This window comes from Ursus americanus, chromosome 7 (assembly GCF_024610735.1).
Source record: "Ursus americanus isolate L20-20 chromosome 7, mUrsAme1.1.p, whole genome shotgun sequence".
Taxonomy (NCBI): Eukaryota; Metazoa; Chordata; class Mammalia; order Carnivora; family Ursidae; genus Ursus; species Ursus americanus.
The window spans coordinates 56,788,354-56,860,136 of NC_142133.1; the positions used below are offsets into that span (position 1 = coordinate 56,788,354).

Here is a 71,783-nt window from a genome sequence, read left to right on the forward strand (position 1 = left end):
CAACTATCATGGCACTCTAGAGTGGCTTAACCATGATTCAAGACAAATAGAGATTTCTAGTGGTCATCGCTGAGACCCGATGCCCGGCGACAAAAGACCTTTGGCATTGAAGCTCACACATTATCAGGGCAAGGTGGAGGCTATAGGAATGTACATTGAGTTGGCAGAGGAAAAAACTTTTTCCAGTAGAATTAAAGTTGACGTATCAGGTGGCTGAGTCAGTTGAGGTTCTGTGTGCCCGGCTGGGCACTCGGTCCCAGAGCAGGTGAACCCCTCACCGCCTTGTAGCCACGGGCCTCTTCTTTGCTCCTGTCAGTTACCCTGGAAATGCTGAGTGCCAGAGCACCATGCGGGGAGGGGGATGGGGAGGAGGCAGACTGGCACCAAGCAGATGCTTGGCAAGAGTCGGATGACTGGCTGGACAGAGGATTGAACACCGAATACGAGATAAAGTCCACACATGACACGTGGGGACTCAGAGGCAGTAGCTTTTTGTGCAAAGAAGAGCCTGTACTTTTTCTCTCATGCAGAGGAATTTTAAGGACGGTGTCTCATCCGTCCACACACTCATAAGTAAGCCTGCAGACATCCTGTCCTCTGCTCCTGGAACTTTGGAAGAGAGAGGGCAGCCCTCTGCCTGCATTTTAAGAGCTGTGTAGAGGAAGACAGACATGCTTCCAAGAATTCAATAAAAGACGAGAAGCCAACTGTCAACAAATTCAGAGTTCCTATTTGAAGCCAGTCAGAAGTAATAAACAAAAAAAATTGTTAGGCAGAAAGAGTTAATCACTTAGTTAATAGCTGAATACCCATTTGAAGGTGACTGATTCATCCGTCCTGACATATGTCCTCTGCTACATTGGAGGAGTGTCATAGAGGATGGAATCCGAGGTGTCACGAGCTCAGCTTACTGGCGATTACGTGAGGAATGTGGATGTCTGGGTGAGGTCGGCCCTTAAGCCCTGCAGGATCAAAACCTGTGTGCGAGCCTCGAGGAGCCCCGTGTCGGGGAGAGGCGTGTGGACCTGTGCTTCCCCAGCACTCATCCCCAGCAAAGGGACCTTGGCATTTCCTAATTAGGTTATTTTCCGTGTTCCTGGGCTGGTGATGGATGAGATACTGAAGTGTAATCACAACTGATATTATTCATGTCCCAGGAATGTGCAGCCGGGCTGCTCTGCTAACTCCAGCAGAAAACAATGCTATCGGGGACAAGTAGCCTTTTCACGTTTCAGATCCTGGCTTGGATTATCCCTCTGTTTGGTCACGATTGCGGAACAGGTATCTAGAGAAGACACTTCAACAGGCTGTAAGGTGCATTTCCAGGTTGTTGGAGGCTCATTAAGTTGTACAAAGCCTGGCAGGGCCTGCCTTTCAGAATGGCCAGAAACGGGGCCAGCTAGCGCCGCCTCGGCTTCAGCCTGGACAAGCTTGGTCGCCCAGAGGCCCTAGGAACTGGCAGGGAAATCTTCTGGATCCATAGGTGGTGTGCCAGGCGCTGTGCTAGAATAAAGGATGAACATACGCTGCCTATTCCGAAATGGTTGTAGCAAGCAGGTGGAGAAGCCAGACCGGAACACCCATGCGGGTAGCTACCGCGGTCCCCCCATCCGTGGTTTCACGTTCTGGTTTTAGATACCCTCGGTTAACCGCACTTTGGAGCCGATGACCCTCCTCTGACTTATGGTCAGAAGGTCAGTAGTAGCCTAGGGCTAGGTCACAAATGCCTACGCCATTCCCCTCGCTTCATCCCATCACTGGGCATTCCGTCTCTCACATCCTCACAAGAAGAAGGATGAGCACAGTATACTAAGATGTTCGAAAGACATCATATTTGCACAACTTTTATTATAGTATATGGTTGTAACTGTTCTATGTTATTATTAGTTATCGTTGTTAATCTCTTACTTTGCCTAATTTGTAAATGAAACTTTATCATAGGTATGTATGTATAGGAAAAAACAGTAAATCTAGGGTTTAGTACTATGCATGGTTTCGGGCATCCACTGGAGGTCTTGGAACGTGTACCCCACTGATAAGGGGCATCTGCTCTAATGCACGTCAGATGCATCTCAGTACTGTAATAGAGGAGTAAAACCTGAGTAAGTCACTGGAGCAGAGGAAGATTAATTCTGACTAAAGGGAGGAGGGCTACCTCCAGACGAGGAGTTTTAAAGAATGAGTACGAGCGTATGGGCAGGAGAGGGAGATTTCAGGAGATAAGAAATGAGACAGAGCCACGGTCAAAGAGCTATAGTAACACAGAGGAGGAACAATAGTCCAGACAACAGGACTCGAGAGCGTTTGACAGAGGAAGTGAGCCTTGAAGGCTATGGAGATGGCGGTCTGATGGAGGGCAGAGGGAAGGGCATTCCAGAAAGAAGCAACGGCACTGCCCAGAGAGGGGAAGGAACATAGCAGTTCTGAATACAAGTCAGTCAGTATGTTTGGAACCTGGGGATAGTTTAGAAGATGGGGCTGGAGAAGAAGGCAAGCACCAGGGCATGACAGAAGGTTTTTTTAGCCATCAAAGTGTTTTGTATTTTACCCTTATGGTTACGGGAAGCTTCATGAGGTGGTCCAATCTATTTGACCTGGTGCCTAACTGGATCTGGAGAGTGGGTACAGACGGAAGCTCCAGGGGAGACATGATGAGGGCTTAACCCAGAAGAATAACTGAGAAAGAAACAGTCTTACGCAATCCCACAGGTTTTACTAGGCAGGAGAAAAAAAATGAAATAACTTTATTCAGTAATAATATTTTCCAATGCTCACTGTCTACCTTGTTTCATTATTTATGCAAATGTTATCTCCTCTATTGGATTATCTGTTCCTTGAGGGAAGACCAGAGAGATTCACATCTAATTCAACTTTGTGCTATTCACACTTTCTGGCACTGACCTCACACATACTGTTCTCTAACTATTTGTTGAATGAACAGAAAACGCAGTATTTGTGTCTGGGACTGGTGGGGGAGAGAGATGGTGTCAGGGTTAGTATTTAAACAGGAGAAAATCCTTCAACTACTTGCTGTGCAGGGAGGTTAATTTCCCTGCCATTCTGCACTTCTTTCAGACTGTTATGGCCATCAGAGAACTTCAAAGACCTCAGAGAGTCCCTGCTGCCTGTCTTCTTAGACATGATGGGCACTAGAGCCTATATAATTTCTAGAAGATTCCAAAGACTGGCAGACATACACTTGCCAGTACAAGGCAATAGTGAGCAGGAGTTTCTTGTCAAAATTTCAAGATATCCACTCACTTTTTTTATTGATACCTAAGGATTCGTGGTCACCAAGATAACCATTTCTAAGCCGTGTTCCAAAGCCAGCAGTATTTTGTGTACTGAGACTATATAGTGATATACAGTATAGCTGAATGTAAAGTTCACTTTTACATTTTCATTTCAGTAATGCAGATCAATAGTGCAATGGTCAACTTCTCAACAGTACAGAAAAAATAACAGTTTTATACTTTTTTACACGCATAAACTCCTGGTTTTGCTTGTTTATTTCTTTACTTCCAATTTTCTGAAAGAAAGATTTTCAGCTCCTTATAATGGGTTAACATTTATCCATGCTATTAGTTCAAAAGTTAAATTTCTAAGCTCTAAATTAAAGAACAAGGAGTTAAAGTCAGAAACCAACTTGAAGCAAAACGATTATGCCCAGATCCTCTTCCTAGACCTTTTAAAAATATAAACCTTTTAATTTTTTTAATGTTTTTTTATTATATTATGTTAGTCACCGTACAGTACATCCCCGGCTAAACCTTTTAATTTTAAAATAGTTCTAGACTTACAGAGAAATTGCAAAGATCACCCAGAGTTCCCATATTCCATTTCCCTGTTAAGGTCTTACGTGAAAATGGGACATTTGTGACAGTGAATGAACGATATCGACACATTATTTTTAATTCAAGTGTGAATAAAATACCTTATTCAGATTTCTTTACATTTTACCTACTACCTTTATTCTGTTCTAGGATGCCATCCAGCACAACACATCTTAGTTAGTCGTCACGTCTCCTTAGGCTCTTTTTACAGTTTCTACGTCTTTCCTTGGTCTTGACCTTGACGTTTTTGAGAAATACTGGTTGGGTATTTTGTAGATTATCCCTCAATTAGCAAGTGTCTAACGTTTTTCTCATTATTTGACTCTGGCTATGAGTTTTAGGGAGGAAGACCACGTCAAGGCTTCATACTATCAACAAGATTCTATGACTGTTGATGTTGACCTTGACCTTCTGGCTGAGGTAGTGTTTGTCAGGTTTCTCCCTTGTAAAGTTACTTTCCCCCAACCTTGTATACTGTATTCTCTGAAAGGAAGTCATTATGTGCAGTCCACAATTAAGGAGCAGGGAGATACGCTCTACCTCACTGACAGGAAAATATCTATATAGATTATTTGGAATTCTGCAGGGGTGATCTGTCTATGGTACCCCATTTATTTCTTTATTCAATCATATATTTATACCAGTATGGATTCATGGATTTTTTTTTTTTTTTACCATTTCGGTTAAAACCCAATATTACTTTATTTTATTGCTCAAAGTGTTCCAGCTTTGGCCATTGAGAGCTCTTTGGTTGGTTCCTGTGTCCCTGTGATCTTTTGCCTACTTCCTTACTTTCTGGAACTACTAGACGCTCCAGGCTTATCTTGTATATTTCCTGCTCCTGTCCTAGAATCAGGCGGGTCTCCAAGGATCCTTGGTTCTTTTCTTGGAGAATGGTGTTGGAGATCATGATCTGGTGTGTTGGATGCTACTGGGGTGTCACTGCTTCTAGGACCTCCTGGTTGACAGAAAGAATATGTGTGTGTGTGTGTGTGTGTGTGTGTGTGTGTGTGTGTGTGTAGAACACATGCGTATACACGTATACCTATCAATATTTCTCTGTATCTCTATTAAGCTAAATACGGGTCATACTGATGTCTCCAACTGTAACCCAGTACCACATGGATCATTCTAACCTTGTTCCCTTGCTCATCGGCATCCCCTCCTCACAATGAGAAACCTGGCTCCCACCGTCAGCTATCCATGACCTAATTGCTCAGTCCCCATGTATAGTATTTACATCACTGTCAGCCCATAACCTCAGTAGAACATCATTTTATAAACTGGAGTGCTTATGTACAATTCCTTTTGCTTTTTTGTACAAAATCCACTTATTTCCAAAGTGACTTAGGTCAGCACTTTCCCCACCCCCTCTTCAGTGATGGTTCAGGCATTTCTAACACAGTTAGGTTCTTTTCTCATATTTTGCATTCCATCCTGGGATCCTATAACCTCCTAAATGGTTTTTAAATTTGCATAATTAAGGTTCACCCTGTGTGCTGAAAAGTGTTGACAAGAATAAAAAGGCATGCTTAATACACCCCATCTTGCAGAGTCTTTATTGTCGGGTCTATTTTCACTGGCATTGCCTGAGACTCCCTCCCCCTTGACCTCCCTGGTTCCTGAGGGCTGAGCAGTATAAGCCTCTCCGGATGCTTGGGGCAACATTTCCCTCTTCAGATCCTGGTAAGAGGAGGTTGCTTCTGGCACTGACGACCCGTGCACACCTGTTTTGTACTTCATGCTTTGCAAGGCATGTCAAATGCACCTGTTGTGTGGTTCCATGGGACCCTGGAGCTGGCGGGGATTTCTCTCTCCCTTTCACTGCCGTTTGAGATTTCTCAAATCTTTCCACTTGCCTGAGAATCTAAACATTTACGGATCTCCTTTATCCATCTATGCTCTTCTATGTTCCTTTTGCTTTCCCCTGCTTTTTGTGCTATTGTTTCTCCTCGGCCACTCCTGATGCTTTACTCACTCAACACACAGTTGCACACAGGCTCTGTGACAAGGATTGTGCCAGGTCCCAGGGACACAGAGACAATCTTCCTACCCGGTCGGAAGGACAGGTCTGAATATATTTTTGAGATTGGAGAATGTGCCAGTCACATTCATAAGAACTATTTCACTTAATCTTCTTCACACCTACTCTCAAGATGTGTTCCGGGATAACCTCCCCACCCACCCACCCACCGTTCTTACAAATAAAGAATGAAGGTTTAGAGAGCGTAAGCTGTGGCCCCAAGGTCCCACAACTAGCTAAGAGACAGCCGGGGTCTGAATCCTGGTGTCTGACTCCAGAGCACACGCTTTTCGCCTTGATGCCATGGCCCTCCCAGAGACATAATTCAGAGCACTTTCCCATTCTAATCCATGCAGGGATGAGTATCTTTTTTTTCAAAAAGAAACAAAATTATTTAGAAACAAGCAAGCAAGCAAGCAAACAAACAAACAAAGAAACAAAGTCCTTTCTAGACTAGGAGTCCCTGCCACTAACTGGATGACCTTGAGAAAATCAAACTTTTTCTCTGCTTCCGTTTCCTCAGCTGTAAAATGGGAGGGCAGGACTGGTGACTTTCTAAGGTCCCATTAAGCTCTGATGTTCTTTTAACCGACCAGACACATCTGCAGCACCTTTTTGGAGAACTGCCTGCTTTGAGGTTGAGACAAATGGGAGAAGGAAAGCCTTTCCTGCTCACCTGGTGACAGGAAACATCTCAAAATCTTCTTAGGTGGGGTTTCTGCCAAAATGTGTCTTTCAGTGTTGCAGACTCAGTGTATCAACATCCTTGTGTGCTCACACCAGGGCTGAACCGGAAGCAAGGCAATGCCTCTGTGCACACCCAGAGAATGTGATACCCCAGGATGAACCCTAATAGAAACTATGAGCTTTGGGCGATAGCGGGGAGTCCACGCAGCCTCGTTGACTGTAACAAATGTAGCACTCCGATGCGGTCGGTGTGTGTTTGGAGGCAGAGGGTAGATGGAATCTCTATGCTTTCTGCTCAATTTTGCTGTGCCACTAAGACTTCTCTAGAAAATAAAGGAAATAACAGATACATGTTTTAATTGAATCGAATGTTCTGTGCAACCCTCACACATTTGTAAATCTGAGTTTGAGTTCCATCTTTGGGTTTTCCATAAACTCTGCTTTCTTTTGCAACAAACTAGGTCATTCCCCTAACAAGGAATAATAAAGCAATGAAGGAAGAAAATGGGGTCCCTGACTTGGTCATTCCTCCATGTTAACCCTAATTTGTAGGTCGCTCAGGACGGCATGAAGGTCAGAGTAGGCAGGTCACCTCCCAAGCAATGTCAGCTATACTCCAAGGTGGTATAAAACTTTGATCAGCCAGAATGCTGAGCTAAAGGATTAGGATTCTAGTCCATTGGTTCTGTGGCCCCTGAGAGGACCCTCCCTCCCAAGCCTGCCCTCCTTGGAAGAAAGCACAGCACTCTCTAACTATGGCAGTGTTCACCCATTGTTACAGTGACCTGGGCGTGTGCTTCTGGGGTCCACTGCTAAAGGAAAACATGTTAGAATCCACTGTCAGTGCTGCTGCTGGTAAAGAAGAAATATCCGGAAGACGGGGACTCTAAGCTGACAGAGGGACACCAGGAAGTCCCTGATAGTGGGTTAGAAAGAAGGATGATAAGGAATGAGAAAGAGAATTTCAGAGGAGGCCAGAGATAGACCTCGGCTCCTTCCTCACCATGAAACTCACAAATCAAGTGTTGGATCCCCACTGACACGGTCTGTGGAGGCCATTTCCGGGGTCGTAAAGATCTCTGCAGTACAGGGACCCTCGGACCACGTGCCCCTGCCCCACACAAGAGAAAGCCAATGACCACCCTCTCCTACGGCCTATTTCAAATGCCGCCTCCTCCATCAGGCCAGCCTCTTCCCCTAGCCAGAAGCAATCTCTGTGCTTACTGATCACCCTGCCACGGTTTCAACTGTGTTTCCTGGAGCCCAGGAGAGTCAGGAAGGAATTCAAGAAACTCCTTGATGAGAGGCTGGAAGGCTGGAAGGGTTCTAGAAGAGCTGCTTTTTCACCTGTCAGAAACATTGGAGTCCTGCTTACAATTCCATTTAAAAAGGGAAAAACTTTGAAACCACAACTGTATAATGAAATATCAATATTACTTGGTCATCAGTCCCTGATAACCCAGATGGCCTCAGTCGAGATAATACGTTGGCTTATTGTCAGATAACATATCAGAGTACGCGTCCTCATTTGACATTTGGAAAATAACATGGAGTTGATGACATTTCTCATATCTTGTCTGTATTAGTTACGTGTGCACTTGTTTTATCATCTCTATAAATTTTAAACTGCTTACGTGTTGGAAGCATGTTCTGCTTTGCACCCTTTAGAGTACCTGTCCCAGTGCCTCACACTCTGGTGTCCAACAAATGCAAGCTGAGTGACAACAAGAATATCAGATCATATTCACTAGCAAGCGGATTTACGGAATGAATGTGCTAAATTCTTATCTTTGTTTTTTAGACAGACACATAGATAGAATTTTACAAACCCAAAAAGAAGTCTTAGGCCACTGTAGGAACAGAGATGTTAATATTGTGCCATGAAGGAGACCCCTGCCTTTGGGGTATTTGTTTGTGTAAATCTCAGTGTTTCCGGGCTAAGGTGCAAAGCACGGCATCACCAAGTATTAACTCTTACGTGGGCGCCCAATTTGCCTAACGTGGCCTTCTGCTGAGACGGGGGACCTGGCCACCGAGATGTCTCTGGAGGATTCGGATGAATGCCTTTGGAATAGTTTCCACAGGAGTCAAGCAGGTTTGGAAAGACGAGAGAAATATAGGTCAGCCCGAGAGGAGCGCCAGCAGGACTGGCCCGAGTCCCTGGCACGGAGCGATACGTAACAACTATGAGTCGAACCTGTGAAATGGCCGCCCTCCCCTCCTGCTCCCACCTGTGCAGTCAGGAGTCGGGCAACTCCAAGTTCTCCCAAGGCCAACGCCTGCCTATCTCTTTTCTTTTTTGAGGAAAATACCAAATACCTCAGCCATTGTTTCTGGAGAGCTGATGACACAGACTAAGGAGAGCATCCCCTGAAGAGGAGGGAGAGGTACCCCCGAGAGTCTGGTGCACCCCTTAGCAGGGTGGGCTGCAGCAAAAGGCGCTGGCCTGGAGCGCACGTGACCTTGGGGACCTCAGACAAGGAGACTCTTGTCAGATTCGGCTTTCCAACAGCCCTGTGGAACATTCTCTGCGAAGTAAATGGAAGGACAGTCCCAGGTGTTCTCTCGCTGCGCATTTCCTGCTTTGCTTTGGGAGAGTCCAAATTCGGGGACCTGTAGTAAACCCCTCAGTAGAAGGTCTGTCCGTTGTGCGCAGGGACCTCTAACACGGTAACGTGAGACAGGCAGAGACAGTGAGGACATTTGGTACCTGTCAGGCAGGAGTATGTTTGGTTCATGGGCTGGGGAGATGTACGTGGGTATACGTGGTGTATGAATCACGTGGGAGAGCAGGAGAAATGGGGGTATCATTGGACCTCTCTCTTCCCCTGTATGTTTTCATCTTGTTTCTCACTAACCCAGAACATTAACTGAAATGATCAATTGCATTTCCTGCTCATCTTACAATCACTGAAATAGCTCTGTGATGTTCATTTGGGCAGGTAGAAATTGGATGAACAAAGAAACAAAAAAATTGAATAATAACAATGGTCGGGACTTGCTAGCAGGTATACAAATGAGGACACTGCAGAGAAAGAATTAGTAGGGATTGAACTCTTTATATATCAAGTTATCACTATCTGCATGACCTTGAATGAATCACAGACCTACCTCTAACTCATTCATGAAAATATTGTTTTATCCAACAAATACGCACTGCGTGCTATGTATCTACACTAAGCACTGAGGAGTCATTCCTTCATTCAACAAATATCGAGTGAGTCTACTATGTGCCAAGCACTCACCAGGTGGCTGGACGCAGCAGTGAATAAAATAGGCGAACTTCCTGCACGCATGGAGCTGACGGTGGAGTGGTGCGGGGTGGAGGAGGCAATCAGCAAATAAATATAAAGTATGTCGGGTGTGGGGTGGAGGAGAAAACCCACAAATAGATACACAATATGTTGAGTGATAAGCGCCTTGAAGAATAAAGGCGGTAAAGAGATAAAAAGGACCATGGGTGACATTTGACACAGAATGTCTGGGAAGGCCTCTGGGGAGCTACCGTTTAAGGGGAGACCTGAAAAAAGCTAAGGAGGGAGGCATACAGGTATCTGGAGAAAGAGAACATCGCCAAGAGTACCATAGGACTGACTCATTAAACATACAGGCCTTTAAAATTGCCTTAAGTCCCTTCTGGGACCAGGCAGAGTGTCCACCAACCACAAGGGCCTCACCTACCCAATGTGGACACACGACCTAAGAGGAGGAAGAAACCAGATGAATGTAAAGGGTTTCGTAAAGCAAGGGAGGCTACATCAATGTAAGTAAGGCTATTTATTAGCCACTGGTTTCCAGGCAACAATCAAATATGCATCTATATTTGAAGGCCTTATCCACAAAGAAAATGTGCTGTTTGAGTTCAAAAACTAATTCAAATGCCAAGAGAGTCCTAGGATTGGGCAGTGTCTGAGAATGCCTGTCTAACCTGCCCAGAGCTGCATGCTAGGCCTGCAGCCTGCATGCTGACGCAGTCTCCTCGTACACCGTTTCCTGCTGCATTTGATTATGCGAAATAGATGTGACCTGGAGTTCTTTATTTACAAGGAAATCCCTGGTTCGCAAACGCCTTAGCTTTCGCCAGGTGTTCAACCAAATTCATCAGCATTGGTTAGCTTTATTTCTGGGACTGGTGACATTCTGATTGGGGAGCAAAGAGGGGAATCCTCCAGCTACAAGGACATTCTCGTTCAAAATGTTCTAAGCTTCCAGCTTCTCTTACGTTTTGCTTTAAGTCTGACTTCGGGGGATAATCGAGAACATGCACAGAAATTCAGTCTGAATGGGGCATTTTGGAGGAAATCCCCAGCTGAGTACACAGGAGTGTGTTTCAGCTTTGCTAGAAGAGAAATAGTTATGCATAATGCACGGACTAGAAAGACATTTTTTGTAAGCCTGGCTTTTCAATGTTTGAATTTTAGAACTTAAAATGTTCCATGTGTTTAGTATTTCTTGTTCAGCTACAGTAAAGAAAAGTGGTCAAAAATTCGGTCTCCGCATATGTGTGGCATATTTCAGGAATGTTTAATATATTATTATTTCTGGAGCTATGGGGTTTGTGAACACGGCTTTTACATTCATTACTGGTTGTAGCCAAGAGGTCGTTTATTCGATGCACATTCATTGAGTACCTACTACGTGCCAGGGCCCGTTTTAGGTATGAAAGATACAAGAACCAAGTCCACACATCAGAGGAAACAGGCCATAAATGAATCTATAAGTAAATATAATGTAATGTCAGGTAATGAAGAAGTTCTTGCTTTAATTAAGCCCAGGATGGGAATGTGGGTGGGGCTGCTATTTTAGAGAAAAAGACACTCCCCTGAAGTCTCATTTAAATAAAGACCTTAACGGTTATCTGGGGAAGAGCAGATGGAGTGCCCCAGGCACCGCTGGCCTTCCTGGAAAAGCCTGAAGGCCACGTGGAGCGAGTGAGAGGGATGGCTAGTAATCGGAAATGAGGTCTTACAGGAAACCATATGTCATTGGGTTCCTGGTGTCCCCGAAGTGAAAGGGCCACCGAGCCCGGTTTCATTTCCTGGAGCTTCAAACGATGATAATCAATGACAGGGAGAGCCCTCTACCAAACTGCAGTCTCCTCATTAAGTTTCCCCTTACTGCATGCAAAAATGGATGTTTGCTGTTTTATCTCTTGGGCCCACTTATCTCTGCATCTCTCCCGCCTGAAATGCCCTTCTTGACTCCTCTCCCTATTTAATTTCTCCCGCATTCCAAAGCATAATTTAAGCTCTGCCTGCTGGAAGGATGCCTCCCTCACTGGGGACGCTGGGGCTGACAGTGAGAGTGGTTCTTCTCCTGCAAAAACTGGAGGCTTTTACTGAGGACTTCCTCACCACCCCCAGTCTGGTGTTCAGGACAACTGGGAAGTTGAGCGTGGAAGCGTTGGTAGGTAGTTCCCTGTGTGTCTTTCTCTGACAAGGGTATTCCTAAGTCCCATGAGATTTTAAAATGACTCTCATTTAAAAAGATTGAGAACCACTACACTTCCCGGTGCTTCTCAAACGTCAAACGTGCACACGAACCACTGACGTTTCCATTAAGATGAAGACTGCATTCAGTAGCCCTAGCCTGAGGCTTGGTGCTGCTGGTCCCAGGGTCCCATGGCCACACTGGGTGGCAAAAAGCTAGAATAGTCTAGCCAGCACTTGCTTGCATACACTGGCATGTGGCTCTGCCCCTTAAGGAGACTGCAGGTTTCTGGACAGCAAGGGAAGCGCTGACACTTCTTGGCTCTTCTCCCGCAGTTGGGACTAATAGAAAAAGACCCACCATCGGGCCTGCCAGATGCCTGCTCTCTACAGATATGAGTGCACTAATTGAGCCTGATTAGAACATCTTCTCCATGCCCGCTTTCTTAGTCTCACTTAGGCCTCTAAGGTTACCCCCAAGTGTTCAAGGCTAAACTTTCCCATAATTCAGAGAAGAATCCCAGAACCCCTAACCTCTTCCTCAGGCAAACCTTTTCTCTCCCCATAAATGCAATAAAAATCCGCCAAGCCTAAAAGCCTTCAGAGTTACTACATGGAATGTACTCATTCGGAAGGATAATTCACTGTCTGTATGAGGGCACTCGCCCTCCCTGAGGTTGTTCAGTATCGAAAAGACCGCCCGGACAAAAAGTGTGGAGGATCGAAGAGACCAGATACATCAAACCAGCACCACCAGCCCTAGAAGGAAGGGGCAGGTTCTGGATCAACTATTTTGAGCCCGGAAGGGCAGAGAGGGAAAGTTTCTAGAAGGTGAGGAATGGTGTAGAAAAGTGAAAATGGGGTTTTGGAATAAAATGGCTACCCCAAACAACCTGCCACTCTATATTTGCACAAGCTATAAAAAAAGCTATTTACTCAGTCATGTGGGGGGAAAAAGTGTTTTCAGCAGCAGCTAACTACAGAGCAAATGAAAAAAAATTTTTACACGTAAGACGTGTAAAGAATGTCTTTGTGTGTGCAAAAGGAATTTTTCATGTGGTATTTAATAAATATATACACATATTATTTGTACTTATAAAAATACCACATGCAATGAAAGCTATGCATAAATATTTATAAAAATCCCTTTATCTAAGTAGGCCAGTAACATTTAATATTTTTCAATAAATCCATACATAAAATATATACATTCGTGCCAAATGGAACATATATTTTGAAATATGAACCCCAAGCAAAACTCTGAGGAATCTGGAGTAAAATCCAGGTATCTGCCAAAGGAAACTTTGGAGCCGTTGTCATTTGAAGAAAAGAAACAACGCTGGGTCTCTTATCTTCCTGGACTGTTTTGCTGGTCAGATTTCTAACATCTCTTCAGCTGAGTTTTGTATTTGACTTCAGCCTGACGTCCATTTGACCTGCCAACTAGTATTTTCTTTGAGGGTTTTACCACTCCACCCAAGTCTTCTGCTCTCCAGAGCAGTTGTGTGCGTTTCCTTTTTCCTTTTCACTTCACCTTAACGTCAGCCGAGGCTTACAACGCCGGCTCATTGTGCCTCCTGAAGGTTTCAGACCCGGGGGGCGTTGCGGTGAGGACCTGAAGCTGATGGCGCTCGGGAAAGTCAAGGTCCTCCGCAGGGTATCTGCTTTGTGCCAGGATTTCCGTCCAACCCGAGAGTCCCAGGGCCCGGGCCAGGCCCGGAGCGCCCGACTCCCCCCCGCCCCCCCGCCCCGGGGTTCCAGCCGCCTCCCCAGGCCGACCGTGAAGGCTGGGACCTCGCAGCCGGAAAACGCCGCCCTTTCCTGTCGCCTACTCATTAACCCAGGCGGAGGACTCGAGAAGGAAGAGACGGAGACGGATTAAGAAAATTAATTAACCGGGTCCAAGCTGGGCCTCCGGGCGGAGGGGCGGGGCGTGCCCCGGCGGTCGCGGGAATGACCGGCGGGCGCGGGAATGACCGGCGGGCGCAGGTGCCTCCAAGGACGGAATTTTAGGCTCCCGGGCCCGCAGCTGCGCCACTTGCGCCTCGTCGCGCGTCGGGGACCGCCGCCACCCGCCTGCCCCAGCTTCAGGCAAGTCTCGTTAGGGACCCCGCGGGAGAGGAAACACCTCCCCCTGGACTGGAAAAACCTGCAGCGTCGGCTGTTCGCGTGCCCACTCGCTCGGCTCGCAGCCCCGGGCGTCTCCAGTGCACCAAATCCACTCTCCGGGTTTTGGTAGCAGCTCCAAAGGGAGCGAGCTGGAAACTGACAAAACACGACCTTTCTCCTGAGCCGGGGCCACGAGTGGCTGGGGGACCCGGGGCCGGGGCAGGGTCGGCGCGGTCAGGTGGCCGCCTTCCTCGAGAGTCACCCGTCCGCGGCGCCCGAGCCTCGCCGGGCTAGATCGGCTTGTTGGGACCAGGAGAGGTGGGCGCAAGAGGTTTAGTGCAGGTGTCCGGGTGCGGGCGGAGTCCCTTTGTCCTCAGGCACCCAGGCGCTAGCACCCCGGCGTCCCTCTTTGAACCGAGTGTCTCCCGCGACCTCTCTTTGTGCCGAGGGAGCTGAACGCTGCGGCTCGGATCAAAGCCGCATCTCTAAAGGTGGCGCCAGGGCGGTAACGATGGGTGCCCATTGTACTCTGGGGGCCCGCAGGCACTGTAGCGGCTGACCCCCGCCCGCTCTGCCCAGCCCGGGCACAGGTACCGCGGCGGGGTGGGTCTTCGGGGCCGCGCGCACCCTCCGGCCCGCCCAGGCCCGCCCCCTGCGCCGTCGGCCCCGCCCCCAGCGGCCCCGCCCTTCACAGGTTCAGGCTCAGCGTCCCGTCGCTGCGCGCTCAGTCTGGCTCGCACCTTCCCTCCCGAGTGTGGCCGGAGCGGTTTAAGGAGCCCAGCGGCGGGGCTGGAGCGCGGGCGGAGCCTGGAGACCCGCGGCCTTGGGGGCCTTCACGCCGACTCGGAGTGGATAGTGCTGTGAGGTGCCGCGCGGCCGAGCCGGCTGAATCTGCGGGTAACGGACCGGGACGGCGTGTGCCCTCGGGAGGCGTCCGTGTGGGGCGTCCCGCCGTGGGGCAGCGGCTGGGTTCGTCGGGGTGACTGGTGAGTTGCTGCCTGCCCAGGGCTCCTTCCTCTTTGCTTGTGAGTCTGTCCGATCCGCGGTAGTGGCCGCTTCCGGCGTGCGCCGGGGTACTAGGCTTGGAAACGCTTAGGGAGCGGGGATACCGAGAACATCGCCTTCCCAGCTGGTGTCCAAAGGACCAAGGGAGACCATAAAGCAAACCGGGAGGGGTTCGGGTGGCATGACCAGGACGCAGAGCTCCACCATTTGTGCCCACCACTTTTCAGGGTGGAGCTGCACGGCTACGCTGCACCCTCCGAGCTATTGACAGCCATTCTGGGCGCGTATTGCATTTTTCCATCCGAGAACAAACCGCACATGGCTACCGCTCCCCTCCCATCATGGGTTGGCACCAGGGCCGCACATGGGTGCACCGTGCGGATCTGCGGTGGCAGTACCCGCCGGGTGCCCTCTCCTCCCTTGACAGAGGGCATTGTGGCTGGAGCTCCAACCTGCAGATCTGGCAGTTTATAATGGTTTTTTGTTTTGTTTTGTTTTGTTTTTTACTGTGGTTTCTGAACAGCTGAAGCGTTTTCAAGATTTTTTTTCTCCTTGAAACTGTCTTGACACAGACGAGTATCAGACATGTGAGGACGAATGGATCTGGCCAGTCATTTTTTTGTTATGAATTATTGTACTCCATCCCCCTCTCGACTTTGGGAGGCATGTGTTTCATCTTATAAATAGAAAGTAGCATATTTTTTGGCAGGACCTCCCTTATACTGTACAGTCTAGGAGAGGTCAGTTTAAAAATAAATATGCACTTGAATGTTGAATTACCGAGAGCCAGGCTGTGGCTGGGACAAGCTGCGTGGACAGCAGCATCAAAGCCCGGAGCGCAGCTGTGTTGAAAAGAGTAAAAGCCCCAGAGTGCAGCCCAGGCTGACAGTCAAGTAATTATATTTTGTTTAAAAAAAAAAAAAAAGTGAGTGAATTAAAATGAGGGCGGGAATAGGAATGTCAGGAGGGTATTGCAACATGAATCCTTCCAGCCGTGGTATATTTGGGGGAGTCGCTGCTTGTGTATACTGAGGGTGTGTGTGGGGGGGGGGTTCTAGGGAGGGAGGTGCTGGGAAGGGTGAGGGAATTGATGACTGTGTTAGGGAGACAAAGATTTCCTCCCAACCCCCAACTTTTAGGCCTCACAATATTCAAGAGTTTCTTGGGGGTGCTGCCTTTTAGAAAGAACAAGAAATTAAGAGTGCAGCAGATGTCCGTATTTGAATAGCAAAGCCAGTCTTGGAGACTTCCCCTTCACATCATAGGGAGACAAAAGGCTCCACGGGAAGCTGTGATGATGCCCCAGGGGTATCTCAAAGGCAATTTAAAAGACTCCTGTAATGTTCTAACTTAGAAAAGATCTTGCATGTAACAACCAAGAAACGCAACTTCTCCTTTTTTCTGGACACTTCTAGAGGTCTTTGACACCACCTGTAATTTGTATGAGCTCTGATTGGCAGTTCAAGAATCAGCTAGACTGTAGGTGTGTGACACGAACCCTTTTCCGAAGAGATTTAAACACTCAGGAGATGAGTTGGGGCAGCTGTGAAATGTTCAGCATTGTCACATGTGGAATCAGGGATTGGGCGTATTTGTATAGTCGAGGAATGGTGGAAAGTTCTTCATTAAGTCTCCCAAAGAATGTCGATTTCCCAATGGGCCTCGCTCACTGAACGCGACACTTGAGTACCAGCCTCTGGGCTCGCAGATAAGAACTTTACAGAAATTTGGAAGTGTTTCTGGGTCCATGGCAGTTTCTGTTTTCCAGTGGTATCATCTGCAAGAGATTTACATTATGAATTCCATGATTGGAACACGGCGCTGTGGCTGTGGCAGCGGCTACAGACATGAAATAAGATGAGCTCCCCCTTCCCTCCCAATCTGAGCAGGGAAATTCTGTTTTCTATCTGAACTTAACATGTAAAGACAGCTAAAGTAATGAGTGTTGCACTTTATTTTTCTTTTCATTGTAAATATAAATGTGCAAGAAGAGTAAATACAAAGCCCTAAAAATTATCGCAGAAGTGCTCACATGCGCTGGTTTGTCTGTCTGCTGTCCAGCTTTTCCTTTAATGTGGTGTTTTGTTTTATGTCCAGCATGCTCACAAAAGCTGCCCTTTTTTGCTTCTAGAATTCGTGGTATTCAACAGCAGTGGGGACAAAGTTGTTTTAACCCATATCACCCCCAAATTTTTACCAGGCCATCAATTTTTCACCAGCTCTGTGCCCAGTAGCCACGGTGTTTATCCAGTGCGTGAAGTACAGTTCATAACCTGAAGAGACCCTCCAGAAAGACCCCTCTGATGTTTTCTTTTTAATTATTAAAATTCTTATTTTTGGTCCAATTTCATTTCAGCCTGGCCTAATTCTTTCTAGCCAGAATCCTGCGAACCTGATTATTCATTGATTGAAGAAGAACTTCAGTCTATTTTTAAATGCAGCATGTTTGCCAGAGAACAAGGATAGTCATTTGAAACTGGTAGATTCAGCCAGATACAAAATCTCCTTTAGCAAGCACTGAAGTCCAAGAATTCTGCTAATATATCACTTGTTCAGGACTTAGGATGATAAAGGTACTTCCTACATGGAGCCTGTCCTGAATGCCAAGCAATCTTCTCGGCCCTTTACCTCGATGTAACTCACTTATTTCTAGCAATCATGCCGTGGAGGAAAACTGGTCACATCCCCATTTTACAGATGTGGAAGCTGAGGGCAGACCTGTTTTATACTTGCCCAAAATTACACTGAAAGGAGCAAACCTAAATATGCCTATGCAATGTAATTGGCATGCAGGAGTGGCTAATCCCGCCTGAGTGTCAGCACCTCTCTGGGGTAGGGCGATGGGGAAAAAGCCCTGAGGTTAAGAAGCCTCTCTGAGGCTGCCCTGGGCTCATAGCCTTGCTCTGGCACTTAATACCTATGAGACTTTGAGCAAATTACTTAGCCTGCATACCACAGCTTAGCAATGATAAAATAGGGATAATAATATTAACTCTGAGAATGAAATGAGTTAAAAAAAAAAAAAAGTGATGCATTCCGAACAGTGCCCAGTCCAGAGTAAGCACAACAAAAGGTTGATGCTTTCATTGTTGCTTGTATTTTTTTCCTAGGTGCCTAATACTGGCTCTGTTGTTTAATATCCATAACTACCCTTTGAGGTAGATAGTATTGTTCTTATTTTCCAGATGAGAGCACAGCCTCAGAAAGGTTTGGTAATTTGGCCAAGGTCACACAGCTGAGTAAGTAGCAGAATCAGGTTTGAATTCAGGTCTAGTTGAGCTTGTACTGAACACCACACCCCCACCACTAGGGAGGAGCGGCGGGGAGGCTGTTCCGTATGACTCTTGTGAGGGTTTTGGAACTCCTTTCGTAGTGCTCCATATTCAAAGGAAGCTGGCAGTAATTGCCAGCCTTGGGGATACCATGTGAACGATTTCAGTTTTGAAGATGGTCTCACTGGTATGGCAACAGTCTTCTCCTGCAGTGGATCCATCATCAAAGTGCTAAGAGTTAACCTGAGCATTTAATTTATACCATAAATGAACAGATGTGCCACGTGAAAATGTAGGATTCAGAAGTGAAAAGGGGAAAGAAAAGCCCGAGACATCCAGGAACGAGCCCAGGATGAAGTGGAGCTTAAGGTGGACCACATCCTCGCGTTGAAGTTCTGAGAAGCCAGGGGTTCCAGTGTCCCATAACCAGTCTGGATGGTCACCTCCTTCAGGCCAGTGACCACACCCACAGTGCCGGGCCCTTCAATCCCGTGGCACCCAGTGGACGTTTAATACATGTTTCGTAAGGACACTGCTTCAGGAGGGGCTAAGCAAGAGGCAGGAGCCACCAGTAAGCTGGGCAGGAAGGTTCTGTCCTTGGCGGAAGTCGGGTGGCATTAACAGTTCCAAGTTCTACACATGCCTGGGGCCCTGCCAGATAAGCTTCTGGTGTGACAGAGAGAGGAAGGGGGCTTGGGAAACCCACTAGAGGTGCCCTGGATAACCTGGGGGGGGGCCAGCCTGGCCTCCGCTGCCTTGGACTTACGGGATTGTGAGTAGCTGGGGGAGGCTGCTCAGACCCAAGTAGGGGTTCTAGAAAGCATAGCTCGAAATAACTCAGGTTGCCTCAAAACCAGGAGCAGTAGCCTTCCAGTTGTCTGCCTCCATTTGGAATCTGCCCTTCTCCTGCCCCACTCTTTTAAAGGTTACAAAAGGAAACAGCACCCCACAAACCAGAATAAATAATATAAGTAGCCAAATAGTTTTACAGCAACAGTTGGGTATGTTTCTTTCCCTACCAAAAAAAAAAAAAAATAGCCTTCCTTGGCCTTGATACATTTCTTCAATGCCAAGTTCACCAGTGTCTCATGATGATGGTCTGAGTTCAACAGTACCTCTGGTGGAAAAGCCATTTTTAAAATGAAACCACAGTTTTATAATATGAATCATGATATTGATATTTTAAAAGTTCTCTGTTTCTGAATAGCCAGGCAAACTTGGAAGCTGGTGCATTCCAAATTAGTATATGTTGAATCCTTGTTGCTTGCCCAAGTCATGGATTAATAGTAGAATCCTCCTCGAGTCTCAGATTTGAAATTAAAAGAACCTGATTTTCAGTGATTTCGGTTTTGTTTGCATATTTGAAAAAGTCATTATTCACCTTCTAGGCTTCGGTTCTTTGTTACACCATGTTGCAGTGATAACAGTCTGCAGTTAGCTAGGACAGCACCACCTACCTCGTACCCCGAGATAGGAATAGCATCAGGAAAGGATTCTTTGGGAAACTAGCTTGATTAAGGTCCCTTTCTGCAGGACTTTTCAGAGCATTTAATATGTCACTGTGTTTAGTGAATCTCCACAGGGAGACGGTGTCCAGAGTCTCTGAAATCATTAGCCCACAGAGCAGCTGGCAGGTTTAGTCGGGCAGGAAACACACTCTGGGAGCCATCGAGCCAGAGGCAGAAGCCACACACCGCAGTCTGCCCTGCAGAGCTGAAGGAACCCAAGGACTTTTTAGAGAACCACAGGGTTAGAGCCAGCCACAAGGACACACCGGAAGGTGTGAGCACACCTGTCATTCTGCTATTTGATCAAATTAGTGCAAGACTGATGAGAACAATCACAGAGGTACTCGACGTGCAGCAGCAGGGTCTGGCCTTAGCTTTGATCCAGATGAATGGACTCCAGGGTCTTTTTCTCATCTCTTCGATGAGGCGTTTGGTGCTAGGTCACCTCTAGCTGCAGAGTCCAGTTAGCCCGGAGCAGTGACACTTATCAGCATAGCTCTCTTACTGCTAATATTGTAAAACCCTGGGTGAAAAAACAGACCAGTGCGGATCTGCAGCGAGGCAGCCTGAGCCAGCGTGCAGGGCGGAGAACTTCAAAGTCAGGCCTCTATTTAGACAGCTTACACACTCGGGAATCTGTCATGTTCTGGTGACAACTCGAAGGTCATATTTGTGGACACATCATGCCAATGATAAATCGCTGTGTGTTTAGTTGAAAAAGACCTGTTCTGTTCAAATTCATTACGATCATTTAGGCTGCACACATTTTTTAAACAAGGCATTTTGGGTTTAATGTGGCTTTGCCATTTCAGGATGTATTTGATTTCTTACCCTTTTTATTTATTTATTTATTTATTTTAATTTTTTGGAGTTTTTCTTTTTTCTTTCTTTCTTTTTTTTTTTTTTTTCTGCCAAGGGTCAGTTCAGACATCTAACGTTGATTTTAACACAGCAGGAGACGAGGCTCGACTGGCCAGCTGTGTCACAAGGCAAACCCCAGCCCTTCTCTGGGTAGGCTCTGCCCCCTCATCTGTGAAGCCATGGAAGGGGAGGGATGGGGGTGCAGAGGAAGCAGATGGATGCTTTTCGGGCTGTAGAGTACTGTCATTCTCTGACTCTTCCTCCCCCTTGTATCCGCGGCAGTTCCGCAGTGTCTTAACCTTGTGTTGTGACACTTACTGCATTTAAGTGATCAGTTACTGACCCTCCTGGCTACCTAGCCAGCCTGCTGGCTCCCTGAAGGTAGGGCGGAAGCTCGTTTATAGCAGCTTTCATCTTTTTTTAACAACAGAACCTAACGGAAAAGCAGACAATCTAGCCCCAGCCTGTGGCATGATTCTGCCTCTGGCACCGTCTTCTCTCAGTGTTGTCGGGCCAGAGGTCAGGTTCACTTAGCAGCTTGTTCAAATCCTGCCCTAGGAACGTTACTGTTTCCCAGGCGACAGAACACGCACGTTCAAAGGGAGGCCACCTCCGGTCCTTTAGGTTCTAGTGGTAAGGAGCCCACAAGCCAGCCCCAGACCTTGCTGCTCGTCTTCTCGTCTTCTCGGCTGGGCAGCTGTCGGTGGATGCGAGTGACTAGCCAGGGGCTGGATGAAGGCAGGTGACCTCTCAGTCCATCCCCTCAAGCCGCGTGCGTGCCTGTCATAGCTCCAAACTGTCTTTCTTGCCCTCAGATGGCTTCAGAGTGAAGGGTCTTCCACAGTAATGTTGATTTTTTGGCTTCATGTAATTTTAGTCTAAGTTTCTGTTCATGGGTGGGTTTTGTTCTGTCTTCTCGTGGCGAAGCCTTCAGCCGTGGGCTCCCCTGTGGGACAGGTGGGGTGGGGCGCTGCCGACATGTCCCCGGGGCAGTGCGGGGAGGGAAAGGGTGACTTCTTTCCAACTCCAGTTTTTTTTCAGAATGAGGAATTACGCTTGGAACCAGAACATGTGGGGTTTTTTTCACACAATTTAAAACAATCAGTTTATGCATGTGGCCAGATCCCAAGGTTTAAAAGAAATAAGGTTGGAGAAAAATCCTACCAGTGAACTTCTGGCCTGTTGTTACTTATGCAGCTCTGGTTTCTTGGAATAATTAGTAATAGTTGCCTCTTCCACTGATTAGTCAGCTCATTGCCTAACAGAACTTTGTCAAGCCCTTGACGTGTGTTGTCTCCTAAGAAGATACTGTTACTGTCCCCACTGTGCAGATGAGCGAACTGAGGCTCCCGGAGAAAATTACTGGCATTGCTTTGTACCTTTAATTTGGTACTAGGAAGGATGGGAAAAGATGAACGTTTTATAAGCTGGTAACCAATATTTTGATTCTAAGGATGCTCTTAACTTCATTAAAAAATATTCCATTTTTTCCTTAGAATTCCCTGGGAACTAGATGCTTCTGCAGAGGTAGAATCACAGACCCTAACATTTCACAGATGGAAGGATCCTTATTTCGGCCCTCCTCCCTCATTCTGACAAGATAAAACTAAGGCCCTAAGAGTTGAGAGACGGAAAACAAGTCCCCCTTCTTGGCCCAGTTCTCTTTCAAACTTTTTTTTTCCTAGCCAAAACAAAGAAAGAAATATAAACCCAGTCTATGAACAGATTTTAGAATTTTTTTAGTGGAAGAGGAGGAAGGAACGGGTAGGGAAGTTGGCCCTACTTTTCTCAGCCTCCCTTCCCTTCACCAGTGACCAGAGGTGACTTCCTTGAGCTCTGAGCGTTCCAGGGGACACGGGGTGAAGAACCACCATCATAAGGTACTTGTAATACTAAGGATAGATAAATCTTACACCCAGGTCTATGATTAGATCATCTCTGCATGTCCGTAGCTTACATGCACTTGCCAGGGACGGCTCCTCTCAGGGGCCTGGCCTAGAGGGTACGTACCCTAACTTCCCCAGGCAGGAATGCTTCCTCTCTCCCTCCCCTCTGGAATCCCCACTTGGGAACTCAGACTCAGCGGGAAAGCCTCTCCCTTTCTTCAAGCTGATTAACTCAAGTTGTCGTAGACTTCTTCCTCAGGCACGGCCCCACCTGGCCTCGCCATGAACTTTTATCACATGGCTCCTTCTGTCCCTGAGACCATAGAGATTCCCTCTCACCTGACAGCGTACCAGATATTTAAGGAAATAACTAGAGGCCCTCACATTTTTCTTTACGTGATCAATAACGGTTGATTGTAATTTGCCCAACTCCCAAGAAGTCCCCTTCGCTCTCAAGGCTGGGAGAATTGTACCTGGAGAGAAAGGATGCGTGTACATTTGTAGGGGAAGTTGGCGTCCTCTGAGCAAGCTGGAGGTGGGAGTTGCAGTTGTGCAGAAGGTTCACACAGCGGACACGACCATTTTCTTGATGACCGCTACAGACAATGAAGGAGAAAGTGAAAGTCGTTATTTTGTCAATAGAATGCTTCCTTCCTGCATGTTGAATCTAGGAGATGCTCTGGTTTTTCGTTTGGTGTAAAGATGATGCTTGGTGTTTGCCTAGCTCTCAGCTCTTATAAGCACCTTTAAGAGAAGCGGGTTTGGGGTAATTATGTCCATTTACGCAGAAGGCAACTGGCACCCACGTGTGTCCGGAGTTCTGCAAGGAGTTCTGCAAGGAGCCTGCGAGCCCAGCTCCAAGTTTTAGCCCAGGTGTCTTCTCCCCTAAGGCCTAGAACCGCAGTGAGAGCTCTGTCTACTGTTGTGTTTGCCAATATGTTCCTTCATTCGATAGGCGTTTTTCTTAAGTACCTGCCCTGTGCTGGTCCCACATTGCTATTCAAAGCAGCCATTTTCTGTAGAATGTCCATTACAGTTTCTAGAGGTTTCTTTGTACCTCTTGGGCCAAATAATCCAAATTTCCCCTTAACCCATTTCCTTTTGAAAGGAAAGGTCTGGAGAGTGAGCTCATTGTTTCTCCAGGGCCTCATTCTTTAAGATTGACTTAAATATAACTAGCGAGTCTGCAGTCAGGGGAATGTATTGTCAATTTATTCTTGAGTCTTGCCTGTCTCTCTGAGACGCTATTTGCACGTCGCAGTCGAGGATAGAAGCCCTTTCCCTTTCAAATAGCACGATGACAAATATTCTCTGCCTTAATCCCAAAGATCTGTAAGAGCCTGTAGAATTACAGGAGCTTGCATGGCTAGCCTGTAAGATCTTACCCTGTGTGGATAGAGAAAGGTTAAAATGTCTTACAGATGGAAAAAGGAAAGAAAGCCTTTGCCACAAGAGGCCACAGCTCTGTCGTTCAATGATTTTATTTATTTATTTTTCCCCATAGGGGTCCTAGAAAAACTCCATCTTGCATTTTCAACAGGACAGGCAGGGAAGGAAGTCAAGGCAATCTCATTTGTACATTCATTCAACAAACATTTGTTCAGTGCCAACTATGAATTAAATCTAGTTGTCTCCGCAGAAGGCAGCCCAGTGGGAGACCCAGTAGTGATTGCAGCCAAGTGTGATAGCTGGTGGGTTTGAGGGATAAACAAGGTACAGTAGAGGCTCGGAGTAAGAGGTCTTGGGGGGGCTGGCAGGAAATATTAGCTGCAAGAGTGGGCAGGACCCTGACCGCTAAAGTGGGCCTCACACGAGTTTTATGTCCAGGCTAAAAGGGTGGGCCAGCCTTTGAAGACCAAGAGTGACACGGTCACTTGAGCATTGTAGCTGGCTTACTCGAGGAGATGAGGTTGGAGGCAGGGAGACAGGTGGGGAAGCAAATGCTCTCGTGCAGGAGAGCGATCTGGAGGCCTAGGAAAGGCTGAGGCCTTGGGGTTGAGCAGGGGCGACAGCAGTGGGCCTTGATGTGGAGAATGAGGCAGGGGAAGAAGTTGGGGGTAAGAGCCGCGTTTTGGATTTGGGTGACTTCCTGCCATTTACCGAGAGGAAAGTACGGGAGGCTTGTGCTAGGGAGGCAGAGAAAGGTGGCACATTCGTGTGGAACAAGTTCAACAGGAAGTGCCTGGGGGGAGCCAGCTGAAGTCTCAAAAGACTGGGGGGTAAAAGTCCGATGCTGTCTGTGCAGGAGCGGTGTTTTCTTCATGTCTGTTTTAGAATTTCCAATCCACCGTAGACTGGTACTAGCAGTGTGCACGAGTACCTTGGGCCCACACCCAGCTCCCAAACGTGTCAATAGCCCATCCAAGGAGAAAAAGCCACTGGTCCTGTCCTCGATGGTTACGGCAATGTCAAAAGTTTCTAGTAGCTCACTCTTGATTTCTTTACTCATCTTTTCATCCACTGGCCGTGGTCTGCAGAGCTACCTTGAGTAGTAACTTGAGACTATGTTATGTGTGGGCTGAAGACACTGATTTGGAAGTTATTGTTGGAGGGGATAGTTGAAGCCACAGGCAGGGTTGTCATTGCAGGGGGATTGTTAAGGTTTGGGGGATGAAAAACAACCATCGAACCCTGTGGAAATGCCATAGCTAAGGCAGGGGCTCAGACTTTTTCTGTAAAGGGTCAGTTCATATCTTAGACCTAGAGGGCCACATAGCCTGTCCACAGCTCCTCGGCTCTGACCTTGTCATGTGAAAGCAGCTCTACCAGGGTTTCCCAACACCAGCACTACTGAGAATTGGAGCCAGATAATTCTTTGTTGTGGGGGCTGTTCTGTGCATTGTAGAATGTTTAGCATTTCCCCGAGCCCCACCCACTAAATGCCAGTAGCGCCACCACCCCCAGTCATGAGAATCAAAAACATCTCTGGACATTGCCAAATGTCGCCTGGGTGGGGGTGTGAAATCACCCTCAGTGGAGAACTACTGAGCTGGAGACAACATATAAAAGAATGGGCATACATGTGTTCTAATAAAACTTTATTTACACAAACAGGCCAATGTCTGGATTTGGCCCACTGAATATAACCTGCAGACGCAGGGACTAAGGGATGGACAGAGGGAAAACTAAAAGGGTTTCTTCAGTAACATTTGAGGGCCTCTGGTGTTCATTGCCCAGAAGGAGGCTGTCGGGAATCCATCATAAAGAGGAGATTTGTATCCGCAGTGGCTCTTACTCATGGCACGGTTGCCTACCTCCTTCTTACTGAGCTTAGCCCCTACCTGGAGATGCGGGACATAAAATCACAAAACAAAATAACAGAAACAAAATAATCAGAAAACAAAAATAACAAATAATAGCCTCGTTAGGAGTCCTCAGAAAGCCTCCGCCAGTGCAATGCTGAGCCTGGATTACGTGAGGTGACTGAGGGAATTTTCTCTGGGAAGGAAGTGACTAAAGCGGATCTTGGGGGATGTTATAAGGAGGGGTTGATGGTAAGAAGGTGGGAGGACATTCCATGTAAGGAACACAGGGTTCTTAGTTTCAGAAAGTTGCGGGGGAAGTGAAGCGTCCCCAGTGAGGGAAGGGAGCCATTGTCCCCAGCGAAAGCCGTGTGGTGGCCGGTGCACGTGCTTCCTCTGGGAAGAGTTAACGGCACTGAAATGAACGCTGTTTTCTAGAACAGGATGTTTGTTTTTCTCCTCCAGCCTCAGGGGGCTTTTATAACTGCAAAATTTTAATCTTTTGGCTTTTCTTTTACATCAAGTCAAATTCCTTTTGAGATTCTTTTTGACAAAATTCTTTCAGCTGGTGTCTAGGACCATTTTATTCATTCTTGTTTCCTAACAAGGTGCAGTTACCCTCTCTGCCTCTCATTGATGTTGAGATAGTGTGTGGTTTCTTCTTTGTCCTGTCAGACCTGGAGGCAGGTAGCCTGCAGTGGCCACTCCATTCTAAACTCACTTGCGTGCCAGTTGTCACGTTAGCCATCCAGCAGCAAGTAAGAGCACAGACTGTGGAGTCCGGCGGTGGCTGAAATCCTGGCTCCTCCACGGCTTTGGCTGATTGACCTGAGATACGGGCTTAATCTAAGATTGTTTCCTAAGAGGTGTGTTGTAGTGCCCGCCTGGCCCAGGGCAAACACTCACCTGTTAGCCATTCATAGTCACAAGTGTAAATTCTCCAGAGAAACAGGCATTTCAAACTTGCCACTTCCTTGCGGAGCCCCTGGAGACTTGGACTGGGGCTTGGCACTCGGGAGCAAACCAACTCATCCCTCATGATGGAAGGGGTCTCAGGGGTTATGGATTTAAAACCTTCTTGGCTTGATGTTCCCTGCGTGCTGTGTGTAGTGGGAGGCAAAAAGAGAAGAGCCCATTTGTGTCCGTAGAAGAGCTCTCAGCCTGGTCTGAGGGGACGTTCATTCATTTATTGAACAAATATTTGTGTACAGATATTTCTGTACAAATAACACAGGGGAGCCTGCCTTGAAAGTGGGTGGAGAATGGAATGGCCACTGCCGCTTCCAAATATACCCAGTGCTGGTATGAGGCGGAGAAGCCATGTGTCAGCCCATCCAATGAGAATGAATGATTATCAAGGGCTGGAGTAGGTTGGGAGAATAACGTGGAAAATCCCATATCTGTCCTTTTACCCTATTAGAGAAATAGAGTAATCAAGGGACCTAACCTTTGGGGGCCAAATTCTCTTTCTGTATTGATAATGTCGTTGCAGCTTTGCAGATCAGGTGGGATCCATTAGTTATGGAAGCACGCGAGTAGTTCACGGTAATGGGGTCATGTGATTCGCATCCCCCAAACTAGAGTGCTGCCTTGGTCCTTCCAGCCCTGAGACTGGGCCCCATGCAAAACTAGCTGTGATGAGTGAGTCAGGAGAACCTGTCCTCCTCCTGCCTTGCTACAGCACCCAGGGATCCATGTCCATGTTGCGTCCTCCCCAGTAACGGATTTTAATAGGGAGACAGGGTGTGTAATGGCCCATCTTCAAAAGTGGGGACTTTCGAGGTGGAGGTGCCGTCTCCCAATTTGGCTTCTAAAAAATCTTTCAACTAGTACAATTAGATGCTATAAATGTGAGGTGTGTACACGAGTTAGCAGTGAGTCTCCCATATGGTATTTTGTGGGTTTCTACAAAGCAGGTCATAAAAGAAAAATAAATACAAGCTGTTGCTGAATCATAAACGAGAAGTCCATTTATAAATAAGCGAAGGTGAAATGCATCAGGCTTTTTGAGTGGGTCAGTAAAATAGAGTCTGCTCAGTCTGGCTGTAAGGCCCTTTCCACGAGAGGAGCTCGTGGAGTGCCCCAGCCTTGCAGCGTAGAGCTGTGTTGTCCTCAGTTTGGATGATACGGGAGAGGATAAGAATCTAAAAATAGAAACGGCATCTTCTTATCTTCTCATGGGTGGAGTAAATAGAATAAAAATATGAAAAGCATCTCTTCAGGATGCCATTCATTGGGTGTTCCTCTGCTTACATTTTTTTTTTCTGTCTTAGATTTTGATTGAAGTTCAATGTGAAGCTTCTAATACTATGACTTTTTTCCCATGAATTTCACATTCTTTGTCTGATTCAGAGAAGCCCTCCTACGGAGGTTTGCGAAAGGACTGGCATGAGTGCCCACACTGTGGTAATATTTTAGTGTTTCTGATCCAGGAGGTTGGGTTGTCATCCCTAGATTAGTAAAAACATGGCCATCTTCAAATGGAAAGTCTTCTAGCTAAAGTCCGGGAGCGTTTTCACAGGCGAATGTGACAGGAGGTCATGAGGAAATTGGCAGTAATAGTATCCCTGGGTAGGAGACTGAGAAGGAGCAGGGACCTGCCATGCACCACCGAGGAGGCCTGGGATCAGGGCTGCTCCCTGGGACGTCCCCAGACCTCGATCACACACCCCCAGCCACCTACTCCATCTTTGAGAAACCTGGCTTTTCCAAAATCTAGGTCCTTGTAGCTTCTGCCCAGTAATCCTAGGGCCTCAGAGAACAAATTAATCCCTTTTCTATTACAGTTAAATGAATCCTTCAGATTCCTAAAGATCTGTTTTCCCTCCGTCTGGAGTTTTTGTTCAGCTGCTCCCCTCCTTCAGCTTCTCACATGTCATGACCAAGTTCTTTGTCTCCCTGTTGGACTCCTCAGAACATACAGGAACATGTTTCAGGTAACGCTTATCCCTTCTAAAGTGTGGAGTCCATGGGGCACCTGGGTGGCTCAGTCGGCTGAGTGTCCAACTCCTGGTTTCAGCTCGGGTCGTGATCTCAGGGTCAGGAGATCCAGCCCCGCGTTGGGCTCCGCACTTCGCTCAGAGTCTGCTTGGGACCCTCTCTCCCTCTCCCTTTGGCCCTCCCCCCTGCTCTCTCTCTCTCTCTCAAATAAATAAATAGATATTTTTTATCAATCAATGAATGGAGTCCAGGGTCAAATACAGTTTTCTGGGACTTATCACAGTAGTGTTATCTTCTTGTTGGCGGCAGAGAGAAGTGCCCTGAAGATGGCTGGGGTTGGAGAGGTTCTTAACTGGTCATCATCCGTCCCTGGGACTGATGGTTCTGGCTTGAAGGAGGACCTGTTTCATATTTCTGCTTGGGGCCCGGGTGGTGCAGCAGTGCTGGGTCTGGATGCTAGGAAGAAGGGAGGCAGGGTGAAAAGTGATCAGAAGCTAGGATGTCCTTGAAGGATGTGACAATGAAGCAAGCAAGGGGAAGTCCGCGCACACTGACTTCCCGAAAGCAGAAGAAAGGAAAAAGCCCGAAGGTCCCTCGGGATGGTTTCCCCACCCCCCACCTGCCCCTGTTTTTATACGTGTGTGTTTCAAATTAACATTGCAACCTGTTTCGTAGGATGCAAGAACTTTTTTACCCTCTCTCTCCACCAAGAATTACTCTAAAAATAATTAGTGGACTAACCAAACATTTCCTTTCTTAAAATAAATGGGATTTTTAAAATCTAAAGCTCTTTGTTCTTTTCAGATGAGTTGCCAGTCCCGTCAACTCTTAAGTGATTCAGGAACTGATTCGTTCATGTGTCACTTCTTAATGAACCCTGTCTTTGCCCACCTCCTGGCCACTGCCCTGCTTTGGTCTTTTTGGCATCATTCTATTTACCAAAAGGATGGTAAGGAAATGAATCAAAGGGCTGCTTCGGGGTTTTTGTTTTTTGTTTTTGTTTTCCATTGACTTATCCCTGCTGCGATGATTTCTCTTACTGACACTATCACTTATGCTTCATTCAGTCACCGGAAAATGGAATGGGCTAGCCTAGTGCCGGAAGGACGCCCCGACACTTGGCCGTTCTTATCAAAACCGTGACTTTAACTTCCCCTCAAGCCCTATTGAATCCTGGAACCCTTGGATTTCTCATAAATCCCTGGAAGCCGGGGCCTGTGCATTTGCAGCTGGGCTCTGTGCGGCCACATCTGCCGGATGTTCTCTCTCACCTTGATAGAGGGTGACAAGCCACTGACCAGGGAGTTGACCCCTTTCGTTGGCGAATCTATCCTCTTCCAGTGCCCAGGGACTGGGACCTTCGTTTTCTAAGGGATCTAATTTCCCAGATGAATATTATCTCAAGTGTCATCGAAGGGGAGAAAGAGGAGCAAATAGTGACCCAAGAGCGCACAGGTAGGGATTAGCGATCGTGGAGAGTTGAGATTTCAGGGTCAAGAGGAGGGTTTTTGAGAAAAGGCTCCACATGGGAAGATTTCTTTCTGTTTTCTGCTCTTTTTCTTTCTTGCCTTCCTGCCTTCCTTCCCTCTGACTTTCTGTCTTTGGATTTGAGGAAGACGGTGGGAGTAGGGGAATGATGGCAATACAAGAAAGCTGGAGAGCCGGGAGAGCCCCCAGGTGTGGGGGGGCAGCATCCTGTGGGTGGTCCTGTACCAGGGGGTCACGATGGTTGGTAGAGTCTTGCCTGATAGAAAAAGGCTAGCAGTTCTCTTCATTTGGCCTATGGAACACCCAGAGGGCCTGCTCCCCAGTCCTGGTGGAGTAGTTCACATCCGGCCTGTAAGCCCCTCCTTCCTCTCTCCCACCCCATCCTACATCCCCTCCCAAGCGATCCCACTTCCTTCTGGGCAGAGGGCAAAGCCTCTCCGGTGTCAGCCTGACTCAGGCTCTCCCCCTGGGATTCGCCCATGCTCTGCCGACTGCCCCACCGGTCAGCTGCCAGCAGCCTCCCGGAGCCCAGGTCTCCTTTTCTGAAAATGGTGAGCAGGGATGGGGTTTCGGGTTGGGCATGTAGAACCATCCCGTCGTAGAGCAGTGTCTGTGTCACTAGCCGCCGTCTGGACAGGAACCGTATGCCCAAGCCCCAGGCCTCTTCCTGCCCATCCTCCTTCCACATGGACACTGGCTGCATCCTTATGTCTCTTGCCTCTTCTCATTTCTTTCTGACTAAAAACCTTTTCTTGTGAGATCTTTTCCATTCTGCCAGATAACATTGGTGCTGCCTCTTGAACGCGACTGCCTGGTCCCTGCAGGAGGGGGTGGTTTGTCCCTGGGCCACGCCCCGGCGAGACAGGGTCAGCCCTCTCATGAGGTCTCACCCACATGCCACCACCCTAGATTTTGGCTTTTGTTTTTTTGTTTTTTTGTTTTTTAAGATTTTATTTATTTATTTGACAGAGAGATAGACAGCCAACGAGAGAGGGAACACAAGCAGGGGGAGTGGGAGAGGAAGAAGCAGGCTCATAGCAGAGGAGCCTGATGTGGGGCTCGATCCTGCAACGCTGGGATCACACCCTGAGCCGAAGGCAGACGCTTAACGACTGAGCCACCCAGGCACCCCTAGATTTTGGCTTTTGAACACAATCGCCACAGAAACATTTGCGTTAGGGTCCAGTTGGCCAGACGCAGTAGGCTTTCCGGGACCTGTATATAAAATTCGCTCCAACGTGCACCTCAGCCCTAAGCAGCACTTTTTTTTCCTTTTTTTTTAAATAGCTAATTGCTAATTCATTCACATGGTTCAAAAACCCAAAATCATAAAAGGATATACAGTGAGAAGTTTCTCGCCCGCCCTCGTCTGTCGTATTCCGTCCACTTCGCCCCGTGGGCGGCCCCATGCTTAGCTTCCTGTGTAGCTTGTGGAGAGATTTTACAGACCTGCAAGCCCAGACAAGTGTGTCTGTATACTTCGGCACCTGTTTTCCCCTCGAAGATAGAGATCTTTGAGCTCTTTCTATATCGGCATACAAGGAACTGCTTCGTCCTTTCTAAGACCTGTGTGATATTCATTTGTACGGGGTGCGCCTTAATTCAGTGTAACCCGTCCTCTGTCAGTGGACAGTTAGGTCATTCCAGCTCCAGACCGTTGGAAGTTCCTGCGTGGACGGTCTTGTGCAGGTATTATTTCCCACATGGGTAAACCGGGTAAATCTCTGCCAGTGGAATTCTGGTGTCGAAGGCACGGGCCTTGCAGTTTTGATAGATACTGTCAAACCACCTGCCACCCAGCTGGGGTCCTTTGGGGCTCCCACCACGGTGTATGCAGGGCCTGACCTCCCCCTCATCAGCCCAGGGTGTTAGCACACATTTGTATCTTCAGCAGGCTCTGGGATGCACCCCCTTCCTAACTGGGCCGCCGACGGAACTCCCGGCAAGTATGCTCGCTCAGCGTCGAGACCTTCAACTCTGGAGCCCGGCCGCTCGGCTCGGAGCCTCGGAGCCACGTAGCCTTGGCAGAGGGACTCAAGACCCATCGTCCGTACCGCAGAGCCTCATTTGTAAAATGGAGCTCCTAACGGTAGCAGCCTGGTGGGCTCTGGTGCAGGAGCTGCGTTGGAACCGTGCCCGGAACACAGAGATGCCGTCAGTGACGCCCACTGGTGGCTCCCAGGGGCGCGAGCGTGCCCTCCCCGGGCCCCGCTGCTTTGTGACCACTGAGGAAACCGCCCTTAGGTTTCCGTACTAGCGAGGGCAGAGGAGATGCGGAGAGAATAGTCCGGCCGGGAAGGGAAAGGGGCCATGGATGTACATCGGCTGAGAAGCCCGGGAGCCCAGAGTACCCGAAAAGGAGGGGAGGAAGCAGCCAGTGTAAGACAGGCTCCTCGCCAGATAGTGATCTGCGGGATGAAGCGTGGGTGCCCCTGAGCTGGAGAAGGACGGAGAAGATAGGGGCATGGGGTCAGAGCCCCATTTCCCCAGCATTCCGTCGCAAATAGCTACTCATCTAAAGTTGTAAAACTGACATTTTCGTCCAAAATTCCTTAAAAAAAAAAACCCAAAAAACAATTTCCAGTGTATTTGGGAGCTCGTAGCACTGGCACATGGTAAAAATTCAATACAAATTATTGTTTGCAAAGTCCTGGAAGCCTACGTCCCTGTCAGGCAGTAAACACTGTGTAAATATTTATAGAAAGGAAAAGGCCTTTTACGGTATCTTCTCTCTCTCCCACTCCCGTCCCACTGCCCGCAGCTTCTGTGGCCCTCACTCACCAGCCCTTTCCTTACTTTTTGTTGCCTCCTTCCCACCTTTGTGTCCATGCCACTGACCTAAAACTCAGCTTTCACCAGGCCGAGCTAGCCTCTGGCGAGGGGCTTGCAGTGCCTGTGGCAGTGGCCGTGGTCGTGGCCGTGGCCAGGGAGGGAGGGCTAGGCGTTCCTCCCCTGAGCCTTCCGGGTGCAAGCGTTTCCCTTGTCCCCAGCTCACGCCGTCCTTGTTCCAGTGCAGGGCGATGGTGCGGGATCCCGTCAGCAGGGCGGCGACCCGTTCGCTTGGCTGCGTCTTCTTGGTATTTTTCTGCATAGTTTGAAGTGCTCTGCCTCGGTTTCTGGCCTCGCATGACCCTGACTCCACCAGCTGACCACGGGCAGCCCTCGCTTGCCCCTGAGTTGTGGTGGACACACTGTATCTTTCCATGGCAGCTGTCCTCCTGGCCGTGTGTGCTGAGGACACCGCGCCAGTGGGCAGCTGTCCCTCGGGGCTGTCTCCCACCTTCTGTGGGCTCGGCGCCCCGGCGGCTCCTGCAGGCTCTCGTCCACCACGCTGTGCCCAGAAGCGCAGGAAGGCAACGCCCGCTACCCTGGGTGACAGGGGCCCTGGGGTGTTAGACCCTTACCAGGAAGTTCTGATGTTGGGATCCAAGACTTTAGATTTGTAACATTGGTGACTGCCACCAGACTCAAATTCGAGTGAAAATTGAGAGAACATCTGGACCCACCAGCCTGGCTTCTTACACACGCAGTGTCCCCTTCTTCGGTATCAAGCCCCTCTGTGAGTGACACAGTGTTTCCTTGGGATCCTCACCTCAAGTGGGAAGCAGAACCTCGGGACACCCTTGTGTGGCCATAACAGCAGCACCTCGGGGAGCTTGTTGGAGCCAGGGCCTTAGTCGGGACTGAAGAGAGGGAGAGATGGCAAGTGTGTGGTCCCAGGTGGCAGCTTCAAGGTCAGCTAACTCCGGGTGCAAATCCCCTCGTGCTGTCTGGGCCTCCTCCCCACACACGAAGCCAGGGCACGGTGGGCCTCTCCAGCTTATTGCTCCCTGCCTTGTCGAGCCTGGGTGCAAGCCAGTTCCCAAACAGAGCTAGTTGGTACCTCGCCAGTGGGTGCCAGGGCACAGTGCCTTCCACCTGCCACGGGGAAATGAATTTAAAACTCTCGCCAAAAGGAAAGAAGTATGCAGCAGATACGTACGGCCTCCGGCTGCTACAAAGCACATGTGGCTGGCTCTCTTCAAGCCACCACCCGACTCAGCCCTTGGAGTATTTACTTATTTATTTATTTATTTGCTCTGCTGCCAGTGGGAGGGGTGCCCGATGGGAGAGGTCTCACCGAGCCATTTCAGGAATTCCTGCAGTGGGAAAGGTTTTACCTTCCCCACATCAGCTGATGTGATTGAAGAGTTAGAGGGTTATTCTTAAGAGATGAAGAGTTTCTCTTCTGTAAGATGAGAACCTGGAGCCCCACACCACCTAGCTTAGCATGTGCAAGGGGGGTGTGTGAGTTTTCCATGCTGGTAACACACGACCACAAGCTTGGTGGCTCACACCACCATCTAGTAATTGTCCCACAGTTTCTGTGGGTTGGGAGTGCAGGCAGGGCTTTGCTCCAGGGTCTCATCAGGCTGTGAGCCAGCTGTCAGGGCTGCGGTCTCATCAGAGGCTCAACTGGGGGGGGGATCACTTCGCCAGTTCCCTCAGGTTATTGGCAGAATTCATCTCCATCAGCCCTCCCTCAGCGCGGCAGCTTACCTTTTCAAGGCCGTTGAAGGAGTCTTTCTCAGTCTGCTAAGATGGACTCTTTCATAATATAACCTAACCAAGGGGGGCCATCCCATCTTCTTTGCCATATTCTGTAGGTTAGAAGAAGGTCTTAGGCTTTGCCCACAAAGGCATTAACACAAGGAGCCACATCATGGAGGTTTCCTTGGGGTTCCTTCCACTCGAGGGAGAGGATTTGAGCTTTATCAGTAAATGTTTCAGAAGTATTCCCAAGTGAAGACCCAGCCTGTTATAGGTGATCGCACTTTTTTTTCTGTGAAAAGAAGCAGTTTAGTTCTTTTCCTTCCATCTCAGAATGCCTCAAGTCTTGAAACCCTTGACAGCCTTGCTCTCTGTGCCACAACCTGATTCCAGCTACAGCTCTTCTGGCTCTTACAGCTCTCTTACTGGCTGGAGGTGACTGAGAAAGGGCGATTTATTTTTTGATACCGAAATCCCTGTTTTCTAATGTGTGCGAATGCATTTTGCTTAGATTTTGTTGACCAGTGTCACTTAGTAAATATTTCCAGTCCCTTCGCTTTTATAGGACTATTCACTATGTTGCATTAATTTTATTTGGACACGGAACTCAACAACAAAATACTATCAGTCTTGCTAGTATGAACACCAAACAAAAGAGAAAACACATTTTAAAGCAAATCCTCTTGTATCTAAGGAGCTGAAATCACTCTGGTCATGTGCTGACAGCAGTTCTTATAATAGAGGAAAAATCTAAAATCTTAGACATGTGCAGAAAATTGTGTCCATGGCCATATTTAGAAAGTGCTGACGTCATAGGTATGAGGTTTCTCATCTCTTTCTTTCCTTTTTTTCTTTTCTCCCCCTGAAATAAGACTAAGATTAGTGGACCCCTAGTGAAAGACCCGAAGATTAAAGTTTTTATCCCACTTGATGGAGGGAGAAGACAAAATCAGGCTTGGCTCTGGATGGAACTGGGCCTGCCATTATATATAGGCTCTTGTGGAAAAGGCAGGCCCCAGTGACCCCCGCAGGGCCAGCTAACTATAACCTGCTTTGGTTTCCTTTCCAGGTTTCTCCCCATCGTGGAAGGGGTTGGATGATATGCCTGGCTCTCCAGAACACCGCACTTGGCTGTAACTTCAGGAAGGCCTCTTAAACCCCAGCTCATTTCAGAGACCACTTCTGGAAGCTACTTGAGAAAAAAAAATGATGTGACAGATCGTATCAGAAGAGGCTTTTCGGAAACAGAACAGCTGTGAAGAAAGTGGCCCTTTTCCCTGTCGCAAAGTAGACATTCTCCAATTCCAAAATGCCAGCCAAAACCCCAATTTACCTAAAAGCTGCCAATAACAAGAAAGGCAAGAAATTCAAACTGAGGGACATTTTGTCCCCCGATATGATCAGCCCTCCCCTCGGAGACTTCCGCCACACCATTCACATCGGCAAAGAGGGCCAGCACGACGTGTTCGGCGACATCTCCTTCCTGCAGGGGAACTACGAGCTGCTGCCCGGGAACCCGGAGAAGGCGCGCCTGGGCCCGTTCCCGGGGCACAGCGAGTTCTTGCGGGCCAACAGCACCTCCGACTCCATGTTCACCGAAACGCCCTCCCCGGTGCTCAAAAACGCCATCTCCCTCCCGACCATCGGAGGGTCCCAGGCGCTCATGCTGCCCTTGCTGTCGCCCGTGACGTTTAATTCCAAACAGGAGTCCTTTGGGCCGGCCAGGCTGCCCCGGCTTAGCTGTGAGCCCGTCGTGGAGGAGAAGGCCCCGGAGAAGAGCAGCCTGTTGGAGAACGGGACGGGCCACCAGGGGGACGTCTCGTGGGGCTCCAGCGGCTCCGCGTCGCAGTCCAGCCAGGGCAGGGACAGCCACTCCTCCAGCCTCTCCGAACAGTACCCCGACTGGCCGGCCGAGGACCTGTTTGACCACCCTGCCCCGTGCCAGCTCGTCAAGGAGAAGACGAAGTCGGAGGAGTCCCTCTCTGACCTCACGGGGTCCCTCCTGTCCCTGCAGCTCGACCTGGGGCCCTCCTTTTTGGATGAGGTGCTGAATGTCATGGATAAAAATAAGTAACAGACACCGCCCACTCTTGTCCTTTGGGGTAAAAGGTATCAAAAAATAAAAACTAAACCACAGTCGAAGAGAAGAGCTTCGCTGGCTATGTGTGCAGTTGTGTGTGATGGGTTTTCTAAACTAAGGTTCCTACGAAATATTTTTTGTACCTGTTATGCCCTGTTGCAAAAACAATTAGGGAAAAAAACAAAACAAAACAAAAAAAACAACCGTCCTGGCAGAAAGGAAGTGAGTCAGTCCGAACCCATTTTCGGCGGGTATTGCTTATGTTCAGCTCACCTTTTTTGTTTCCGGGCACGTAAGAACTCTGGCTCGGCCGGGATTGGCACTAGCTACGAAGGGCTGCACAAGTCACGTTAAAGAACTTGACAGAACTCCAGCGTTTTCTGAGCAAGAAGAAGTCAGAATTTATTTAACACCTAAGCCTTTTTTCTAGACTCTTTTCTATGTTACATTATTTGGGCTCACCGTAGCAAATTCTTCAGTGTTTAAACTGTTCTCTGTTTTCACATTTGAACAACTTGATGGGTTCGGGGGATTTTCTCGTAGCTCTTATATATCCCTACATATTATATCTATCTCGTGAAATTTTGACCGTCGGCTACATGTTGGTAAGACACGAGCAAAGTATTACTGTAACTAAGTTATTTTTAAAGTTAAAATATATTTTTATGTGCCTTTGGCTTTTTATTGCAGAGTCTACATTTTATAGATATTACATCAAATGTTGTCATTTGACTTGTTTCCATTGGGTTCCATTGTAAGCTGCATCTGTATATGTTTGGAAAAGTGTATTCATACTTAGCTTTATTTCTTTTCCTTCGTCTGTTAGCATACTTTTCACAGCACTCAACAATGGATTGTAAAGCATAAAGGCACAGGTTACTCACGATGCTTCTGCAGAGACTGTGGGCTACACCATATAATGTTATTTGGAAATATAGGTATTTTAGTACAGTACATACTTGCATTACGTAGGTACTTCATGCGACACAATAAAGAGTAAATGTTAAAATGAAGTTGCTTGTTTATAGTAATAAACAAAAGTGTAAGAGAATAATAATATTTTACTTAAGTCCAGGGCTAGAAAAATTGCTTCTCTAAAGTGTACGTGAGCCTTTAAAATAAGAGATGATTTCCATCCACTCTGCAATTTGGACCTTTGCCCAAAGGTTTGAGATTCCAGAAACAGGCCCCTTCAGTTTTAGGAAAAATGAACATGTGAGATCAGAATTTCTAAGTCAACGCTGGTGCCAGCCTCTCAAAACTCATTTCTGTGAATCTCCTAACCCTTACATTAACACAGTCTGTAGCAAATTCTTGTAGCCCCAGTCCCATCCCTGTTGGACGGAGTTTCCTTGCTGCAGGTGCCATGTAAACAAGGGGAAGGAGGCTAAAAAGAGGGCAGTGGAGAACACTCCCCCCGCCAAGGAGAGTTGCCTGGGGACGTCAGTTAAGGAAACAGGAAGAGGAAATGTACACAGCAGTTCCTGTCCTGCTGTCAACCACCCTTCCCCCCTTCAAAGTCAAACACTTGCACAGAATAACTTTCATTTCTCCTAGAACTATAGCCCTGAAATGACTTCCTCTCCCAAGTACGTCAATGACTGCCCCACCTGGTTTGGAGTTGTTGCAATTCTATCATCCGATGGCCTGAAACAACCTCTGCACTTCGTGGGGGAAACACAAGACAACTCACCAAGTAGAAGAGGAAACCAGTTTCCCTGGAGCACCGAGTGTCTGCCTTAACTTCCCAGCTGCATTTCTATCCCATGGTTTTCCAGCATTCTTTTTCTGTTCAACCAGACCCTTTCAACACTTTCCCCATCTTCATTAGCGGTCACGTTTATTGTCATTTTACTCTCCATCTGCAACATGACCTCAAGGAAAAGATTAAAGTATTAGGTGAAACAGTAATGTTTGCATATTTCCTCCACTTGGGTTTGTTTGATAGAATCTAAGTAATAAGGTACCCTCACAGGTATTTAACTATCGCACATTCTCTGGCCCCCTCACATGCGGCCTCCAGTTAGGTTAGGTGTAATTGAGAGGGCACAAGCATGCCCCTATTAGAGAGGAAACAGCCACATCCTGCTTATGATTTTAAGTCCTTTCTCCTGGGGCAGCCCTTCTGATACCTGGTTCCTTCTCCAAGGAGCAGGTGCAGAGCTGGTGGTGGCTTTTTGCAAAAAGGCACTTTCAACTTGCACCTGCTGAGAGCTGAATTGACGTTCTCAGCCTGAACGTTCTCCCACTTTTAACCTAATTTATCAAGATGCACTTTATTTGCAAACTCAGAATGGTGAGCCACCTGTGACCCAACAACCAGAAAAGAGACCAGCAGTTTGTGAAAGTAGCGACTCTTTGTGTCGTAGGCAAGGTTCTTGGAGGTGATCTTTTCCCTGGGCAATGAGACCTAACAAAGGACACGATACATTATTTCTGCCTCAAAATATTTGCTTAAAAAAAAAAAATCAAAACATCAGAGTACTTAGCTCTTCACAAACATAAAGTCATTACGTAGCACATTTCAGTGAGTCAGGTCACTGTCAACAAACACAGAAGACTAAACTGGTCGGACAGAAACCGAGGTCTCCAGAATCACAGTCTTTATATTATTCAAAATTACAATTTTTCAGGTCTCCTCACAAAACCCTTGAAGTCATGAAATGGAGGAAGTCATGAATCCATTAACTTGATACATGTTTTTAAACAGACAAAAGTCTACACTCCATGATGGCTTTGCTCCTTCTAATACGAAGGCTGGTGAGACTGGATCATTTTACTGTGAAACATACAAACAATAAAACAAGTCGGCATGATGGTTTCTCTCCAACAAGAGCTTCTCCTTTGGAAACTGTTGCCAACCTAGTCCCTAATTTAGCAGTTCTAATAAATAAAGTCCTCGGACTTTAGAATTAGTCTACCACACTAATATGAATGATTGACTTTTTTTTTTTGATAAGTCAATAAGCCACATACATAATTAGGTTTTTGGCTGCTGCCCTGTGACTCCACCCATACTTTTCGGCCAGATCCAGCCACATAAGAAAATTTTCCAGATGCTAAATGATAAGCTAGCATTGACTCAGATGGGTCACCTTCTGGTTTATTTGGCTGTATGGGGCTTGAGAATGTCACAATACCCAAAACGATACTCACACATTAACTTATATGTGGCTAAGCAATACGATTATTTTCTAAAGAAGAAAATGATCTCCCTGGTTGGTTGCTTGCTTGACGTGTTTGCTGATGATAGCTGGAGAGTTGCGTGCTTCGTTGGGATAGATAGCACGTGATTTCATCCAGTCAGTCTTCCATCCAAGAACATTGAATTCTCCTTATTCTTAGAGCAAGCGATTAGTAAGAAGTAGGCCTAACCGTTTCTTACTTGAGTTGTAAGGGAGTCCTCGTTCTGTGGTAAAATGCTGCAAAAAAAGTCATGTGGAAGAATGGGAACCACGCTTATTCTGTGAATAGATGTATAACAGGGAAGTCTGTGTCACTACAGTAGTCCCTGTTATCTGCGGTTTCAGTTACCCATGGCTATCCGGCCTGGAAGCAGATGAACTTCCTGACCAATCGCCAAAAGGTCAACACTAGCCTAACGCTCTGTCACAATGCCTATCCACCTTACTTCATCTCGTTCTGTAGGCATTTTATCATCACACATCACAAGAAGGGTGACTACAGGATAATAAGGTGCTTTGAGAGAGAGAGACCACATTCACAGAACTTGTATTATGGTATGTTGTTATAATTGTGCTATTTTAGTATTAGTTATTGTTGTTAATCTTACTGTGCTTAATTTAGAAACTAAACTTTATGGATGTATTGGAAAACATACATAGGGTTTGGTACTGTCTGTGGTTTTAGGCATCCGCTGGGGGTCTCGAGACGTATCCCTGTGGATGAGGGGACAACTGTGATATACTGCTTTTAATTGTCCGCCATTTGTACTTAAAGCAAATCTGATCGTGAATTCACTTCCATTGGCTTCCAAATGAGGTCAGTAATCTTTATACTTTGAAGGTCAGCTAAATGTCCTTCATGGAAAGCAGATCAACACTGGTGACAGATACATAAAACATCTGCCCAAATCAAAGCCACTTTGCTGAATACAGTTAATATTCTAGAGTCTCCTTGTGCAGACAGAGATGCCTGCCATACATCAAAATTAGGGAGGCTGAATAGGGAAAGTAGGTATTATGTTTGCCATAAAGCAATTACTGGAGTAAGTCATAAGATGTGTGTGATTCATTGCCAAAGGTCATTGGGGAAAAAAAGACCTTTGAGTTCTGGGGAGGGAAAGATCTGGATGGCTTCACAGAAGAGGAGGACCCAGATAGATTTGTTTTTCAGGAGAGGGAGAATACTCAGGAGAGAGAAGATTATGAGCAAACTACAGGATACACTGCATCCTAGAAGGCTCTCTACTCAAAACAGTCCAGGAACAAGGATCAAAGTAGGAGATGCTCAGGTTCAGGCCTGGAAGAATTGGGCCCGTGCCTGAGAAGGGTCTCCCAGTGGAATAAGAAGACTCTGGAATCTGAGATCGCTGAACAGGTGGCTCCCAAGGTTAGAAATTTATATACAATAAGCCACCATCTTGTGAAAGCTCATGTCCAGTTTACAGTGCCTACACTATGACCCGAAGCCCAGCCTGGGGACACTTCAACCGTGAGGCCAGTGAGTGTTCAGGGAAAGTCATTCATGATGATGGAAGAAGCAGAAGGGGCAAAGTATCTCCTGAAATGGCACAAGATGAAACAAGTTCTTACAGTCCCTGGACTGAACCAACTTGGGCAGCTGTCCCACCAGCAGAACCTCCAGGTTGCTTCTTCAAGACCCTCTTAACCATCTTTTCCCAGCGGGGTTGCAATTTCTGGTTGAACATCCCCAAGATTAAGGGATAAAGCTCCTCAGGAAATAGAAAAGTTTAAATGTCATTGAAGAGTCTCGGCTGAGAGGAAAACCAGCTCAATGGAGTAGAAGCAAATAGTCCCTGACATTCTCACAAATTCCTTGAAGTCCACACTCACAGAACTGAGGCCCAGACAGAGGCAGAAGTCCTGGACACCCAGACTCAGGATTCCTGTCAGTACCTGCCTCTTCCCAGCTGTGACTTCTGGGCTGCCCGCCCCTCAGGGAAGACCACATTCACTCATTGGATTAACCCTTACCCTACAAGGTACATCAGAAAAACAGTCATCTCAGCACAGCCCAAAGTCCCCAACATTTACGCCACAAATAACCACCAGTGAGAAGTGGGAAGATCTTTCCATTACATTTGGGTCTTGAACAAAGACACCCTTGAGGTACTGTTTCCATGGAAAATTCCATCTTTAATTTGAGTCACAAAAAATGTGGATTCAAACCCCCAAAGGATGTGTTGTCCCCATACCCATGACCACAGTTGTTTGTAAGTGAAATAGGCAGAACTCAAGTGACCCCAGAAAGACAATCCCGCTCAAAACAACTTCTCCTTTATGTAGCTACTGCAGGGCCAAAAATTCGGCCATTGGAGATGGGTTCTTTCAGATGAGGCATTACGCTAGGCAAGGAGTCCCCCTCGAATACTCCCTGGAGAATCAGCATCTTAAAGCCTTTAACAATGGGGTGTGAACTTGTTTATCAGCCGTCTACTCTGGGAACACGAACCTCTAGCAAATGGACTGGGGCAAGGGACACACAGAGTTAAGAGGCACCGGGGAAAAGCATGAAGAGGGAGTTCACTTAATGCAGAATTTTGCCTGGAACCCAATAAAAGAGGGGGTGGGGAGACAGGCTTTTCTAAGATATATACCTGTCACCAAAAGTGGCCTTCACCAGAAGAGATAATAAAGGTTGGCTGGTCTCCCTGGTGCTAGAGGAGTAAATGCAACCACTGCAATTAAATCTCATTTTGAATCAACACAAATTAGGTAGCACAGGAAGAGATGAAAGTAAAGCTCTCGGTGATTGACATGGTTCCACTCACCCTACAGGCTACAAGGCATTAATGCCTTGATGCCCAGTGTGGATATTTCTGAATCACTGTCTGCTCTTCCCTCCGCCTTTCCCCTCTTGCCCCTAAACAACGGCTCCTTAGTGATGTGGCTTCTTTAAGGAGATCATGGTTTTCTCCATAAGTCTCCTTTACAATACTTTTTCTGCATTCTGAGGTCAACCATTAGCAATGCTCCAGAAACACATGAAACTTTGAAAAGCCTGGAACAACATTAAAATTACATATTGAATTTTTCAGAGTAAGCAGGAACGTTCAAACATTTCTCTGTAAAGCAAGCAGAGGCGTTGTTAAACGCAGGAGAAGAAAATTGCTAATTGTCTTCTAACCCCTACTCCCACTGCATGAAAATGAACTTGGGATGAGACTAGACGCAAGAAGGAAAACATTTACAGTGTTCTGGCCTCGGATTTTTTTACCATAAATGGCCAGAAGGAAGAGCAGACAAACACGAGCTTAGATAGGAGATTAGCACCCTTGCAGCGGACCACGGGTCCTGTGACCAAATACAGCACTGTTTGTGAACATTCACTCCACGGTAACCCCCTTCTTGGAAAAAAAAAAAAAAAAGCGGTGGCTTCACTGTTAGTAAAATTGCCAATTTTCAACACAGCTGGCCCTCTGGACTTCATAAGCACATTGAAAATTGATCAGGTGTTTTAGGTAATTAAGAGGGGAAATTGTGTCCTGATAGGAGAACAGAGAGGAGGGGTATCATGGTCTTCCTAGTGGAGAACCCACTCTCAGAGATGGCTTGAACCCGAAGTGAACAAAGTACTACAAGTGAAACAGCCCACCGTTCTAAGCATGAAACGGGGTTGCAGAGAAGACACTCTCCTTCCTTCCTACCCCTGGTCATCTGAGTGTTTCCTCTCCAGGGACACCCCCGCCCAGCTCCCAGTCCCCAGCCCTCCCTTCAGATCCCCTGAGAAGGCCATGGGAGAGGACAGAGCCAGCTGTCTGGAGGATGCTTTGCAGGGTGTGATGTCGCCTGGACATGCCCAAGAAAGACATGTTCGGGTCTCTTGTCCTTCCAACAAAGGCTCCTCTCATAGACTGACTCCCCTCTGAAAACACTAAATGATAGCCTACGAACAGTATACCTGGGGTAGGCTGAATAATGGCCCACGAAGATATCAGGTCCTAATCCCTAGAACCTGAAAATGTTACCTTATTTGGAAAAGGGATCTTTACCCATATGATGAAGTTTAGGGTCTTGAGATGGGGAGTTATCCTGGATTATCCAGGTGGTCCTGAAATGCAATCACAATTGTCTTTATAAGAAAGAGATGAAAAGGTGACACACAGAAGAGGAGGAGACAATGTGACTACAGAGGCGGAGATTGGGGTGATGTGGTCACAAGTCAAGGGATGGTGGGAGAGGCAAGGGGCAGATTCTCCCCTAGCGCTCAGAGCTTCTGGAAGGAGTGTGATCCTGTTGACAGCTTGATGTCAGCCCAGGGATACTGGTTTCAGACTTCTGTGCTTTAGAACTGTGAGAGAATAAATTGCCACTGTTTAAGCCACCAAGTCGATAGAAATGTATCAAGGCAGCATGGGAATGTAACACCCGAGCACTGGACGGAAGGCAGAACAATGGAGTATGTCAAGGACAGAGCAGGCTAGGGACTGAATTATGTTTCCCCTTAAATTCCTATGTGGAAGCCTTAACCCCCATGTGACTGTATTTGGAAAATAGGGCCTTTAAGAGATACTTAAGGTTAAATGAGGCCATAAGCGTGGACTCTAGCCTGCCAAGATGGGTGGATTTACAAGGAGAGGATGAGAGAAAGATCTCCACCTCGCCACACCCCCGTCTCTCCACCCACATACACAGGGCAAAAGTCATGTGAAGACACAAGAGGAAGCTGCCATCTGCAGGGCAAGGAGAGAGACCTCTGGTGAAAACAGCCCCGCCGGCACCCTGATCTTGGACTTCAGTCTCCGGACAGTGAGAAAATTAATTCCTGTTGTGTAAGCTGCCGTGTGTGATGTTTGCTGTGGTGGTCCACGCAGACCAATAGAGAGTTAACAAAAAAGACTCCCTTTAAGAGGGCTTCTTTAAGAGGAGAAGGCCAAGCATGACCCCATCTCCCTGGACCACAGTCTCACCATAAGATGAGGATTTTACGCCGACTCAGGGGTGCTCTGGCTGGTGGTGAACAAGGGGAGAACATTCCAGGCAGGAGATCAGCGGGAGCACAGTCTAGTCCTGCGTTACCATTTCCAGAAAGCTCCCCCACAAGTGCAGAGAAAGCTGCTTTCATGTGCCACATGTGTAGATGGGTAACACGGTGTCTAATCAGACCCAGGTGTGATGCCTTGGCCCGTGGGGCCACGGCGGCTACCTTCAGGAGTGTCACTGTCGCTCCCAATTGATTGTTGCTGTGTGACGTAAGTCAAGCGTGTGCTTGGTGGGCAGATTTGGGGGAGAGGGGGAGAAATAAAGGATTTAAAACATGTTTTGAGGCTTGTTTCCAGGCCAGACAGTAGTTGATGTGGGCAGGGGCCAGATTACCCCTGTCATCCAGACAACAACAAAAGGGGAGCAGAGAACACCTCAGAGGGGCGCTCGGGTGCTGATAGGGACATATCCTTCAGTAGCTCTTGGCCTAAGACGTGTTGCTTCCCGCACGAATGCAGGCAAACGTAACTAGGCCTTCCCAGTCTGCAGAGAGCAAACCTAGGAAGAGGCCAGAGAGCTCACGGAAACCCGGGGGTGCAAACACTCTCCAGGGAGCCGACTGGCACAGAGCCAGCCAGACTGCTGGAGGCGGAGCCCCTTGGGCCAGCGCTTCCCACAACATGGCGCACAAAGGAAACGGAGGCATTCGAAGGACACCCTGGGGAATGAAAGGACTATTACAGCTGAGGCAGGCCCCACCTGCCGCCACAGGGGCTGTGGGTTCAATGTCTCAGCACCCTGGTAGCACCTGGACACCCAACAATGGTATTGTGGGAAGTCCCACCCCAGAGAACCTGTCATTCCACTGACCCCTCTGACTATGGGACCACCCTGAGCTCTTCATTGGACTCCAAGACTTGGGACCTGTGTGTGGCCCCAGCAGATGAAAGAGAAAGGTGACCCTAGAGGGATACCGAACGTGGCGTGCCATGTGGTGGTGGTGGCAGCGGGGACACGGCAAACCCTTCACCTATAACAGGACAGGACAGGGAGCCCAGGAGCTGAGCCCAGGGTGTTGAAGAAAAGATCTAAAGAGCAAAAAACCTTCCATCTGGTGATGGGAGAAGCAGCTCTGAGTCTGCCTGTGACTTCCCGTGGCTGAAACAGCTCATCCACGTCATCGACCACTGGAGAATGAGATGGAGACCACACTCAATTCTCACTCTGAAAACCAAACAGCCCTGCCTCGAAACTGACCCACTCTCACAGCCTCGAGAGGGTGGTTTGCACCCTTGACCCCATTCCTCACCTCATGTTCACTGAAGCCACTGTCCTCTGGCTTCCGCCACCATACTCCACCCAAATGGCCTCAACCCCGTCACCAGTGAACTCTGTTCCTAAAGTCATAGGCATTTCCTATCCCACCTTCCTTCCTTCTCTGCAGCATTGGACTCAGCTGCTCCCCTGCTTGTTCTCTCCCTTGTCTCTCCACTCCACTCTGGGTCTTTTCTGGTCCCTCTTCCTCGACTGCCCCGTTGTCAGCGAGCCCTCTTTCTCCACTATAGATCTCAACAGTCAAACCTGGAAATAGACAAGACCGCTTAATTCGTGCTCTAAAACCCAGTGTGCTTATTTCTGATTGCACTTTTCTGAGATATTGACATTTTTCAATGACCAGAACATTCCAACTACCAGACCAGAAAAGCCCTAATAGCAACAGAATGCCCAGAAGCCCACAGCCCACACATCCCCTTGTCTGCCCAAGATCATGAGTTGAACACCTACTGCCCCCCAGAGTGCTTTCTGCCTGCTCTATCACCATTACCCCCCTGAACCTCTCCTATAAAACTCCAATGTCCATCTTGCAGGTGGAGAGGTTGGTGGTTAAACCTTGCACTTGCCACCTCCCAGGGCTGCTGGCACCTGAAATAAATTTCTCCCTTTCTCTTCTCCAAACCCTCATCTCTTGAGTTATGGCTTCTCTTGCAACGAGCTTATCTGAGTTTGTTTGGCCACAGCATTGGCGAGTCTAGCCAGGAGCTCTGCTTCTGATTTGTCCAGCCCCCTTGGGATTCCCCAGGAGGAACAGGAGGTCCCAGCAGGGCCAGGGCTCACCATTCCTTTCCTGAGTTAGAGGCTACGATAGATGGATCAATAACACCGTCACAACTGCCCCCTCCCCCCGGTCATCCTTGTCCTTCTCTTTGTCCCTCTGTTTGTGGCATAGCTGCAGCTCCCAGCTACTTACTAATGACTCCCAGATCTGTATCTCTTACTCAGACTCAAATCTTGGGCTTCATACCTGAATAGCCAACTGAGTCTGTCCTGCAAGAACCCTGAATTTACTGGATTCCAAACCGAGCTCACCATCACCAACAACATGCTTCCCTCCCCTTCTCCCATCCCAGTGAATGACGCCACCAGCCATCCAGCTGCTCAAGACAGCAACGTGGGAGTTGACTCTTTCCTACACCCCCTCCTTCCACCCCCTGAATATTTCTCACATCCAACCTCTTCTCTCCGTTCCGACGGCCACTAACTTAGTTTAGGGCCTCATCATCCCTTGCTTCTGTTACAGCAACGGCTCCCAACTATTTCCCCGTCTTCATATTGACCCCTGCCCATTTTGTGTTATTTTGCTGGTGGTGGGTTTTCAAAGTATTTTTTAATATTAAAAAAAAATTTTTATCTCATACCTAAACTCATAAAGTTCCAAGTTAACAACCTTCAGAGACTCCCTCTTACCCTATAAAGCCCGAACTCCTCGGCAGCCGTGTAAGGCCCTCCACGAACTCCCTGTGTTAGTGGCAGAACCTGAACATTAAAAAACACAAATTCATAAACGGATTACACAAATCCAGGCCTACCGCTTACCCCCTGCACAACACCCTAATCCATATCCAAAGAGGTAAAGTTGGATCTATGGTGCTAAGGGTTTAATTTAGAAGATAAGCATCCTTGCTTCTGGGTGGGTTCTTCATTCAGAACTTCTTCCTTTAAAGTTCAGCTTTCTTGAGGCGCCTGGGGAGCTCGGTCAGTGGAGCATCCAGCTTTTGGTTTCAGCTCAGGTCATGATCTCAGGGTCCTGGGATGGACCCTGTTGTCGGGCTCTGCGCTCAGTGCAGAGTCTGCTTGCGATTCATTCCCTCTCCCGCCCCCCACCCCTCCCCCTGCTCATGTACGCTCTCTCTTTCTCAAATAAATAAATAAAAAATCTTATGCTGGTGGGATAAATGGGTCTGGGGTCTCCTTCTGACTGTAGAGAAGCGTCATCTTTCTTCCCTCTCTTAGAAAGTCAAGCAGGAACCAGGTCGCATCCAGGAGAAAGGAGCCAGGGATGTCCTCTCACCCGCTTCTGGTCTTGAGATTAGCAGGGGGTCCTAACATGTCACCCAAGGCTCATCCCATGCATAAGATACCCAGAATTGGCACCCGCATAGGTGTGAGGGCTAAAGCTCTGGCTGCTAACAGCATGTCCCTTTCCTGGGGACTGGTAACAGGGATTAGCACAGGATTTGGGGTTTTAGGAACCCACCTATCTTTCTCTTTGTAGATGTGACTTACCAACCTCCTTCGCACCCCTGGCTTCCGTCCTATCAGCTACTGCTGACCTCCCCAAACGCCCAACTGTTCAGCCTCTGTGTCTTGGCAGGAGCTCCTCCTCTATGGCAAACCCACTGACACCTTCTCTGTGATGCCTGCACGAGAAACCCTGCCGGTCAGCTGCTCTCTCCTTTGTGGCCCACCGCACTTTGCGCAGGCCTCTCTCTGCAGGCCTTCTGCAGTGTTATAGCTGAGCCCGTCCTCGTGAAGAGATGGCACCGTCCTCACACCCAGCGCCCAGCCAGGCGCAGGAGCTGTTGTTCAATGAAGGAAAAGATGAAAGAATGAATAAATGGAGAAGAAGTAGGTAACTAAAATTAATGCTCGCCAAAGAATTTTTTAAAAATTTGTCCACAAGATATAAAGTCCACAAGAAGTTAAGGCTTTTCAGGAGCCTTAGCTAGATGAGAGCCGTGCCATAAATTCTGAAAAAGAATTTATGAGAAAAAGAAAACAAGGTATGAGGCAAGTCTCTAATGTATTAAAAGAAATACCGACTAACAGGACTGAGGCTTTTTAAAGAATAGATATACTTGCAAATGTTTCCATGGATCTGGATTGTTTTTCCATATTTACACATTTTTGTTATCTACCTTATTAAAGAATATAGCCCTATAGAAATCGAATATTGTTTGCTACGATAAGACAGAACCATTACAGCAAGCTCTTAAAATGGTGTTGGTTTAAAGAAGGGCAAGAATGTGATTTGGAGCCCGTGGGCACTTACGGTCCTGAACAAGCCTAAACAAACATTTTTAATCAGCGTTAGTGCTTTATGAAATTTTTAATCTGCCACTTAAGAGACACTAATGTGCAAGTTGGCAAAAAAGAAAAAAAAAAGCTGTCACCTTCCCCATACATTATCTAAATGCTCTGAAGCAAATGCATTTCAAGTGCCCTTCCCTGCTGATGCATGAACACATAATAGGACAGGGAGTCAGCAGCAACTGATTGTATGTCCTAATTGGTGGCATCGGCTGCTTCCAGGACAGCCAGACAGTGCCAGGAATAAAGGCATGTAAATTACCCACAGTAACAAAGAGAAACGACGCATAAAAATTGATTGTATTGTCTCCTGGTAGGAACCAAAACTGGATCTTAGGCTATCCAAATATTTTTAAATGCTGTAAGATGTGATTTTAGTTCAATAGCACTCTATAGTGAAAATGTAGACACACGGCCATGAATTACACATCACACCCTTATCTCTCCGAACACTGCAGCTGTCACGAGTCCCAGGACACTTGATCCACAGGCAAGTAAAGATTTACAGAGCCAAGTTCTAACCGCAGACTGGAGCACACAGCAGGGCATCTGAAAGAATTCCCACTTGTGCCATCCTGACATCTTGGCATTCTTAGCATGCAATGCATGACCTCATTGTCACGATGCTGGATCTGAGAGTGAGGGTGAGTAACCCTGGACTCTCTTTCCTGTATCAGATAGAAGCCCTTTATTTCATGAGTTTCATAGTTCCTAACGCAAGAACAAATCCCACGGAAACATGCTGCCTACACATCAAAGCATTATGTTTATTAGCTGTGCACGTGCCTGCGTGATGTGCTGTGTGTGGGTAGAGTGTGCGTGCGTGTGTGTGTGTGTGACAGAGAGAGAGAATGGCTGACAGGCTAAGGCAGATGATCAAAGAGACAGAGAGAAAGGGTGGCAAATTGTCTGCTTGAAAAGATGGCAAGGGATACACAATATTACAAAGCCCAAGTCGATTTTTGCAAAGGAGACAAGAGCAACCTAAATGAGCAGAAAACATACAGGAAAGCACTAACCCGAAAAGATGGAGGAGAAACTCCGACTTCATTGGAAAGAAAATAAGGTGACCCCAAGCAGGACTATCCCTAGACTGTGTGCCCCCGGGGCAATTTTTTTGTGTGTGGGGGACTCCTGTCTATGCAAACAATTTGATTGTTAAAATGTTGACAAATTGGTGGACCTATGTGAGGCATAAGGATTTCTCGATGGGAGATTTCGGATAACGGGTAGATTATTATTCATATTTGTTTCTTGTCCAGTCAGTGTACATGGCGATTATTCACAGTCCCTAAGCCCCAGTGCTTCCTGGGCAGGTGCCAGAACCGTCTACTCATGTTCTTTATCGTTAGATGTGCTAATTTCACCTTTCCCACTGGGAGGAAAGGGTAGCAACGTTGTTATCACTCACGCCATGGTTCTTCAGAATATGTTTGTGTTGAAACAACCTAGATCTTCTTGCCTCTGCTTTTCCATAATACCCTTTATTTCATGCTGATTTATCGTCACTCAGGATGCCCCATCCATCCTGCCACCGAAGAATCTCCGTTTCCAGCGACTTTCATCCCTGGGTGAGACTTTCTGGCATCGCGGATGATGACTATACCCCGGCGGTCTCCCCGGAGGATGAAGGGAAACGTGAATGTTAATTTATTTTCTCATCAGGTGAAATTCACTGCTTGAAACTGTAGAGAATAAACATAAAACAGCACATTTTTCTACCCTTATCTTCTCTTGAGCTGCTTGGGGTAATCACTGAATTCCTAGAACGTGGTTTATTTCAATGCTGGCAGCACCTCTGCTTTCCACCACCAGTGGGGGGGGGGGGGGAGAGGGAAGGGACTGCAAGTAGACAGAGAAGAGCAGTCCCATTTGTGCAAGGAATGTCTGTCTCTCACCAAAATGGCTTAAAGTGGATTTCGTTGTCAACACATTGATTGGCACCTGGACAGGGCATCCGTCAGAAGGGGCTGCTGCCATTGCAGGGCAGTGGCTTGAAAGCTGTTGGAAGAGAATGACGTAGCCCCCTCTGGAGGAGCGCTCAGGGAGGGGGTTTCACCATCCCGGGGCCTGTGATGACAGGTGCGTGGGATGAAGGATGTACACTGCCACGTCTATGGTCCCGGGATGCTATAGACCAGAGGCTGCAGTCTATTGGAACACGGAGCAGGGAGAGCTGACACATGGACCCAGCATGTGGCCACGCAAGGGTTGGTGGTGTGCCATGGGTACCCCGGAGCCCTGAACTTGTGTCTTCTACCTGACAGTCACCAAAATCAGTGTGTCTGCACCTATATGATGGCTCAATTTCATAAAGTCTCCACAAAGAAAAACTGGACTATCCTGGTACCAATTTCTTGTCAGGCCACCCTTCCGGAATCAGGGCCAGACCAAGGGCCCCAGAATAATCTCACAGAGATGAGTCCTGGAGCTCTTTAGGGCATCTGGTTGATTCCAGGTGGTGTATGGGGAGTAAAGATCAAAGAACACCCCGAAAGGGAGAGATGGGGACCAGAATCCACAAGGATGTCGATCCTAGGATCTCGCCCAGATAACACAGACGTCCCAGTTATTCCCAGGTACCTGGAGGGAACTTGAAAAGTGTTGAGGAAGGCAATCCAGAACATGGGAGGCCCTGAGGTACAGGGCCCGGGACAGACACGTTGGGGTCCAAGGCCTGTGCTGATGTCAATGAGGACCGGTGACATCTGTTAACAACCTGAAGAATTGTGGAGAAATCTAAGTAAGACACGGGGCCGTTAAACAAGATGTCCGACCCACAGCTTCTAAGTGGTGGAGTCTCGTTTGAGCCCAAACAGTCGGGCTCTAGGACCTGTGTTCTCTGCTGTAGAAATATCTACAAAGGTTATAAACTTACTATTCAGACAGACTTGGGTTTGACTCACCCCCCTGAAAAGACCAGTAGGGGGCCTTGGAGACAAATGGGGCTGATAGTATTTACTTCACAGGACTGTTGTGCAAGGATCGGCTAACTTGTTCTGTGAAGAAGCAGATTATAAATTCCTTAGGCAGTCCATAGAGTCGCTGTTGAACCTACTTGTTCTCCAGCACGAAAGTAGCCATAGACAATGCGTGAGACTTTGCTGTGTCTCAGTCGCACGCGTACAAACACAGATGGTGGGCTGGATTGGGCCCACCCAGGGCTTCCTTTGCCAACTACTTGCTCTGAGTATTAATTCAGATAAAGCCAATAGAAGTTTCATAAAAGTTACCCACACTTAATAAACATTCAATAAATATTAAGTTATTATTATACCAACAAAATGATACATTCTAAACTTGTTAGTGTTAAGATTCTAGTCTGCCTGCCACTTTTTTGGGGTCTCATTATTTTACAGTTATATTATTGTATATACTTGGGGGAAAATAGGTGAGTATATATTTAATTTTTTAAATACTTCCTCGTTACTATTATTTTTAAAAACTTTACATTTAGAGTTATTTGCCATCTGAAAACTGTCATTGTCTTTGAAATGCATGAGTCAAAATGAACGGGTGCCGTATGATTTCACTTATATGTGGAATTTAAAAACCAAACCAAAACAAAAAACCAGACTCTTAAATACAGAGAACAAACTGGTGGTTGCCCAAGGAGAGGGGGGTGGAGGGTTGGGTGAAATAGGTGAAGGAGATTTAGAGGCACAAAATTCCAGTTATAAAATAAATAAGTCACAGATGAAAAGTACAGCACAGGGAATATAGTAAATAATATTTAGGGGCACCTGGGTGGCTCATGTGCGTCTGCCTTCAGCTCAGGTCATGATCCCAGGGTCCTGGGATCGAGCCCCACACCAGGCTCCCTGCTTAGGAGGGATCCTGCTTCTCCCTCTCCCTCTGCCTTCCGCTCCCCCTACTTGTTCTCTCTCTCTCTTTCAAAAAGAATAAATGGTAGATAGATAGATGATAATAGATAAAATATTATAATAACACTGTACAGTGACAGATGGTGACCATACTTACGTGAGCCTGACTAATATATAGAATTGTTGTTATAGTCAAATCACTATATATAGTTGAATCACTATATTGCATACCTGAAACTAATATAACACTGTATCCTAACTATACTGCAATAATTATAAAAAATGAGCTCTATCTCTGAAGTGTAGCTTTATTATGTATTTAAAATAAAATTTTTTCATCCATTCTTATTTCTATTTCAGTAACATAAAATAGTGGGAATTTTAGATGCTACAAATCAAATTTTTCCTTGAAACCTACAGTTTACAAACACATGTAACGCACCAACAAAACAAAAAGACAACCTACTGAATGGGAGATGTTTGCAAATGATATATCTGATAAGGGCTTAATGTCCAAAATAGATAAAGAACTTCTACAGCTGAACACCAAAAAAAAAAAAAAAAAAAAAAAAAAGAATCCAATTAAGAAGTAGGCAGAGGACCCGAGTAGACATTTTTTCAGAGAAGACCTACAGTTGGCCAACGGACACATGGAAAGATTCTCAGCATCAGTAGGCATCAGGGAAATGCAAACCCAAACCACAATGAGACATCCCATTACACCTGTTAGAACAGCTAAACTCAAAAAGACAAGAAATAACAAGTGTTGGTGAGGATGTGAAGGAAAAGGAACTCCCGTGCACCATTGGGAATGTAAACTGGTGCAGCCACTACAGAAAACAGTATGGAGGTCTCTCAAGAAATTAAAAATAGAAATACCAGTTATTCCATTAGTGGTTTTTTACTCAAAGAAAACAAAAACACTAATTAAAGATAGAGGGACCCCTATGTTCATTGCAGCATTATTTATAACGCCAAGATACGGAAGCAAACTAAGTGTCCATTGATAGACAAATGGATAAGGAAGATGTGGCGTATACATACGGGGACTATTATGCATCCATAAAAAAGGGATGAGATATCATGCATTTGAGACAACATGGAGAGACCTAGAGGTATTATGCTAAGTAAAACAAGTCAGAGAAAGACAACTACCGTATGATTTCCCTCACAGGTAGAATCTAAAACTACAACAGCAAATTAATAAACAGCACAATGAGACGTATAAATACGGAGAACAAACTGATGATTGCCAGATGGGAGGGGGTGGGGGTTGGGTAAAAGAGGTGAAGGGAGGCTGGAGATACAGGCTTCCATCTACTGAATGACTAAGTCACAGGAATAAAAGACGCAGCATAGGGAATATGGTCAATGATATTGTAGTAGTGTTATATGGTGACAGATGGCGAGCACAGCATAATGAATAAACTTGTTGAATTACTATGCTGTGCACCTGGAACTAATGTAACACTGTATGTCAATTATTATCAGATAATAATAAAAAGAAACATATTTCTTATATGTTTGCTCTTTGTCTATGGTTCCTGGCTCCCAGCTCCTAAACCCCTTGGAATTTCTTACGTGGTAAGAGCAACAAAAGTGTCTTTTTTATGTTAATGAAGTGATTTGGGGACCACACCTAAGGATGGAGGCTGGTAGTCAGGAGAAACAATGGGGTGATTAGACGGTTGGAACTTTCAGTCCCTCCCAGACCTCCAGGGAGAGGACAGGGGCTGGAGAGGAGATTCAGTTCAATCATTAATGGTCAACGAGAAAAGGACGGACGGACAGACAGAAGGAAGGATGAAAGGATGGAAGGGACACGTAATACAGAATCAGCTTTATCATTTATTTGTGATGTCCATGGTCATCTATTTGGAATCTATACAGCCCCTTTCTGCACTTCTTTTAAGAGCAGCATTTCTTAACTTTGGGACATGATCCCTTCCTTCATTCTGTTCATGTGGTTTACAGTAGCTACCATCAATGCCAGCTGGTTTCGGGGGTGAGCTCTGGATCCACGCACTGAGCTGCTTCTGCTGGTCTTATTTCCAGCTGCCAGGAGGACATTTGTTGGAAAGAATGGAATCACTGAGTAGCGAATAGCAGGGGCCAGGTTTGGAAGGACAGAGGCTTACTATGATTGAGTCTTCACCCAATCACCCCCAAAGCTTAGCCACAACCCTGTCCTCTCCTGATTTGTTATGAGAGACAATGAATTCCCCCTTCGCCTAAGCAAGTCTCAGCTGATCTTGGACCGTGATGACATCACCCTTGGGTGCCGTGAATCATCCCCGTTAGGCTTATCCCAAAGGAAACTTTCCCATCTGCCACTCCCCAGATGTGTGGCCTCGGCATCATCGAAACTTCCAAAGACTAAAGCTCATTTGAGAGCACTTTTTTCATCTGGAGGACCGGATGCAACCAACTAGGTCAAGAAGAGAATTACTTTAAATGACTGGGCACGTTTTTTGCATTTATTTTTTATAACTAATACAGATGAGAACATTGTGCCCAATTACGGAAAATTTTCTAAAGGGAAACTCCAAGCCGATATCACTGGGCTAAGAGAAATTATGGATTGTTTTATAGCAAGAGGCGTGTACTTAGGGTTTTGTAGCAAAACACAATTTTAGGAAAATCTAGCGCAAAAGGAGAATTCTCGGGCTTTTTAATTTTTTTTTGCTTTTTGTTTTCTTCCTAGTTCTCCCCTGGTTTCTTGGGTTCATCAGGTGGACGTTTGCTAAACAAACAGCAGATATGGATGGGTACACGGCTCCATGTTGGCACAGTGGTCCCAGGGTCAGTGTGGGCTGCCTTATCAAAATACCAATGACTGGGTGACTTGAACAACAGAAATTTATTTTTTCATAGTTCTGGAGGCTAGAAGTTTGAGATCAGGGTGCCAGCAGCTTTGGGCTCCGATGAGACTCTCTTCCTGGCTTGCTTTCTTGCTGTGCCCTCACATGGCCAAGAGAGAGAAAGAGAGAAGCTCTCTGATGGCTCTTCCCAAAGGGCACTAATCCTGCCATAAGCACCCCACCATCACGACCTCATCTACAACTGGCTATCTCCCAAAGGTCCCAGCTCGAAGTACCAATGTGTTGGAGGTCGGGGCTTTAATACATGAATCTGATGGAGCTACAATTCGACCCATCGTACCCCCTTAGATTGCTGATTTTTAGAGATGAACCTATTGGTCATCCTAAAAGTTAAAAATTAACTATAAAAATATATTTTCATCTGTTGTTCAGGCAGCAGAGTGAGAGGGAAGGAACTGGCCTCTGGGAGCCAGAGATCTGGTTTCAAGCCTTCCCTAGACTATATATTTAATTAGGTTACTTGAGTTTTTTGAGCCTCAGTTTTCCCTTCTGTAATATTGAGGTAGTAAGATTATCTGCTTTGCATGGATGAACAGGATAATATATGTGAAAGGATAGATATGAAATATTCTTAACCACTTGGTTCTGAAAGATCTTCTATAGTGAATAAGCACCTTAATTTTTCACCCCCACCCCACCCCGGGCATCAGTCCTTCACATCTTAGTGTGAATTAATCAGTCTGTTTGCTTCTTCTGGGATTAGTCCTGAGGAAACAGACATTTTGAAGAGATGGGGCTAGGAATCATTCTAGAAGGTGGGGTACATACAGTAAAAGAAAAGACTTTGATGGCGTCACAAAAGAAGATTCAATTGGACATTTAGGGAATTGGGCAAATTATCTGTCAGCAGTGAGGATAGGCTGGTTGGGAGGAAAGTGCCCCGAAAGGATACAGGAGAAAAAGAAGTAGTTGGCTTCATGGTTTCCTAAAAATCCGTTCTGGAGACCGGGCTCCTGGCTCTCCAAAAGCCCGTTATGCTCCCTTCCTTTCCTCTGTGACACAAAGGAATCCCTGTCACACCTTCTAAGAATCAGCGCATTTGGGGCAGGAGAAGGGGAACAGAGGTTGGAGGGTCCCCTTTGGCTGAGGCCCACGGCCACCACCTCGGCTCCTGATCCAGAAAACAAGCAAGCCATGCTCTGGGCCAGCTGTAGTCTGCTGAGCTCCTGAGCAGATGCGGCCGGCCTGGGCTTTTCTGTGAGGCCCCATTGTAGCTCTCTGCCAGGAAGTGCCTCTGGAAGGCAAAGAAACACAGACCAGACACCTAGCTTCATAAAAACTAACAAGTGTCTAATCCTCCCAGGGGCTTGCTTGTACAGCTGTACCCGCTGCTTGTGACATCTCCTTTAGCCACACACTCGCCAACCCCAACACTCAAGGAGAACGCTCTTTCACAAAGGGACAGAGGAAACCCAACACCACCAGGGATTCTTTCCAAAAGAGATTGGAGAATGCCCTTCCTCTCAAGATTACTTGATCCAACTACATTCGTCTTACTAATATTCTTCTGTCAGAGACTATGAATTTCAAACAACAAAACTCTGTTTTCTGGAATCTTCCATGTTGTAACTGCCTATTAATTACCTCCGCTTGTCAGCTGGCCCCACACACAGGGCTTAAATGTTTAGTCTGCAGTTTGTACAATCATTCTCCTGCTTCATAATTACTCGCCAGAATTACTTAGCTCTGCAGACAGCTCCGCAAAGTCTATGCTTTTCATTGTCTTATAATAATGCATTATCAGGTCTGCATGCATAGGCCTTGCTCAGGGATTGGGCTGAATCTTTATGCGATACCTGTCCTTTGAGCAAATTCCCAATTTTACACCTACTTCTCAGGCTCTTGGGTCAGGGGCAAGCTGAGAGGGTTCTAGGGGCAGTGAGGAGGAGAGGACTTCTCTGTGTCTACCGTGCACACATAGGTTTCCACACACGCTGAGGCTCCAACAATACTCACTCCATTTTCTAAACCGGGCCTGTCCAAGTTGGACTAGTAAAGAGTTTTAAGGAGCTCTCACATGGCCTTGCACACTCACCTGCCATGCCGAGACTTGTGTCAGACTCAGACCAACGGAGTCTGGAGGCACAGGCCTGGTCCCTGGGAATGGACTCTTGGCTTCAAGGTAAAAGCAGAAAGGGAATGAAGGCCCCGATGACCTGAACGAAATGTGGATTCGAGAGATTGTTATCATTTTAGAGCAAGGCTTTCATGGGGCATCGTGAGACTCCTACCCCAAAGGTCAAGACCCTCCATAGTCCAACACACAGGCTACTTCCAGTACTCTAATGATTTACCATCTGAAGCTCCACTTCAGCCAGACTGGCTTATTTGTCCTGCTCTCCTGGACCCAGATCTTTCGCTGCCTCTGTGGTTCTGCTCATGCCTTCTGCTGCCTGGAATGTTCCTTTTCAATACTCAGCTCAAATCTACCACCTCCACAGAGGCTTTCCCTTCCTGCCAACCCCAAATAATCTCTTGCCCCTCGGAGACAGCTCCATACATTCCATTTATAAAGTAATCATCCCTGCCTGTCTTATGTTGTTATCTTCAAGTGTCATTCATGTCTTTTATGGTCACCTACCTTTGCACTGTTGTTTTCTTTACAAATATAATTTCCTTGAAGGCAAGGATCTTGTCATATTACCCTCACATCTCTCACAGCATCAACAGCAATACGCAGTAAGTACCTTTACTGGACTTAGTTCACTGGCAGCGTCACTCTCTGAGTTCACAGATCCTTTGCTTTCTTAGCAAAGGCCAAGTAAAAATCAGTGGAACAGTGATTCGGCCCCTGTAGCAACAGTGCTTCCTCAGTTCCTTTACTGATTGGTACTGTGATATTAGGGGTTGCGTTTTTCTTCTCACTCCTGCATTCCGTGCGCCGGCTACCAGAATGTGCGCAATAAATTGTTTGGGGTGTATGTGTGTGTTTTGCTAGAATGAGAGCCAACTCACTCTCTACTCTCTGTGAAAAGGGGAATTAGTCATGGTTACTGAAAAGAGGAGAACACATTCAAAGTAAATATCAGTGCATAAGATTGCTTTTCACTGGAATTCTGAACACCCACATAAGCCTGAATTTGTAAATATTTACTGTAAGTTATCGTAACAAATATTGGCTTCCCAAGCTCTATTGCTGCCAAAATATTTCTTTCCTGTGCCTACCCAGTGCTCTGGCTTGTGGCTGGCAACGTAACCTCTGTCTTAAGTTAACCTCATAGCAATGGTAAAGCTGTAAGTGTACTTTTGTGTAGTATGGAGGAATACAGAGAGAGAATAAAACAAACTTGAAAAAGAATTAAAATAGCAACATAATGAATAACGAACATATTATTTCTAATGCTGTCTGACATCTACTGTATGAGTTATGCAAAACATTTTACCTTTAAACACAAAAATCTTATAAAGAGCCTGGGCAAAGACAGTTAATCCCCAAAGCTGACAGATTCACCTGGGCTTCACTCTGCACATAAGTGCAGAGAACGCCCTCTGTTCCCCTACCCCCAAATTCAGGGCCATATACACTCACTCTCTCAACCTCACAGGGAAGGTCATGGCAGAACTGGATTCGCACTGAGGCCACCCACCCAGAAGCTAGTTGCCCACTGTCTCTCTGTCTTCTGGTTCCTGAGCCCACATGAACAATCTTTATTTTCATGTTGAATCAACTGGGATTCAGAACTTGACCCTTTTTTGAGTTCTCCAAAGAAAGCCACTAACACAACACACAAAACACCTCCGCTGAAGGGGTTATAGAAGAAGCAGGGGGAGCCAGATAGGTTACATATCTTACAGAGACAATTGACCCCACTAAATCCTTTTGTTCAGCCGAAGGCCCTTCCTTGGCCCCTTGACCACTGCGAATTACCCTCTCTGCTCCTCTCCAGGTGGAGCCCACCTCCAGCACAAGGGTTACACCAGAGCAGGCACAGAAGACGGGTTCCCCATCCTATCGCTTAACCCTTCCAGGGTGCTTGGTCTGCACTGACCTCAGTGGCCTCTCTAATGGGATTTTGGACCATGGGGAGATATTTAGGGCATAATATCTTTCTGCAATGATAATCTTTCTGCAACAAATCAGACCACCTGGATTGTTGTGCCCATCCCTCTACTAGGTATAGCCTCAATAAGACTTAAAGCCAGCTGAGCTTGGCCGCAGGAATAAGGCAGAGGCCAGTGCCAGAGGGCTGCATTATTTGCGGAGTCAGTGTAAAGGGAAAATGTGGGGCCCCTTGTTCAGAAATTATTAGCGATTTTGAGACAGTGCCCTCAGATCATTAAATCAAGCGTAGGCCCCATGCTCAGGAAGGGTCCTGTGGGACTGCACAAGCTGCATGCCCATAAAGCTGGACCTGTTATGAAAGTCACCAGAATTACAGCCATATACATGAAATGTGTACCATTTGTGGTCAATTACTCTGCAGCATAATAACAGTTGTGCATTTCATAATTATGTAAGTAAAAATATGTAATCATTACATAAACACTGCTTTGTAATAATACAATGCCAGGTATTGTTTGTACGACGTGCAGGATTTACTTTGCTGAACGGCATACTAATTGGACAATGAAGCCTGTTCATAGGCAGATAGTTTTCAGAGGAGCCTCGTGGCAACTTCTCCGCTCACACATTTCACTTTGAAGAGTCTCCGGATGTTGTGACTCGAAAAGGCATCGTCTTAAACAGCACCAACCAAGACCAGGAATAGTGGAATTAGGAGATGAAAATCACTCTCCCTCCTACCATTTCGTTCACAACACACTAGTTAATTAAAATTATACTAAGGGTCAGTCACATTAAGAGAGGTGGTTCGTACATTTTTGGATTTTCTATACCAGTGAATTTTCCAAGCAATGTAGGAGATGGGCATAAAAGTTGACACATTTTAATTCTGCCACGTCAGGACATCTAAAAATAAACACTAATTTATAAAAGAAAGGACATTTATAACAAAAAAGATATACGAGAACAAGATTTCCAAAAAAGGTTCTTGAAATTAAATGAATTTAGTGTTACAAATGACTCACTCTCATTGCCATTTTTCCTCACTTGGCCAGAGACAGAGAAGTGAAAGCTTTTCCTCTATCATCAGCATGGTCGGAGTACTGACATTCATGGACTCCAGGTCTAAGGGTCAGTGGCTACACCAATGTCTGTAAAGAGGACTGACGTATCATTTTGCTGTAACATGCATGATTCCTTACAATATTTCCCGGCCAATTCTTTGCTCTGTAGAAACAATTCATTCTGATACTGTCATCAGGATGTCAGCTTCTCCTCCCTCTGCAGCCCCCCTGCCCCCGGGCTCTATTCCTTAGAGATTTGGTTAAACCTGGCCCAAACCCCAAATCTATGTCTTTGGACCCCCAGAAGTCCTTGTCATGAATACTTTTGGTAGTACCTATGCCTTGCTTTTCTCTTTGCCTCCCTGTTCCAGGATTCACATGGAATGTCTCTGGTTCGAATCCACCCATCGTCTCCATGAAAACAGAAGCATCTATTCGTTTCAAGCTCTTCAGGATTTAGGCAACCTCACTGAAATCTGTTGGCATGTGGTCTTGAGCTGTCGTCCTCAGTTCACCTCCATCCTCCCCTTTGTTATCCCTTCCTCATCCCTAATCTCCCTGGGACTTCGGCTATGCTCCTTTCCTCTGCACAACAGTCCTGCTGCTAAGCAGATCCCTTGAGTCCCCAGCAGTATTTAGTGTCCACCATAGCTTGGCTTCCAAACCAATTCCCTCCCTACAGGAATTCTGGTGGATTTAATGTTTCTCCACTCATTTCATATCATTAACTAATTCCACACCTGGTTACCTTAACTTTCAATAATCTCCCGTTCATCTGAATTTATGCACGGCTAAGGGTTGTATGTACCATATCATATAATCTATTATCCAGCATGTTTTCCTCACGTTTCTTGTGTATTTGTCTTGTCCCTCAATTAGGCTGTAATGTATCTGCGGGCTAGGGAAGTAATTCATTCATCTCTAACCATTCACCCAGCAAGCAAGCCTTTGGGTGTCTCCCATGTGCCAGGTACACTTAACCTAACCACGGCAGTACCCGCCCTTGAGGAGCTCGTGGCTTAGGAAGGGGCAGAAGCAGATCTGTAAACAGACGGATTACAATATGCTGCAGGAGGCGTTATAATAGAGATGTGAACACAGTGTACGGGAACCCAGAAGAGGAAAAATTAACTCTCCCCAGGAGATTGGAAAGGGCGTCTGCAGGATGCATAGGAGTTCCTAGAGGAAGGGCGTTGTAGGCAGGACGATGAAAACGTGCAAAAGCACGGAGAGAGCAAGTTGTTATGCAAAACTAAAAAGTTCAGTGTGACTAGGGCATGGGGCCTCTAGAATGGATGGCAACGAGGTAAGGAAGGGGCGGATGTCAGGACAGACTATAAAAAGTCTTCTGAGTTTCTCATAGCTCCTGGCCCATTCCCGGATATAGAGTCTGTCCTTAATAAATAACAGCGGGGTGCCTTTGCAGAGCACTATACCGTCTCCCGAGAACTTTTACGTTCGTGAGCCTTGTTCTCACAACAACCTTGTAGATAGAGATCTCCCCCCGATTTACAGACGATCGAACCGAGGCTTGGGAGACTTTACTGATGTGATTCCAGTCACTCAGCCTAAGTCCTATCTGGTGAGACTCTAATCCAGCTCTTAATTCTGGGTCCGAAACGCTTTCCACCCCCCAGATAGCAGGTGAGCGGGCCCATGGTTACTGTTGCTACCAAGCCCCGCAGAGCGAGATTCAGAGCAATTTAATGGGAAGAAAAGGAGTTTACAGCCATCATATCCAAGTTCAAGCCCTGGCTCTATCACTTACGACCTATGTGACCCGAGGCGAGTGACAAAACCTCTCAGCCTCTGTTTTGTCATCTGTCAGCAACATAACGTGAAAAACCTTCTTCACAGAACCACTGACGAGATCAGAGCAGCCGGCCCTTACGTAAACTGGAAGTCACTACATCACCGCCACAAAACTATTTTTAAGCAGTTGAGGAAATTTAATTGTACATTATGTTTCAAAAAATAAATATAGACCTATTTTAAGTTATACCAAATATTTTTATTTTGGCCCAAGTATCCGATGTGTCTTTAAGGCTATTCATTCTTCCTATTTTTCCTGGACTGCACTTTACGGGGCTCAGCTTTATTTCTACAATGAATTACAAACTCACGTATGAATCATTTGCTGTCCTCATGTCACACCACAAGGCCTATTTTTGGCATGGAGGGGGAGACTTGATAGCGATTACAAGCTTCTGTAAGAATTTGTTATTTGCTCAGATAAAATGAGTCCTTTCTCTATGGGCTCCCCTTTGAAAGAAACTGGTGAAGAAATGCCATTTTCCAGGATTTTTGTACCAGTAAAGTACTGCCACCAGGGCGCAGGGTGGGGGGGGAGGACATAAGGAAATGCCACGCAAATGTCAGTCAGATCTGTCAACACCCGCCCCAGGGATTTGGCAGACCCTTAGTCAGCTTTTCCTCCAAGTGCCAACACGCAGGAAAACCAAGCAATCTACTTAAAATTAAAAATTACCTCTGAGACCAAAACAATAGCTAAGTAATGAGACTTAGGGTTGAAAATAAAATAAAGACACTGCCCCCCCCCGCCCCCGCCAACAATATATCAAAAATCACAAGGTCTAATTTTATCCGTTCCCCTCAGGGCACCCCACCTCCCTCCAAACAACCAAGCCGTTCAATCAATTAGTGCCATCTAGCATGGAAAAGGCAAAAAAAAAAAAAAAAAAAAAAAAAAAAAAAACCACAGGCGATATTTTCCACTGAGCCAGCCACCCCCTTTTTTTTCTTCCCTGAGGTTAATACTGAAAGTTCTGTTTGTTTCACAATGTATTAATTCTTACTGCTTGCAAGAAATTATTTTTGGAGGTATCATATTTTAATATAAGTTTCCATTAATCTTTCCACATGATTCCCTTGCTTTTAAGTGCGGCCCTTCCCACCAGGCTCACCCAACAATGCCCGCGCTTCATGCACTCTCGGCCCCGAGACAGGCCAAACCCTGTGTTCATCGCCTGGAACACAGCCCCGGGTGCTGGAGGGGATGGAGAGAACATTTGCAACCGCGCTCAAGTGTCATGGTGGTTTTCAGCTGGCAGGAGCCACTGAACATGAGTCGTTGCACTTTTCATGCTCATGAAGGGATTTTCCAAAAATCTAAGCTATGTTTTGAAATCTGCATTATTACAGGGGATAGCTCCCTCCACTCCCCATTCTCTCTCCAGCTTTCTGCTTCTCAAATTGTTCGGGGGAGAAGTTTTGGAAAACAGAGAGGAAAGACTGACTCTTTTTGCCAAGGCTTAAAACAAGAGGCTGATGAAAAGAAAAGTTGCATTATATTCTTTCACATTTTGATTAGCCTAATTATACCCACTCTTGTTTACTGACTGTGTTCTCCATTCCAAATGCCAGAATTACAAAGAATGATTGCCAACAGTACAATGGCCAACTGGGGACAGGAAGGCCCCATCCACAGGAGAGCACCCTGCACGGAAGACCACGGACTAGTACTTTTTTCCTTCCAAATTTCAAGGCCTATTGTTACATTCAATATATCCCCCCCCTTTTTTTTCCTTTTTCTACAGACCACCCATCTCTCTCTTGTGTTAGACCTTATACATAGAATGACCAGTGTTTAAATTCACTCTTGTCATCTGTCAGGTCATTTTGCGTCTCCAAGCCTCAGTTTTCTTTCCTATCGCCTGACCATAAACATAGCAAACCGACAGGTTGTGTTACTACGATGATGAAAGAGAAATCACATTGACTGGCACGTGGTTAAGTGCTCAGTAACAGAGTGCTAATATTGCTATTATCACTGCCATGGTACAATGTCACATTGCCGTGTCCCCAGTAAAGGAGACCAGGTGGTATTCATCCCCTTGTAAGGGCCCTCCTACATTAAAAAAAAGAAAAAAAGAAAAAGCTCAGCTTGATCATGTGACTTAATTCAGCCAATGAGGTCTTAACACGTGATAGAGCAGAGCCTTGATAACCGCTTAGGGGTTGAGGCTTGTCTTCTTGAAAAGCTCCCTGGGATACCGGTGGCCAGGAGTGTAGGCTGCCCTGCTGGAGAGAGGCCACATGTAGGGAGAGACCATACAGAGCAGAATGGAGGTGGCCAGTGCTACGGAGAGCAGAACTGCCCGTAGAATTGCAAGAAAGAAGAAATCCTTACTGGGGGGTGGAGGCTCAGCTGGTTAAGCGTCTGATTCAGCTAAGGTCATGGTTTCAGGGTCCCCCAGGCTCAGTGGGAAGTCTGCTTGTCCCTCTGCTTCTCTCCCAACTCGTGCTCTCTCTCTCTCTTCCTCTCTCGCTCTCAAATAAGTGAAATTTTAAGAAGAAATCGCTATTGATAAATAACTGAAACACCTAGGAAGGAGAAGAAAAAAATCAGGAGCTGAGTTTTACTCAACTGATGAAGACGCCAGAGGCTGACTCCATTACGAACTATGGGCAAATTCTCTCTAAGCCTGTTTCCTTAGCTCTGCATGAAACTGATGGTTATTTCATAGGGGTGTTGCAAGGATCAAACCAAATAATCCGTGTAAAATATTTAGTTCGGTGCGAGGAGCACAGCTAGCATTTAAAACCGTGGTAGGGATAGCACCGTTGTTCCCCTTGAGGTGGAAATAGAAACCTAGCGATTTTGCTGGAAATACAGAGATGTCTTGTTACTACCGAGTTGGCAAAGGGCACTACCCCGCTTTGTGACCCCGAGGACACCGCGCCAGTGGAGAAGCCACCCGTTGCTCTCGGGGGCATCTCCGCTGCGGCCACTGAGTCAAATGACCGGCGCCCGTGCGCTCTTCTCCTTTAAAGAAAGTATGGACGTTGAGTCCCTGCAGGTGCTTTCACTTTCCTCACCGGGCCTGGGTGCAACGACCTGTCCTTGTTTTTCCTCCTGCCTGCGGGGAAGAGGTCACGCCCAGCCCAGCAAGCCCGATTTAGCTCCAGGGAGCCAACCCACCCGGGAAAGTGCAAGCATTGCCTTCTTACCAGAAATGAGGGGGTCGTCCGAGTAAGCACGGCCACAGGGGGCTGGGGGCGATTTCACTGCCCGCCCCCCCAGGGCAGCCGGCCCCGGTTCAGCCCAACCAAAGGCCAGGGCTTGACACAACTCCAAGTGTTCCTGGAACCACCTAGCCAACAGGAAGGGGGGTGCAGTTAAGGAGAGAGGTTTCTAGCAAACGCAACCAGTGCACATTAGAAGGCGCCGAAAAGATGTTATTTTAAAAGAAACCGGGCTTGACCACGGGCAGCCGTAAACCGCGAACATCTGCGCCACGGCGCATTCGATTTTTAGGGGCGAACATAATGTTACCTTGGCTGGCAGCGCGGGCCTGCTGATAAGGAAAGCTGGAATGTGTTTCAGGAGGGTTCTATTTTCTTAGCAATTTAGAAACTTTTCGGTTGGTGGAAACAGGCTCCAGGACGGGGAGGGACTGTGGAGCTGATATCCACAGCGCTGTCGTCTTGCTCAGAATCTTTTAAGGCTTTAGAACTTACTGGTGGCCAAGTCCTCCCTCTGGGTAATTCTGTCGCACCTGAAGGCAATAGGGCAGTTTGCTGGAGCCCGTCGGCTCCCGGCAGGCCCGCTGCGTTTCTGCAGGCAGCTCCCCCTCCTCCTGTGGTCCTAGTGGCGTCTGTCCTCCTGGTCTTGCTCACTCTTCTGGGCAGACCCCTTCTTGTGTCTGCAGATGATTTCTGGGGGGAACTTCCTGAAGCCCCAACTTACCCCAGGTGCAGAGATTGCCCGGAGAACCTCTGCTTCATTCGTTTTACAAGGTTGCCCAGACACTTTCAGCATAGCAAGTGAAAGGTGGGAGGTGGAGTTGGACCAGAAAAAACAAACCAAAGCCAGAAAGACCGGTGCCACCAAGAAGCTAAGATTCTATGAAAAGGGAACAGATGATGTGACCCTATAAGGACGGGGCAAAGGCCTAAGAGAAGCAAAGAGTGTCAAGCCAATGGCAAGGCGACAGGGAGGAGAGGGTGCTGCAGGCTGAAGGGGGCAAGGGTTCTGCTTTCCCTACCCCCAAACCCTCTAAGTCCCGGCAGCAAAATCCCTGCCAGCCTTACTCCCTGCCCCCCCCCCACACACACACACCAGGACCACTGAGCCTCTGCTACCACCTGGAAGAGAATGTTAGCTGGTGCTCCCTCAGATTAAAATGCTGAACTGTAGGGATAGGATTCCCCCATGCGGAACTCACGGTGGGAATGTCCGTTTGTATCACTTAAAGAATCCAACCCAGGCATGCTTTCAGGAAGGGGCAGGGTGACCACCATGGAAAAGTCTAGAAGCTGTAGTTAGAGGGACCCCACAGGAGACTCTCTTGAGGTGTGCTGGCCAGAGGAGAGTGGAGACCAGTGCCAGATCATACAAGGGCCACCACGCAAGAACTTTCCCCGTTTCTCCTCTTCCCTTTCCCTACCATACCGAGTGATTTGGAATCATGGACATGCTCTCCGGGAAACACAGAAGAAAAACTGAATGGGATGGAATCAGAGAGGGAGACAAACGCTGAGAGACTCTGGCCTCTGGGAACCAACCTGAGGGTTACAGAAGGGAGGGGGAGGGGGTAACCGGGTGATGGATGTTGAGGGCACGTGTTGTAATGAGCACTGGCTGTTATACACAACTAATGAATTATTGGACACTACATCAGAAAGTAACGATGTACTATATGCTGGCTAACTGAACATAATACAAAAACACAGAAGAAGGCAGGCCTGCCCCCCCCCCATCTCATACATGTTTCCAGGCTAAAGCCCACCTGTGCAGAGGATGGTGGGCCCCTGTCCTAGTGTGACTATTATAGGTCATGGACACATTTGTATTACAAATAAGATGTGTTTTACAGTTTTTAATTACTATCTAGGAATAACCAAAAAGATGATGGCATCTATGTGAGATTTCACCCAAAGGTGGGAGTCGGAGAAAGGACCCAATAGGTTTGCAGGAGCAGTCATGAAAAATAGCCCTTTGTGATCACACCAGCTCAAACTCGATGTGTTCGCTATATTGGTTCCCTGTTCATTTCAAGCAGGGGCACCTGGGGGGCTCAGTCAGTTAACATCTGCTTTCGGCTCAGGTCATGATCCTGATCCAGGCTCCCTGCTCAGCAGGGAATCTGCTTCTTGCCCTTCCCTGCCCCACCCGTGCTCGCTCGCTCTCTCTCTCTCTCTCTCTCTCATAAAAATCTTCTTAAATTAAAAAAAACTGGGGCGCCTGGGTAGCACAGCAGTTAAGCGTCTGCCTTCGGCTCAGGGCGTGATCCCGGCGTTATGGGATCGAGCCCCACATCAGGCTCCTCCGCTGGGAGCCTGCTTCTTCCTCTCCCACTCCCCCTGCTTGTGTTCCCTCTCTCACTGGCTGTCTCTGTCAAATAAATAAAATCTTTTAAAAAAAATAAATTAAAAAAAACTATTTCAAACAGGCTTTGGGGAAAATCCAGTTTGTGAAGTGAGGGAGGGGGGATTATGATGAGTCCTTTCAACAGATGAGTGAAGTGCCTCCAGGAAAAGTCCATCCTTGGGAGCCTTCTGGAAGATGGTTGAATTCACAGGGTCAATTTTTGTCTTTTCAAGGAGTGTTCCTTTGCGTAAAAAGGTAGCATCACAGCCAAATGCGGTCTTTCTTTAGAAGCATCCATTCTAGAATAGCTGCTAGATTTTACATTTCCCCCGGGACCCGACACACTCCAACGTGAGTGGGCAGGTCTCCTATTCTTCGGGGGAATCCTTGGGACCGCACTTGCATGAGAATGAGAAGCGGCTTGTCTATTAATTCAACGAGACGCATCTGGGGCTGCGAAGCGCTGCTCCCTCCACCTGCTCAGAAAACCAGCAACGCTGATCTCCTTCTACCCTCGACCTGAATCAGGACCTTCCCATCCCCACCCGGGTTCTCATTTAAAAATCACTTATCAAGTGGGGGCACCTAGGTGGCTCAGTCGGTTAAGTGTCTGCCTTCTGCTTAGTTCCTGGGATCCGGTCCCACATCAGCGGGGAGCCTGCTTCTCCCTCTGCCTGCCTCTCCCCCTGCTTGGGCTTGCTCTCTCTGTCAAATAAAGTCTTTTTCTTTAAAAAAAAAAAAAACACTTATAAATGGGAAACCTGCCTTACAGACTGTGAAATGACCTACCTAAGTATTTAATATTTTCCCTGTGAACGAGCATCTTCCCAGAAATTAGCCTGCAGGGACGCAGCCGTTCCTGATAGAAACCCCTGCCTGCGAGCTGCCAGTCCAGCGGCCGAAGGGGCCTTCAGACACCAGCAAGGAAATCAGAAGGGAGCCTACTTCCAAGTTCTGCAGTAACAGAGAACACCTGCTGAATATTATCATCAGAGACCCGCTTCTCTGTAGAACAGCCCAGAAATACGCTTACTTACCGAGCACTAGGCAGTGCGAACCACGTGCCAGGGATCGTCTCACACCGCCTTGAGCGGGGTAGGATTATTTTCCCCATTTGGTAGAGAGGAGATGGAGGTACAGACAAGTTAGGTAACTTGCCCACGTTACTCTGTAAGCGACAGAGGCTGAAGGGGGACCCAGGCGGGCCGTTCCAGGGACCGGTTCTTATCTACTGCCCTGGCGCTTCTCAAACCTGAGCCTGTGTCCGAACCCTCCGAGGGCTTGTTAACCTGCCCAGCGCGGGGCACTCGCGTCACCTGGGGGGATGTTTAGAACTGCCGGTGCTTCGAACTGTGAGAGCCCCGTCTCGGATATTGTGAATTAATGGGAACAGCTTTTAAAGCCCCTGGGGGCGCATCTGGGGGTGCAGTTGGCTAACCGTCAGACTCTTGGTTTCAGCTCAGGTCCTGATCTCATGGGTCCCGAGCTCAAGTTCCGCCCCAGGCTCTGCACTCAGTGTGGAGTCTGCTTCTGACTCTCTCTCCCTGTCCTGCTCACTCGCACGTGCATGCGCGCGCTCTCTCTCTGTCCAATAAATAATTTTTTAAAAAAGCCCCTGGGCATTGAGCATCAAGTTTCTAAAGACCCTACAAGTGACCCCGATGTGCAGCAATGCTTTGAAAATCACTGCTCTAAATTCTTGTCACTTACAGAAGCCATCGGTTTGCTGATGCCCAGCTGTGTGGGTCCTCAAGGCTCCTCACTGGTCCTCACTGAGGCACGATGATAAAGTGAGCCCAGGCCAGAGATAAGCTGCTGATACCAGAAACCGACTTCTAGTAAATGTTTCTACTCAGGGCACCGATTTTTTTTTTCTTTCCCTCTAACCAGTGGGTTCCCTCACCAACAGGCCAATTACACAATTTATTCCCAATTCAGACACTAACTGGATTTTGGCAAACCATTGAAATTCTCCCTCTTCGTATTCTCTCAAATTTGGAGTGGTGTGCCTTCCAAAAGGATTTTCTGTTTCGCAAAAGAATTCCTGGAAATTTTTCTTGCAAGTGCACTTAAAAATAATACCTGGTTGGCAGTAACTCCTAAATTAAGATCGGGGCTTTTGCGGGGATGATGGCTTCCACGGCCTCTGATCTGGGCAGAAGCACCTTTCAAAACCTGAGTTTGTTCTCACTGTAAGGTCTGCTCAGGACTTCCCCTCGGAGTTCCTGGTTACTTCTGTGCCACCACCTGTGGTGAGTGATAAGAGCGTCAGAAATCCCGGAGCTGTTTGCCCAAACTTCCGTTATCAGAACAGACATGGGCACAACTCAAGAACAGCTCAGGGGACCGTTGATTTTGCTGGGGAACACGTAGTCCGAGTAACTCATTAGTCTCACGAAAGGGTCTGGAGCTGATAAAATGACTTGCACTCACCAGCTTATGCCCGCAGAGATCGGTCCCCCAGCATGTGTTCTGAACTCACACTGATGTTCTTTTCTAGAGTAAACCCGCTGCAGGTTACTTGGGAAACATTTTAACAGACGACAGCATCACTTCATAAAGAATGGCAAGATGCCCACAGAAATTCAAAATTACAAGATAGCCACTGAAGACCCGATTTTGGTCCTTATCTATGCTTCAAATTGGTCTATAAACGTAGTTCCTGCTTAACAAACTCTTCCCTCTCTATACCCATATTTATAACTGCATCTAAATCTATAAAGATACTATCTTTACACATTTCCTACTCAGTTGCTTAATCCTCTCAACCTAGCATTGGGTTGACGGGTTTGGGGAATGAAATACAGGATACTCAGTTATTTTGTTGAATTTCAGGTAAAAAGCAATTAACAAATTTTTAGCATAAGAATATCCCAAATATTTGGCAACCCTAGCTCTGCACCTTCTCTGAAGATCTAAGGCTGGAGTGTTCATCCTTTTCTTTTTCTTTTTGCTCCCCCTCGCCCAGCTTTTCTCTCAAAAAAATGAGGTATCAAAGAGATATCTGTATTTCTACATTCATGCAACACTATTCACAATAGCTAAGGTGTGGAAACAACCTACGTGTCCACTGACAAAAAAGAAATTGAAGAAATGTAAATATGTGGGGTGATATCAAATCGTCATGTTGCACACCTTAAATATCTTCAAATGTAATTTGTCAATTATACCTCAGTAAAGCTGGATAAAACGCGTTAAGAAGGTTGTGGTGGGAAGGATTGCCAAGGGAGTGGACATGTGGCTTATCCCGACGGCAAAGTACGGTATCTCGATCGTGTTGGTGGCTTCAT

The 71,783-nt window shown here is 47.0% G+C and overlaps 1 protein-coding gene across 3 annotated transcripts; it reads left to right on the forward strand.

The window, feature by feature from the left end:
• Positions 1-13,929: 13,929 nt before the first annotated feature.
• Positions 13,930-37,906, forward strand: CDC42EP3 (CDC42 effector protein 3). 3 transcript variants are annotated; one of them, XM_087863730.1, is made up of 2 exons: positions 13,930-14,063; positions 35,883-37,906. In XM_087863730.1, exon 2 carries the CDS (start codon positions 36,123-36,125, stop codon positions 36,885-36,887), a length of 765 nt encoding a protein of 254 aa, XP_087719856.1. In that variant the 5' UTR covers positions 13,930-14,063; positions 35,883-36,122; the 3' UTR covers positions 36,888-37,906. The 3 variants fall into 3 exon arrangements, with proteins under 3 accessions (XP_087719856.1, XP_045665010.1, XP_045665014.1); XM_045809054.2 differs by lacking the exon at positions 13,930-14,063 and adding an exon at positions 14,415-15,067; XM_045809058.2 differs by lacking the exon at positions 13,930-14,063 and adding an exon at positions 32,389-32,662.
• Positions 37,907-71,783: the final 33,877 nt, after the last annotated feature.

Bases quoted from the DNA above. Each gene is read 5' to 3' on its own strand.
- CDC42EP3 (XM_087863730.1), top strand. From the start codon at position 36,123: ATGCCAGCCAAAACCCCAATTTACCTAAAAGCTGCCAATAACAAGAAA.